At 38.9% G+C, this 68,880-nt stretch overlaps 1 protein-coding gene across 1 annotated transcript; it reads left to right on the forward strand.

The window, feature by feature from the left end:
- Positions 1 to 20,887: 20,887 nt before the first annotated feature.
- Positions 20,888 to 42,419, forward strand: wnt3a (wingless-type MMTV integration site family, member 3A). The gene is made up of 4 exons (XM_039679255.2): positions 20,888 to 21,310; positions 33,726 to 33,967; positions 38,762 to 39,027; positions 39,188 to 42,419. The coding sequence occupies exons 1-4, from the start codon at positions 21,237 to 21,239 to the stop codon at positions 39,665 to 39,667; spliced, it is 1,062 nt and encodes a 353-aa protein (XP_039535189.1). The 5' UTR covers positions 20,888 to 21,236; the 3' UTR covers positions 39,668 to 42,419.
- Positions 42,420 to 68,880: the final 26,461 nt, after the last annotated feature.

Consider the following 68,880-nt stretch of genomic DNA (forward strand, 5'->3'; position numbering starts at 1 on the left):
TTTGTTACTTTAAAAAGTAAATGGCAGCTTAAAAATCCTGGGCGAGTATGTCCAGACCCACAAATCTCTAATGATGCTACTATATACTATATAAACCTACACTCACCGGCCACTTTATTAGGTACACCTGTCCAACTGCTCGTTAACACTTAATTTCTAAGCAGCCAATCACATGGCGGCAACTCAGTGCATTTAGGCATGTAGACATGGTCAAGACAATCTCCTGCAGTTCAAACCGAGCATCAGTATGGGGAAGAAAGGTGATTTGAGTGACTTTGAACGTGGCATGATTGTTGGTGCCAGAAGGGCTGGTCTGAGTATTTCAGAAACTGCTAATCTACTGGGATTTTCACGCACAACCATCTCTAGGGTTTACAGAGAATGGTCCGAAAAAGAAAAAACATCCAGTGAGCGGCAGTTCTGTGGGCGGAAATGCCTTGTTGATGCCAGAGGTCAGAGGAGAATGGCCAGACTGGTTCGAGCTGATAGAAGGGCAACAGTGACTCAAATAACCACCCGTTACAACCAAGGTGGGCCGAAGAGCATCTCTGAACGCACAGTACGTCGAACTTTGAGGCAGATGGGCTACAGCAGCAGAAGACCACACTGGGTGCCACTCCTTTCAGCTAAGAACAGGAAACTGAGGCTACAATTTGCACAAGCTCATCGAAATTGGACAATAGAAGATTGGAAAAACGTTGCCTGGTCTGATGAGTCTCGATTTCTGCTGCGACATTCGGATGGTAGGGTCAGAATTTGGCGTCCACAACATGAAAGCATGGATCCATCCTGCCTTGTATCAACGGTTCAGGCTGGTGGTGTCATGGTGTGGGGAATATTTTGTTGGCACTCTTTGGGCCCCTTGGTACCAATTGAGCATCGTTGCAACGCCACAGCCTACCTGAGTATTGTTGCTGACCATGTCCATCCCTTTATGACCACAATGTACCCAACTTCTGATGGCTACTTTCAGCAGGATAATGCGCCATGTCATAAAGCTGGAATCATCTCAGACTGGTTTCTTGAACATGACAATGAGTTCGCTGTACTCAAATGGCCTCCACAGTCACCAGATCTCAACCCAATAGAGCATCTTTGGGATGTGGTGGAACGGGAGATTCGCATCATGGATGTGCAGCCGACAAATCTGCGGCAACTGTGTGATGCCATCATGTCAATATGGACCAAACTCCCTGAGGAATGCTTCTAGCACCTTGTTGAATCTATGCCACGAAGAATTGAGGCAGTTCTGAAGGCAAAAGGGGGTCCAACCCATTACTAGCATGGGGTACCTAATAAAGTGGCCGGTGAGTGTATATTTACTTTAGTAAAAGTAGAAGTAACACAATGACAACCATACTTAAGTAAAAAGTAAAAAGTACCTGATTTTAAATGTACTTTAAATATTAAAAGTAAAAGTACTTGCATAACAATTGATTCTCTTAATGACTATTTTCTAATGATTATAAAACATTCAACCTAATACTCCTATAATGATGTTCAATAATGATTGAAAAAAATTGTTGTCACCATTTCTGAAACAAGCTAGCTTGCAATTAGGCAATATAAGCCATGCTTATCCTTACTATATGTTAATAACTATGTTTGGCAGTAAACGCGATTAAGTTATGGCGTAATTCTGAACCTCCTGGCTTGACATAATCCTAACCAAACGTATATTGCACACTTCGTGTATAAATTGCACGATAAACACACAGCGTGCAAGACGCATTTAGTTGATGTATCTATGGCAACCAAACGTCACTGGTGAGACAAACGTGCAACGAACGGACGGTCAGATTAAGTTTTGGCAGGGGAAAAATGTAATGAAAATGTAATGAAAATGTAACAGAAGTTGTAGAAATGTAGTGGAGTAGAAAGTATAAAAATTGCTGCAAAATGTAACGAAGTAAAAGTAAAAAGTATTCACTATTTATTCTACTTAAGTAAAGTAAAGATACGTGAAAAATGTACTTAAGTAAAGTAACGAAGTATTTGTACTTCGTTACATTCCACCACTGAAAATAGGACATCATACTGTGAAGGGATTGGATAGAATTTTAAGTATTTGTCCTGGCAGAAAATGACCACATTTTCAGTTTTCAGACACTTTCAGACACATTTTCAGTGCTGATATGGACATTAAATTGTTGATGACTTAAGCAAATAACCACCAATACCACTCTAGCAACCATATAAGCAATGAAGTTTAAAACCTCTCTCTGAACACTATACTAACCGCCCTGTTGTGGCAGTGAGTTTTAAAGGAGTTGACAATTGACCTTATCAGCTTAAAACACATGCTCGAACACAAACATCTTTCAAAATTCTTAGATTCTCTGTGAAAAACTACAGAACAAAGAAAGTTATTTTCTCTTATCTTCTTCATTTACTCCTCATTTTGCTCCTTAGTAACTTATACAGTGCTCTCATGCTGGCCTATGACCTTTGGTAGGGGTAGGAGTGAAAAGAGCAAGACCTAGATCAAACACCTGAGAGGGACTGCTACAGGTATTTCATTGTTTTCTGTCCTAACATTATCCTCAGGAATTCAGAAAGCTCTTATAGATTTAGTTCAACAACAAAAGGCTGTTGTCAGTGAGTCATGATAAATGGAGATTTGACAGGTTGATAGCAAAAGCTTGCTGCATTTAACAATGCCTTGAAAAAAAAACACATTTCATAAACAGTGAGGTAACATTTGTTATTAGAGTATTGTTTAATTTACAAGCTTTTAAATGTCAGCCTGCATGCATGAATGTTTCTGTTGCTGGTTCTCTGAAAACGGTTGTTTATTTTGTCTGTTTAATTATTCAGTACATTGAACTAGACATTTAGAAACCATTAATGTGTGTAATTTCTGTGCAACAAAAAAACGGAATTATAAAAATTGTAACTCATCGTGTAAAATAGCTTTCCTGAACACTCCCCTGCCTACTTTTGTTTGGAAAATCGCATACTAACATGCCAAACTACACCATTGGTTGTGTTCAAAATGATAACAGAGCAATGTTTAGGTAGTCACTAAGTGTTTACAAGGGAGGTAACAACATACAGAAGATTTACTCGTAGTTGTCCATGCATATTAAACTGAGATTTTAAAATTACAAAGCTATAAATGAGCTGAAGTCAAGCAAATTTTCAGACAATACTGACCTCTAGTGGTTATAATGGGCTCTTCAACTCTGGTCCTAATTAAACACATCTAAAATAAGGTCTTCAGGATTACTAGAAAGTCACGGGCAGATGAGTTTGATCGGGATTGGAGCTAAACTCTGCATGACGGTGGCCCTCTAGGACCAGATTTGAACAGCCCTGGCTTGGAATAGTCACTTGCACACACCTATAGTGACCTGAATTGTAGCCAACCAGGAAAGTAAAAGTGAGTATTCATATTTTTAAAAGTAAACTGCTACTGTAAAACTGTCTCTTTCCATTGCTGTAACCTTGAACAACTAAATCATTCTTTTAATGCTTTTGCCTGCTTGCAGCATTTCATTTCTTCACGTATCCTATGCCACAGACCTGGTCCCTTGTGATTGACCTAAACTGACATTTTTTTCCTCTAAAGCCACACAGATGTTCCAGGCAGTGAGTCAGCACCTTACGAAACAGGAATATGAAATATACTGCACGGCCGTCCGCCTGCTGTGAAGGAAAGTGAGACAGAGTGGATTGATGGGACACTTGTCTCAGCAGTGGGTGATATAAGACAGGATGCGTAAGACTTTCTGTTTTTAAGTCAGCTCATCTGCTCTTGGAAAAAAGTAGATTTTATTCCTGCTGTTTGTGAAGACTGGAAATGTATTCATCTCAGGGAAATTATTAGTTCAACCATATGAGTCACGAGAAAAAAAATAACAGGGTTGTAAAACATTTTAATGCAGCAAAGTACCGTTTTCCTTTTTTTTCTAATCTTGTATATATATTTTCATTTTCTTTGTGGATTTGTTTTTGATGAAGAGTTTGGCAAGATAAAAAGACTCAAATCTGAAACAATCTTCAGAATAGTCTTCTAAATATTTCTACAATGTTTGCTTACAAATATGTAATATCAATAAGTTATTTAGCAGAGGCTTAATGAAACTCTCCCTACTACGGAGCAACCTGTGTTGAACTGTATTTAAGAGCAAAATTCATGGTGCTCTCCTTGCACCGATTAGCCCATAGTTTTACCCACTATGCCTTCTTTATCATAACATCTGTCAACAAAACATCAAATGATCTTAAAGTAATATTTGACCTAATGAACATTCTGCCATGATTTACATTACTCCCTTGTATTTCATTAGAGAGGATTGGATCCATTGCAGAAGGTTTATCAAGGTAATTCCAAAATTTTCACACAAGGAGACGAATCTGAGAACACCAACATAACTTTTTACGTGTTTTGGTTATTTAATACCAGTTTTTTGGAGGCCTAAAAAAATAAACGTTTTAACATTTTAACACAAGTTTCAAAGTTCAAGTTTGTGAAAACGTTACTGATATTGTATCCGTGTAAATTACAAAAACATAGATAGGCGCATATTGTTTCTTTACAAAGTGACATCACCAACTACTGGCCTGGCATGAACAATACAGTCTTTTTATTCATTTTTCGTTGCTCCGTGTGAACAAAATACAACAAAAGCACAGGGAACACAAAAGGAGAGGTTATGCAGAATGTCCAAACTGCTATAACATAGTTTTCATTTGGCATCACATCAGACCAGTTGTTCAAAGGTAAGCTGATCGGATTTTGGTTATCGGATTGGACAACACTATCTCACGACCAATTCGTACGAATTCGACGCATGATTAAAAATTTTCTAATTCGTACGACCTCACTCGTACTAATTTGTACGATTTGTCTAAACCCACGTGATGGTTAGGTTTAGGGGCGGGGTCAGGGGTAGGTCATTCGTACGAATTCATACGAATTGGCCAATTCGTAAAATATGTACGATTTAGCAAAATCGTATTAATTCGTACGAGTGAGGTCGTATGAATTGTTACGAATTAGCCACTTTTTAATCATTCGTCGAATTCGTACGACAATTGGTCGTGAGATCGGGTTGGATTGGATCAAATCTTGAAAATGGGTTGTTCAAAAGGGCAAGAAGGAATCTGAAATCAGATTAGATCAGGGAATCCAATCCTAGTTTTAATCTGGATCAAACCTTCAGTTTGTGTTGTTCAAAACTTGTCAGTGGGATTTGGATAACTTTGATCAAAAAAAAAAAACAGGATTATCCTGATCCCAACAGAGGGTAGGATTTCAAGGTGAATTTCAGGACAACACAGTCTCATCCCAAGACGTCATATAACTGACGTCTTGGGGCGTATTTTGACCATACGTCAATATCCGCCTTTTTAGGGCCCCCTTAAACGTCGGTAGATGGCGATCCCGGGCCGTCATACAACTGACGCTTTACCTTTAACGTCAGTTAGGTGACGGGTTAGGTTTAGGGTTAGGTTTAGGTATGGGGTAGAGTTAGGATCCCATAACCTCATCTACCGACATTTAAGGGGGCCCTAAAAAGGCGAATATTGACGTATGGTCAAAAGACGTCCCAAAACGTCAGTTATATGACGTCTTGGGATGAGACCGGGTTGTTCAGGAAGAAAATGTAGTAAAACTTGGTCAAATAATACATTTGTATTATTTAGTGTATATACTTTTATTTATATTTTGTACTTGACTTGTGTAACCGTTGTAACAATGATAAAGTAGACATAGGCTGACAATTAAGCTATTCAGTATAGTAAAGTAAAAATAAAATAAAAATTATCTTGTCCCCATTTGTGTTTTGTCTCAAATAAGAAACACTTACAGTGACCCCATGTTGGCTCTTCTACCTGCTCTTTACATAGCTGGTAGCCCACATTGTGATACGTTGTCCCATTTAGAGCACTGGTAATCTGGATTTGGTAATCTTGAAAACTGTGTATCTGGATCAGGGTGATCCAGTCCAATGTTGCTTTGAAAAACCGCCATAAAATTATGATAGTAACACCCACCTGGAGGGTAAAACAAGGCTTTCCTCCGTTGCCCACCAGTCATGTATACCGGGTTTGCACAAATGTAGTCTGACAGTGATATGAAAAGACCAAATTCAATATACAGCTTAGTAATAATGCATGGAAAAACTGCAAATTTAAGGCACATTAAGCGTTTTAAAATGTCCTGCTGTTTTTAGTGGTTGAAATACTGCAGCAGGGGCTGTGTATAGGTCGCAAGTGCCCAAATCTTTAATTTTGCTCATATATTTGATTTTTATTCTTCTGAGATGGAGAATTGACAGGCCTTTGCTGCAGTTCTTTGGATGTTTTGCCCTCCAGGTCTCTGTGCCAGTCATGTGAACCATGGAGTCCATAAAACTTGTGCTAGCGATATGTGAACAACTGATCAAAATGAATATGATGTCACATTGAAAATTTTACCCTCTGGTCTGGTGTATCTCCCAAATCTGCTTTTATTGTAATAAAAAGAGCAGTCTGAATATCCATAAGATCTTTTCGTCTTGTGTTCCATGGGAGAAAGAAAGTCATAAGAATTTAAAACAACATAAGTGAGTTAAATGAAACATATAAAGGTGGTGAAATAAAACTTGGAAAGAGCAAGGTTGAGTGACGTACAGCTGTGTGGAAGTCTGGCCCACCCAGTAAACTTACTCTCCTGGATACCACCTTGACTTTGCATTTCTCCACATGACATCATGGTCTCAGTGAGGTCAGAATAGGCTCATGACAGCACTATAATGTTGACACAAGCTCTCTCTGTTACCCACAGAAAAAGTGTAGTTTGGGAAAAACAGGATTGAGGGTGTGCATTTAAAAGCTGTGAAACCAGGAAAAATGTGAATATACAGTATTCCTGATTTAGTGTTATCCACGGGTCTTTGTTTCTTTAATTTTTGAGATTGGTATGGTCATAGCGGTTGGCATGGTAACGGAAATGACAATGTTAATCTATTGGTCTTGGGACAGACAGGTGTCTGAGAGACAGAAAGGGAAGGGTAAGAAAGTTGTCCAACATGCGTTGTGCACACCTAGGTATTTCACTTTGTATTAGATACACTAGTTTAGGGTGAGCTCCACCTGATGTATTTTACGTTTGGGTAGTTGGTGTAGGTCAGGTAATGCGTCAGGGGATGTAAAGAGTCATATATATATATATATATATATATATATATATATGAAATTAAATGGAAATATGTAAAAAAAAAATATACGTATACACAAATCCCGCGAAACGCGGAAGTAAAGCAGCGCCGCCATTACTGCGGGCCTTGCTGCTGCGGAAGTAGCGTGTTGTTCTCGTAGGCGGCTATAGCAGATGTTAGATATTTTTATTTAATTATTTTGTGCGTATGTCCAGTGATGCTGGGAAGAGCGTGTTGTGTGGTTGGCTGTTTTAACAATTTTCTCCATTGTTACTGACGCATTATGGTACGAGTTCACTGCCTGTGAAAACCTCACGACACCTTTTAATGTGATGAGCTCATCTGCGATGCTATGCAGTATCTGGCCAATCCATCCGGAGCTCGTGTAATTCTGACCTTCAATCAATGCCCTGTAATTTAGGCTCTGAAGCTCATCGCATGCCAGATTATTAATAAAATAATATTGAATACCTGTAAGAACATGTATTTTATTGCTGCAACTGGTCGTGGCTAATAGTTATCAACTTCAGAGAAAAATGTGGGACAAGTGTTGTTCTTTACAGGAAAATAAGAGACACTCAAAATATTTGTACTGTGTCAAACAGTATATGTCATTTCAGGTTAGTATGCGTTTAACATTTTCTTTTTTTAAACACAAAAGTTTAAACATTTGTTTTGCTTAACCTATTTATGTACAATTTAATTGTAAATAGGATTTTAAGATCACACAAAAAGGTCACATTACACAAATCATACTTCAAAATAATAGCATTTATCTGAAATAAAAAGCTTTTGTAACATACGCTACATTTGAAAAAAATTAAAGAAAGTAATATACTACTTTTATTCAGCAAGGACGCATTAAAGTAATCAAAAAGTGAACGCAGACATTTATAATGTTACAAAGATTTTTTTTTTTTTCGGATAAATCTACTTTGAATCTTCTATTCATCAAGGAATCCTGACTTTTTAAAAAGAAAACATTAATAATAATCAGAAATGTTTCCTGGGCAGCAAATCACATCAGCATTTTATTACCTCGGTAATATTTAATGTTTTCTTGCGTGGCTGGATGTTGAGATTGTATGGATTATGACCGGTGTCGTGATCATTCTCAAATGTCGTGTTGCTGGTGTAGTCAGTGGTTAGATCAGTAGGCTAGCAGTCTATATTCTGCCCTACAAAGGCAAAGCGCAGTAACTACACATTTGGTCAAAAATGAGTTGTAATGGGCTTTATGACATGTGTTCAGTCTTGTGAAAAAAATATCTGGGTTAAATTATGTCCCGTTTCGGAGATGTATTACCACATAATCTATCCATAACATGTTTGACTGGCTGGTATACAAATTATAAAGGCCTTTTTCTCCATTTCTTTGTTTGCATAGTTAGTGCATTTTGCCTTTGTAGGGCAGTATTTAATCGGGACAGTTGGCATGTGAACCAGACATTTTATTTCATAAGCAGGATCCGCTTTCATTGAAATATCATTAGAGGGCCATCACCGTCACACTTCGCAGGCCCGCAGTAATGGCAGCAGGCAAGATGGCGGGGCCCATAGAGTTCGTGGCGGATTTGTGTATATGTGTTCCATATGTTGTGGAATATATTTTAAATATATTTAAAATTGTATGGAAATATATAGATAATATATATATATATATATATATATAGAGATGTGTTCAATATATTGTGGAATATATTTTAAATATATGTTTAATTATATGGAAATATATAAATAAAATATATGTAGGCTATAGATATGAGTTCAATAAATTGTGGAATATATTTTAAATATATGTATAATTATATGGAAATATATAAATAAAATATATGTATAGTTATATGTTCCATATGTTGTGGAATATATTTTAAATATATGTATAATTATATGGAAATATATAAATAAAATATATGTGTAGATATGTGTTCAATATATTGTGGAATATATTTTAAATAAATTTAAAATTATATGGAAATATATAAATAAAATATAGCAGACAATATATTGCAGACAATCTCAGAGATTTGTTTATATATATATATATATATATATATATATATATATATACATACAGTGGTGTGAATAAGTTTGGACACCCATGCTAAAGTTGCCTAAAAAGAGGAATAAAAAAAATCATCTTTTGGATATTGATCTTAATGCCTTAATTAGAAAAATGTACATATATTGTACATATATCAATATATATTGAGAACATGCACATTCCAACCCGATCTCACGACCAAGTCGTACAAATTCGACGAATGATTAAAAAGTGGCTAATTCGTAACAATTCATACGACCTCACACATACGAATTAATACGATTTTGCTAAATCGTACATATTTTACGAATTGGCCAATTCGTATGAATTCGTACGAATGACCTACCCCTGACCCCGCCCCTAAACCTAACCATCACGTGGGTTTAGACAAATCGTAGGAATTAGTACGAGTGAGGTCGTACGAATTAGTACGAATTAGACACTTTTTAATCATGCGTCAAATTCGTACGAATTGGTCGTGAGATAGTGTTGCACATTCTGTAACGATGCAGGCAGGAATAAAGCAGAGATTGAATCCAATCGCAAGCACTTTTAATAAACAAACAAACAAACAAACAAACAGGTAAACGGACGGGAACAATGAGACAACAAACATTACAACATCAAGAACTCACAAAGACTGAATTAAAACACAGGGCTTAAACACAAGCTAAACAAGATAACAAGGGCTCCCGGACAAAGTCTTGTATGACGATTCGCATCGGAGTGTTTTTATAGTGTTTATTATGACCAAGCCATAGAAATGAAGGCTTTTTAACTTTTCTAAAGAGAGTGCCTTGGATGCTCCTGTTGATTTATAAGATAACAAGGGGGCGTGGTTAAACTGAAACACTTGGGAAGACTAATCAACATAATGGGGAACAGCTGAACTGAACATGGGACAAGCAGAGCCCATCTAACGGAGAGCCTTAGCACTTCCTATTAGCCCCATTGTGCATCACCTTGGTTGCAGTTCCATTAGAATTCCACTGGAGGTGATCGCGGGTGAGTGCAGAATGAATCGGAGTCTATGGGGCTAAACGGCTAAATGTGTCTCTTTCACCTGCTTGTCGTTAAATCAAAATAGATTTTATTGCTGATTCCGCAAGTTCAATATAGATTATAGGCCAAAAGTCGAACGAACGAGTACTTATGTCCTTTTAATTTCTTACAGGTTAGGCTGTTGTTGGCCCGAACACGCTAGCATTCTGCTATTGTGTGACGTCATCACATTTTTGAACGGATTTTTAGAACAGATAAGTGAACTTAAAAATGCAATTTTCAGCTGAGTGTATTTTCTTAGCCCTCCCTTTTGAATGCAACTTTCAAATTACTTGACAAAAAATTATATCCTGAGAAAAGTGGATTTCTGGGGGTGAAACCCCATTGCATTCATTCTGGGACAAGACACATGGCAGGATCACATAACAAACAGGGAATCGAAATGCAAGGTAATGTTTATGCGGGATTTGAAACAGTATCATCAAAATGATTGTACCAAAGTTCTACCACTCGACCACGACTTTTCTCACTGACAAAAGCCCAGAAGTTCGGTTCTTCAGCAGTCAGTGTGCGCACGCGAGAGAAGCGCTCTTCAGTCTTCGCATTCCTCAATAGCGTCATTGACAGTGTTGTAGTCGAGACCACCTCACTCGAGTCCGAGTCGAGACCGAGACCAGAGAGAGTCGAGTCCGAGTCAAGACCGAGTCCATAGAGAGTCGAGTCCGAGTCGAGTCCGAGACCAGAGACGGTCGAGTCCGAGTCGAGACCGAGACCAGTGAGGGTTGATTACCTAATTTACTTTTATTTACTTAGAGAAATCCTTTTTTTTTTTTTTTTTTACTGAATTTACTTAGAGTTTAAAAAATATGATCAGTTTAGGGTAAAAAGGCCACATAGTAGGTGGTGTTAAAAGTAATTTTATTACAATTTGTCATGCACAGTTGCGCACTAGAAAATCACCAATCACTGGGCGTGTCAATCAATTTAAAGAAATATTTTATTAACATACATTAATAATCATGAAAAATATTTTGAATTGAACTCGAGTGGACTCGGGAATAAGTCCGAGTCCTAAAAAAAAAATGTTCAAGTACGAGTCAATTCCGAGTCCAAATGCAGACTCCATGACAAGACAAGAGTCCGAGACGAGTCCGAGTACTACAACACTGGTTGAAATTACAGCTGAGACATAATTGATATCATTTGATAATTGATTTTCATATTTTATGAAAGTCTGGGTATGGAAAACTTGTTGAAAGTTAATTTCACAACTCAAAATTAAGACATTGTAAAAAAAAAACATTGAACATTCCTGTAGTTGAAGACATAACCGGTTATGCCTTAATGTTTTATGTTGACCTTTCACCATGTTACATTATGGTTTTACATTAACTAAGGTCATGTGCTCATCTATGTCTGCAGTTTAGAAGAAAAACGTTTCTGTTTAAAGGGGTCATGAATTGAGAAATCAAATTTTCCTTGATCTTTTGACAAATAAGAGGTCATTGTGCAATAAAAATATACTGTAAGTTTAAAGACTGCCTGTACAGACGCAGATCAAGGCCTCTCTTTGTTCTGCCCACTGGTGCATGTTGGTGAAGGGAGAGATTCTACAACAACTATGGTGCCTTTATGCAGTTAATATAGTCTTTGTATATTTTATTTCTGAGAGACCAATCTACATTGAGTGTACCTAAATGAGCCAATGCACATTGGCATGCGAGATGGCGTGCTGTCTGGTTGACAGAGTCCAGCTCCATACCAAGAAAAGAGATCATCTACACAGGGGAAAATTTGCCAATTGACCCGAAGTCCCAACTGGCTGAGGTGACTGAGCACCATGCCTCCGTGTTCGTACAACTGCTCTCGTGACTAGGCCAGTATAAGGGCCGCCTTCGCAACTTTTGTGAAGACGTGGGGAGACAGGGTCAGCCTGAAAGGAAGGATTTTGTACTGATATGCTCGACCCTCAAACGCAAATGGTAGGAACGGTTTGTGTTAAGTGAGAATCAAGACATGAATGTATGTGTCCTTCAGGTCGATCATGCGAAAAAACAATCTCGGGGACGGATGCATTCAAAAATGTGTTTCTGCATCAACATTCGGAATGGTATCCTGTGAAGAGCCCGGTTCAGAACTGTAGAACCCTGCCTTCATATCGGCTTAAGGAACCGGCTCGATCGTGTCCCTCACTAGTAGAACTGTGATCTCTGCCCATAAGACAGCATCAGCTTTACGCAGCCGACGGTCGGGTGGAGGCAGCAGCTGTCCGGCTGCTCAGTGAATTTAGTTGATCGAAGGGCGGGGTCGGTTGCTGCGCACAATTCCTGCATGACGCTCTGGTCGGAACTTTCCTCGTGCAGCTCCTTGAGCACTTTGGCCCCATAGACCTGAAAAAGCAGGAGAGAGGACAGGCAGAGCCGTCCTCATTACAAACTTTGTAAGCCTCGCCTGTTAGATCGGACGACTTACAGGTCCGGAAAGGGAGACACCGATTACCCCGCTGACTGCTCTGCCACATAACCCTTGGCCGTCCCACCATTGACGGTAGTGAGGGGGGAAGAGGAACCAGGTCAAATTCTTGCAGTAGTAGGTGCTGTCCATGACCAAGTAAACTCCTCATGCAGCTCCGGGAAAAATTGGATCTGGGGCAGGACACTAAGTACGAGCGTGAGACGCCCTGAAATACCAATCATCCAGTCTCAAGGGTTCGGGACATGGTGTTACACTTGAGCCTGCGGTGCTCTCGGTGGCCCGGGAAAGCATAGCCATAAACTCTGGGTCAGACTCGGGCAATGCTACCTTTCCCGAAGGTGGCATCACAGCCGAATATTCATTCCTGGAGAAACCAGGCTCACCCTCTGATGCAGCGATCGACATCTGGTCATCGGGAGGAGCCCCGAAAGATGCGGCTAAGATACTTTGTTTGGATGATCTAGTGCGTTCCTCCAGAAGCTCGACTGGCTGTGGTGTGCTAGAGGGGCGAGAGGCCCACAGTACTTGGTTCCTTGGAGCTGTGAGACCCTCAACCTAATCCTCGGGTCACCCCCGTTATTCGCAGAAGTAGACCTCTTCTGATGGCCACCAAAAGAGGAGCTAGATCGTGGAATAGGCGAAGGAACACCGCCTAGTCTGAGGCACTCAACTCTTGACTGCAACACCAAGATGGTCATCTTCCCACAGTGGGTACATAACTGATCCACGAAAGCTACCTCACCTTTAAGCCCACACACATGAGGCAACGTTCGTAACCATCAGCCGGCGCTAGATAACTTCCACATGCAGAAACACACGGATGGAAAGACATCTTTAAAAAGATGTAGTTTCAAACCCGTGTAAGCTCTTTTTAGAGAAATTAGCTCTCTTGGGTGCTGAAACGCACGGGGAAATGGCTGGGGCAAGCAGGAAATTAGTGCAGCCTGCTGTGTGCTTTTACACTCTTTGAAGGTGCGGTCAACACAAGCAGCGATTAAGTGCAGCCTGCAGCGTGGACTCACTGTCATTGAAGGCGCAGCAACACAAGCAGAGACAGTACAGCCTGCTGTGTGCACTCACTCTTATAAAGAGCTTAAAGGTCCCCTGATATGTTTTTTTAAAAATTATTTTATAATGTTTCCTGGGTTGCCCTTATAATGTTAGTATGTTTTTTAGATCAAAAATAGTCATAATTTAGAAATAAAAGGCATTTTTCCTAGCCTGATTTTAGCCTCTGCTTAGAACGGTCTGTTTAAAGGGGCGTGTCTGCTATGGGATTCAATGTAACCGCCCACTGCTGTGATTGGCTGACATGCTTGCATATGAAATAGCTACATATTACATGTGAAACTCTCTTGAATACGTTTTACTACAGCTATTGTACGTTTTTACAATTACAGATATCGAGATTACTGATTCATGAGAAGTTTCTGAAGTATTTAGATTCTCATCACATAAAATATTGCTGTGATGAGCATTGAGCAGCAGCAGATGACAGTCTGTCAATCGCGAGAATGAAGATCTTATCATTGTAATGCAGTTTCTGCACTCTCTGCTTTCACCAATACAGACCCGATGATGTACATACAGTAAGAGCTTTGTTGTGCAGTGTAACGCAGTTTCGGTTCTCTCTAAAGCCGGGAACTCGTCCGCTCTCATCGAGGTAAAAAGCTGCACTTGAACTCACCGAGAGAACAGCAGCCGAATGACAGAATGTGCATTCTGCACCTGCGTTTAATAAGCCAACTGTCTATTTCTGCAGATATATTAGTCTATATTCGTCATTCAAAAAGGAAAACCGACGCTGCAGATACACATAACGTAAACAAAGCAGCGCGCGCTTACCGTTTAGAATATCAATCCTAAACACTTTCTTTAAATAAGATTATTTTCATCCTACTCAAAGAAATGATGTGAAGTTGATAATAGTCTGGCTTGACTTACTGATGCATAAACAGTATCGAACGATTTTTAAAGAAAGATTAACTTACCTGTCTCCTAGCCATCGGCGAATTTCCAGAGAAAATAAAATTAACCAATTGTTTCTTCAGAGGCGCGGATGAAGGAATTGAAAAATACTTTTGTGTTCATTTGTACATCTGAACACTGAGCAACTGCCATGCTTCGCTTGTTTGCAAGCCATGATATTTCTCTAGGGGGAAAAAAACGCGTCTGCGCGTGTTCGTACTTCCTGTTCCTAGCTCGTTTTCTCATGGTCGGCCTCTGGGCGGGAAAAGCAGAGAAAGGGGAGTAACCTTTCCCCTATATGACGTTATATAGTGGGAGATTCTAGATCAGCGCGTCTGAGATGCAGATCGATTCAGAGGAGAGAAAAATAGCCAAAGCTCGGTTTACACCGATTGAAAATTCTAGACACGAGGGGACCAAATACAGTCTTAGGGGAACTCATATTAATGTTAAAAAACCTCAGTAAATGAAAATGTCATGTCAGGGGACCTTTAAAAACAGCTGTTTGCACAGCTCTTTTGAGACCCCTCAACCTCTTTATACCCTTCATTGCGGGGCAAAGCGGCAGATGCAAATCTTGCATGCCAATGTGCATTTGATCGTTTAGTTACACTCAAAGTAGATTTGTCTAACGCAATTCCTGATTCACGTCACGTTCGACTCCACTGAAAGGGAACTCGTTTTTTTAAATATGTACAGCATTCATTTAACTAAAAATTGTTTTGTAAAGGCTGTTTTATGTAGGCCAATATGAGGAGCAGAGAATTGTGACTTGCTGGTATTTGCCGTCTAGACGTAGCAATACAGCATGTCCATAGCACCTCTTCTATTATAAAACAAGACTTTTACCAAACGTATTCAAAGAAAGGAAAAACTGAGCACCCACATTGCTAAAATAAACTTTGTAAACTGTAATTAATTGTAATGTGATGAACTTACCGCTGCAGATGCGGCTGTTAATGACTGACAAAAACAAATCTGAAAATCTCTATTTGAGCTTGATTGTGATCAAATGTAAATAATACAATGACTCATACTAACTCTACTAACTCTAGTTATTCATTTCCAATTATTCATGAATTCAATTATTCATAAGAATTAATTTCCTGTAGAGGTTCTACACTAACTTGCAGTTCCCAATCAGTCAGTCACGTTTTACTGTATGTTAAGTCGACAGACTGAAGTTGTGGGATCTCAGTTGGGAGCTCAAAACAAGCCACTGGACATTGGCGAGACAGATTTTCATGACTAGCCACATCCTGGACCACAAGTATATAAGGTTGCCTCCTACTCACTCATACAGCTTTTTGCTTCGGAGCTGAATGGCTGATCTTCAGTGCTCAGCCAATCTGTCTTCGAGCTGACAAAGAAAAGAAGACATTCTGAGACCGCTCCTACAGTTTGCTTTCAAGGGTCAGTTATGTACCTCCTTGGGCTGTCCCTGACAGTCATGGAGGCTGCCCTTACCCCGCCAAGGAAAGTGGCAGTTTGCATTCTCAACCATCATGATGACGGGCTCACCTTGCTGACTCTCAAGATTTGTTGCTCAGACACCTCAGCCATCTGGAGCTTTAGGTCAACTGGGAAAGGAGCAAACTCTCCCCTGTGCAGAGTATCTCTTTTATTGGTATGTTTGACTGTCAAAATGACAGCGCACAATTGAACTGCCTGAATTCATTCAGGGGGAAACAGTAGTTCCAATGAAACTATTTCAAAAGCCCCCTTGGGGCATATGACATGCACAGCTGCAGTCACGCCACTCGGATTGAAGCATGTGAGCCATCTTTAGCACTGGCTACACAACCGAGTCCTGGGATGGACATGGTGCCATGGCACACATCCCACCTATCTGTCGCCACACTTTCAGCCGTGGTTGGACCTTGCTGGAGTGCCCTTAGAACAAGTGTCCAAGCACGTTGTTGTTAAAACAGATGCCTTCAGTACAGGTGGGGTTATACAACGGACGTGCAGCTTCTGGCTCCTCGACATGACCTCGACTGGAGTGGCACATCAACTGCCTTGAGTTGCTTGCAGAACTGCTGGTGCTGGTTTCGATGGACAATACGGAGACTGTGACATACATCAATCAAGCTCAATCGTGGCCAGAATGTGGTCTATGGCATGCACAGCTGCAGTCACGCCACTCGGATTGAAGCACATGAGCCATCTTTAGCACTGGCTACACGACCGAGTCCTGAGATGGACATGGTGCCATGACACACATCCCACCTATCTGTCGCCACACTTTCAGCCGTGGTTGGACCTTGCTGGAGTGCCCTTAGAACAAGTGTCCAAGCACGTTGTTGTTAAAACAGATGCCTTCAATACAGGTGGGGTTATACAACGGACGTGCAGCTTCTGGCTCCTCGACATGACCTCGACTGAAGTGGCACATCGACTGCCTTGAGTTGCTTGCAGAACTGCTGGTGCTGGCTTCGATGGACAACACGGAGACTGTGGCATACGTAAATCAAGCTCGATCGTGGCCAGAATGTGGTCTCCGTAGTATCCCTTTCCATCTGGACTCGGCACGTTACCCCAGTGTTATCCAAACCAGTTGTGGTTAGTTTAAAAGCGAAAGGAACAGCAGCTATCGACCTTCCCCTTGGAAAGTTCTGTCCTTCCGTCTCACCGGGTATGGAGGTCTATTCGACTTATATGGAGACGGCTTGGTGAATGAATATTTCGGCTCCTCAAAAAAACCTGAATGAGCAAGTTACAAGCGAGCTTATATACCCATGGGTCGGGAGGAGTGGCTTGCAATGCAAATCTCACTCACCAATGTCCTTTGGCTTGTTTTGTTACCACTTGAAGGAGATTGAGCTCCCAAGTGATATCCCAAAATGTCAGTCTGTTGATGTAACATCTCTGTTCCCTCCTTCGGGGGATGAGGGTTACACCAGTAACCAAGACGTTTTCGCTGTATTCACTGGATAATACCTGGGATGCATTTTCTCTTAAATGCAGTGCTTTAATGATTGGTGACATATCCTCGGAAAAAGCAGTCCTAACTAGTTATTTATTAAAAATGTACATTATCAAAAATGAAAATAACTGCTTCAAAATTTGCATTGTCACTATGAGTGTGTGTAATTTACGTTGCTGAACAAAATGTCAAAGTATTAGTCAAGTTGTGATTACCACATGCTTTATTCTACACATAAATCAAAAAACACCATTATAAAACCCCATAGGAAAATCTCGAAGAACCGTCCCATTTGACTAGACTCGGTTCGACTTCACAGGTTTCAAAGGATTCAGCCTCTGAATTGGGACACAGTTTGACTAAGGGATGAAGCTAAACTCTGCCTTGGACCGGAGTTTCCTATCCTTGAACCAGAGAGTAAAAAAGGGTAGAAAATGGCAATTTACTTTTAAATTATGCATGATTTTGATGTAAAAACAACATTAAAAGTGAAAAAAAAATCAATTTATGACTTTACAGTATGTTATGTAGCCTGTACGTAAATGTCAGGAAAAGCGGTTAGACAAAAGTTTTAGAGAAACGTCGTCAACATGATCTAGTCACGTTGAGTTAGGAGGAAAAAGTGTGAAGGTTCATTGAGTTCATAGTTACCTGGGGACAATATTAATCATATTCCATTCTCATGGCTGGAATAATAGAGCTTAACACTCTGCTCATACTGTAACCCATGACTAAACAACACCTCACCCTCTTCAAGCTCTGTTAGCTGGACTCTGAAGCAGAACCTCAAACATTTGTGTCTGTTTCATATTTCTCCACCAGTGATATTGTGGACAGGATTGCAGCTGACGTTGTTCATTAGAGTATGTTTTGAGTGTTGACTCTGCCTGTGAGGTCATGATTACAACCGGCGGAAAAAGTGCCTCGACTCACACCTCTGCTGTCTCTTCTCCAGAAAAAAAAAAAAAAACATTGCACAGACCTTATATTCACTCTTCAAAACACCTCCCAAGACCACATGAAAACGTGTTGGGATGTAAAATGAGTCTATTTTATGACAAAAAAAGTGAACATGGATTAATTTGTCTTTTTATTATGTTTTGCATTGAAACTTGAATCTCTTCAGAATCATTAATATCTGCCAAACATGAATTATTCAGTTCACCCCCCCAAAAAAGCTCTTTTTGCATGCTTTTTCTTCTTACCTTTTTATTTGTAATTTTATATATATATATATATATATATATATATAGTAAATAGAAAAAACAGAACGGAAGAAAGAGAAAAGAAAGAAAGTCAAATAGATGTCATTGGAACAACATGAATCAATTCAGATTATTTTTGTGTGAGAGACTACTTTAATGAATATCTAATCCAAAAGTTAATATTCTCATTCAACACAGGTGAGTCACATATTACAACACAGAGGCATTCAATAACTTCCAAAACACACTAGTTTCTGACTTAACAGCCTGAATGTCTGTCATTCCAGGAAGCTGATTTGTAAAGAAGAGATCTTTCAAAATGCATTTAACAAGGCAACACAGATTTCTTCATTAGAAACATGATTCCATTGTTTATTAATTCGTCATTCGCAAATCACAATAAAGCAATCTTTGAGTAAGCATCAGATATATGTGGATCTTTTTTGTCTGTTATAACATGGATTTTCCACTATTCAAATCACTGTTGTTTATGTGGAGCTTTACTCTATACAGGTTGATTCAAATCAGCTTTACAGAAACAGGAAAGTTATCATTGATGCAATCAGCTGAAGTCACATCAGAGTATATGGCCACTAGAGGGCATAGGTTGGTAAGGTCAGATGTTCACAGAAACACAGAGGAGTGACAGATTTGACGGGACTGAAAGCTTAGACAACTTTCACTGGCTCTGAGGTCCAGCAGTCCTCTAAATAGACCCCAAATATTAGTTTAGATACTGAGACAAAACATTTGCTTCTCTTTTAATAGCCTACTCTGTGAGCAACATGAATAAAGTGCGATTGTGTTTGCCACCTTCGAGTTTGCTGCTGCTGCTCATTGCCACTAGATGGAGGCATGTGAAACAGAAATTCCAATCCAGTTTCAGTCCTACATACAAAGAGCGCATGAAAAAAAGAATGAATGGGAGATAGCCTATTATTCAAAGAAAAGAAAAAAACACGAGTAAAATTAATAAATGTTTGAATAGAATCGAATGTGAAGATCAAGATGGCATAGTGTTTTTTTTTTTAATCAATAGCCTATATTGTGAACACGAAAAAGCCTAATGAATTAATTTGGAATTTAAAGTCTCATGACTGTATAGATCAAAGGCAGGTCGATACTGCATGACAATGACAATGATATAACATATGACAATGATAAAAGTGTATACGACCTTTGAGGAAATGTGGGCCCATGTATGGTTATTTGTTATTTCGTTATTGTAGTTCTTATTATGTTACAAGAGAAATGTGCAGTTTTATTTAACAGTTGATCAACAATTACTAGCCGGAAGAATTCTCTGATTAGATCTGCAAGTTAGTTATTATATTTTAAGACTTTATGATGAGGGAGAGCGAAAGATTCATTAATTCATTCGTTAACATTTCCTATACAGCCTACTCTGATTTGAGCTTACCCTTTAGATCTATATCTAGATAAGTTTCTGTAAAGGACCTGTTCCACCACAAACCGCATTTGATCCGGTGTTTAGGATCAATGAATATCAATACACTTCCAGTCGTAAAGACAACACGTGAAAGAAATACTGCAACCGCTTAAAAGAAAGTTTCCGATTTGGGAAATGCGACATTTGGCTCTATAGCTATTAGGCTATAGCATAATATAAGAATATCATTTTCTCCTTCATATTCATTACTATTAACAATTATTAAAATCTTTAACAATTCCATGATCTTAGTATAAAGGAAATGTACAGTTTTAGCCTATCCCAAGGCTATTATTTCCCATTAGCCTAAATATTTTAATTCGGTTTGATATTCGAATTGGATACAAAACACCTGATTATTTACGGCTTAGTTACTAGATGTAGCGTAAATATAGCTTAAACATTTATAAATAATTTATTTGATTATTTTTTAAAATAAGAAAATAGATTAAATCGAAAAATTTGAACGGAGGGAAACATTCAATCTTACTACTGCAAGAAAAACGAACACGAGGAAAGCGAGTAATTCACACGTTTTCATTTTTGCATATGAGGGGCTTTAAATAAGGGGGTGAAATCCGGACAGGTTGTTATAGTTACCCAATCCACAGGGGTCCCCCCACCCACCCGTAGACAACCTTATATATATAACACAGAAAGCTTTGCATGTCCCAATAACTATTAAAACAGTGAGTGTCCTGAGCATTGCGGTTCAGGCTGACTGAGTGACTCTATCATCAGAATTTCGCCCGTGGCAAAAGCCTGTGATTGGGTCCGAATGAAAAGCTGCTCTCAACTTTAATATGTGCCTCATGAACGCGCACAGAAGAAGGCTGTAGGACTATCGGAGAATATCGCTCATAATCATCTCGTGTTCTCTTATTGACACACGCGGGCGAGTGTGCATGCGTGCGTGCGTGTGTGTGTGTGTGTGTGTGTGTATGTGTGCGTGTGTGTGTGCGTGTGTGTGTGCGTGCGTGTGTGCGTGCGTGTCTGTTTAAACCTAACTTTTTAAAGGATGATATATTTTGGATATTTCCTTTTTCTTTTTTGTGGGCTCACGCGTGTCATGGCAAGCTACCCGATATGGTGGTAAGTTTTATTACCTTTTTAACCTTTCTATGTGAAAATACAATGAGTCTGCTAGTCTAGAAAGGGTAAATGACAAGCTTTCAACTTGACAATGTTTTGGAGATTAAAAATGTCCATGACGTCAGCTGAACTGGTGATGATATGATAGATTACGTGATATCTATCTATCTATCTATCTATCTATCTATCTATCTATCTATCTATCTATCTATCTATCTATCTATCTATCTATCTATCTATCTATCTATCTATCTGTCTGTCTGTCTGTCTGTCTGTCTGTCTGTCTGTCGTGCACCTGTTAATAGTTAAGCTACCGTAAGTAAATTGTTGAATCAACTTTTCTCAACATTGACCTAAGATATGTGTAACAACTCATGTTTAATTTGTTCGTAAAAATCATGCAATTGATTTATTAAAAGAGTGAGTATAGGCTAATTAGTTTTCAACTATTAAAAAGTAAAAATGATTCAGATGTCGTCTGTTTGTCACTAATATCGTTTATGACAGGCTGGAACTTCTCCAATAGAGGACTTAAAAAGCGCGTTGTCTTTAAATGAAACAGCGAGTGTAGTTGTAAAAGATCGATGCTGTTATTGTAGCTGTTCAATTTGTTTCGTTAATCAGATCGGAAACTAAATTTGTATTTAAATTAGGCCTATAATATTTTCAACATTGGATTTTAGTTGTTGTACTATTTTTATTAACATTATTTGATTGGCTATTGAAAGCTTAGTTGTTGTCATTTAAATAAAACACCTTTAGTAATAATATAATAAATAGGCAATTGTAACTGAGGAGGCTGGACAATTATTTATTGTTAAGAATGCAGAATTGCATAATCATTTGACACTATATTTAAACGAATTTAACAGAAGGTATTTGCCATGAAATATAAATGCTTGCACAAAAATTTCATACCTGACAAAAACATTCAAGGTGTTCTCTTGAACAGATTTCACTGGTACACCTAAAAGATCATTGTTTCAGGGAGGCAAGACAATAAAGCTGAGTTTTCTCAGTGGTTGTAAAAGCTGTAATTGAGTAGGTCATTAGTCACAGTCCAGGCCACTCTTTTTTGTTAATTGTTGTCTGTCTGACCCTCTTGAGATTTTAAAAGCCGTGCTTTCCTTCTCATTCACAATGCCAATTCAGAGAACAGCATCCAGAAACTTCTGTTGCTTATAATGAGTATCCAACCCTTGTGAAAAAGAAGTACACTTCATTGTATTGAAAGTGGACTTGTCTTCTACTTCAAAACTTAAAAGTATATATATATATATATATATATTAAACTGGACTTTAATATAATATTAATGAAATAAGGTCACTTAGGTGGACCTTACAACACAACTCACTTTTAAAAAGTGCACTTTGTGTTAAAGTCAAATTAAAAGTTTTACTTAAAGGACTTGTTATGTTTTAATAATCTATGCTTTAAAGAAGTACACCTATTTCATTGTGTTTACATGCACATGTAAAGCACTTTCTTATAATGTTAACTGTTGTGTAGTTATCAAATAACCTTAGTTTTAACAGAAATGACATTAAGCATAAATGCTTGTTCATTCAACTCTTTAACACGTTAACCATATTTCAAAGACAATTGAAGTAATTATGAGATTACATAAAGGTGTAATAATAATAATAATGAACTTTAATTTAAAAAGAGCTTTTAAAAGCAGCTTTTCAAAGCATTGTAATAAAAGCAATGCAATTGTGTACTTAAGTCATATACCCAAGAGGGTCAAAACACTCTTTTTATTTTTTTAATTGCATTAAATATACATTTTTAATTTTAATACATTTTCATTGATTGTAAATAACATAAAATTAGGTCTCCAAAAACAGCCCATTTAGCATTTAAATGTATTATTTCCATAATAAGAATGTTTGAAAAATATGCAAAAATGCACTTCTTTTTCACAAGGAAACTTATGCTACACTTACCATCAAGGTATAAATTGTCTAGTGAAAGAAGATATACAAGAAACGATAAAAACACTGAGGTGTAAAACTATCTATACCAATCAATATATACTGTAATATATTAAAATGTGAGAATTCAGAAGTAGGCCTATCAGAAAAGTGTCTAGTTTTCTTTTTTCTATGCTGTTTGTTGTTGTTGTTGTTGTTGTTGTTGAATGTGAGCCCATTTCTCTTGGTTAATACAATCACCTTTGGACATAAATAAGGTATGAATAAAGTCATTGAAGTTTGTCGGATTTTACAGTATGTGGACAGATTGTACTTTAAGAATCAAGTGCAATGCGTCACAGAGTTTCAGTGTCCCATAACAGAAGGGACATGCTTGGAAACATACTGAAATCGCTGGGCAAGTTCAACAGGGTGGCCTGTGGTTCTCCAGCTGAGAGAGTTATGTGATATGATAACCTGCTGCAGGACTGCTCATGTCCATGCAGGGGAGACCTTAAAATTATTGGTATACACAAGCATCTATACTACAGTAATAGCCAGCTAACACAATCTATACTACCAGCTACTAACATCTAATCCGTAACCTATGTACTTATGTATTTTTGCTTCGGCCACTATGAAGGAGGTTTTTGACATGGATCAGGTATAGAGACCAGGTTCATGGCTTCCTTCTTCTCCTTATGAGATGGTGTTGCCTGACTGCACCCTAAACACCACCCCCCACGCTCCACCTTAAAAGATAAATACCTGGAGGTGAAAGCTTGCCACACATTCCTTCTCCCAAACACTTCTCTCTTGATGTCAAAGTCGGCTCTGTGGCCCCGGGGCCTACGAGTAAAGTGGTAATTCAGAGGTGCACTTGCTTGGGCTTGCTGAAATATGCATTAAAATCTAGACTGGATACACTTCAGATGAAAAGTGAGCAAATATATCTAAGACTCCAGAGCAAATGGAAATGTTCATTTCTGTCCTTTTGTCTTTTAATTACCTAAGATTTGGGGGATGTAAAAGACAAAACTGTTCTTCCGGGGTGGAGGCAGGGTGTCAGTTTGGTCATACTTTCATTTGGGACGTCACATAGCACATAGTTCAAAGATTTGCACAAGCACATGGTTCAAAGAATGCCATGAGTTCCACACACCTGATGCAAATTAGAACAACCTTATAAATGCTTGTGTTGCATGTGATTGATAATATCTACAGATATAGTTAAAGAAATATCAGCAATCCAATCTTAGTGCAGCGATACATTGACAACGAATCCGGTTTGCCCAGTGTGCTGAGATTCTCCGATCTCTATTGTGTTGGTTTGAGTTCTTCGTTCTTACTAAATGATGATCTCAAAATCATGAGCTAGCCTACAACAGATGACTGAGGCAGACACACGCCCAAGACAGCTGAGCATGAGGACATGTCATTGAAACACCTGTTCACTTCACTCAGCGTCGGTGACGTCTCAAATTTATCAGCTTCTGGCAAAGTACAATAACAAAGTGTGAGGTGGTGATTCTAGCCGTCAACAGAGCCTATTAATTATCACTTTAGTCTTGACTGCAGTATAGCTGAGGGCTGTCCACGCTTGATGGAACCCACAAACTGTTTGCCAGCTTTAAAAAAAATAGAGAAGAGGATAGAGGAAGAGTTCTAGCTGTAAAAATGATTGGATGATCCATTATTGAAACTATCAGTGCATGCACACCTGTGGCATCATGTTGAAGTTGCTTGGCAACAGTTAGCCTAATGATCTAATATTACTCTCAATCAAGACTTATCTGTGGTGAAATGATTGTAACAGCCTCTTTTTGCCTTAGTAATGAAACCTCTCAAGAATATGTCATCATCATGATTACAACATCATCATGATTTGTTGTATAGGTCATTTATGTTGATTTAAATTAAACATTGTGGATTATAACGTAGTTTTTTGTTTTTATTTTACAATACAGTACGTACAAAAAAAGTACAAAAAACCCTCAAAAGTAGAATGCATTTATAATAAGACTAATTAGGGGAAATGTGCTTATTTGCTACAAAAATAATGGCACGTTTGCATTGTAAAACAATGCAAAATTAAATGTTAACATGGATGAAATAGGCTTAAATGAGGGAATTTATTATTATCATTATTTTATTTGGGGGTTAAATGCAACCAAGGGCGATTTTTGTGCAATTTATCCTATTGTTCTACACTGTAAAAAATAAATCCGTAATTTTTACGGTAAAACAAAACGGCAGCTGTTAAAACTTCACCGTTAAAAATACGGTAGGAACGTTAATGGTTTTACAGACTTAACTTAAAATTTACAGTAATAAATTGTGATTTATTTTCTGATAAAATGTTGATTTAACAAACTTTTGATAAATTGATATCTGTTTTGTACCTTTTGATAAATTGATATCTGTTTTGTGCCATTGTAATGCACTGACAATCAACAATCATCACTGCAATGATGAGATTTACTGTACAGCTCACAAGTAGTCTTCTATTAGAAGATTATTACTTTTACAAAGAAGCTGCACAGTGTCATTCACACATTTAACTTTTTAAATGCAATGCCCATAAAACCCTAATCTACATGACTGATTAAAAAAAAAGAAAGCTATGAGGAACTTTCTGTTAACCAATTAACAGTTTTGCACTGCATCTGTCTTTTACCGTTAAAATCACGATTATTATTTTATTTTATTTTTTTGCAGTCATTTGGCAGAGCCAGGATATTTTCTTAGGGGTGTCACAGAAATGTGAACACCAATTCAATATTAAAATAAATTTAAAAGCACTTGTCTGTTTTAGTGCCTACAACTCAACTGTAGGCTACTTGATTGTAATTGACATAGTGATGAAATATATTAAATAATAATGTGTCCATTCGACTATTCAAAAATGACATACTTTTTTGTTTTTTGCAGAACTGCTTTACAGGTGAAATAGTTTAATAATTTATTTCTTTACAACGGATCTGAATCAACACTGAACTGATTTTAGCTGAACAACAGCCGAAATGCATAATTGTCCTGTCATCACTGTAAAGCTGCTTTAAAACAATTGTATAAAGCACTATATAAATAAAGGTGACTTGACTTCACCTCCAAGCATATTAATAGAAAAGAAGCTCATACAGTTAAAGCTCAACTTGCTCAATCAGCTTGGTTCTGGTTCTCAACACCCATGTAAGCTTCTTTTTTTTGTCATTGCATCCTCAAAGATGAGATGCAGATAGTTGCATAGTTCAAAGATTACTTAGCCTTTATTTAAGAGTGAACTTGTCAATGTACTCTTCGATAACTCTGGGTTAGACTATAGGGTCTGTTTCAAACACATGAAACTGAAAAATAAAACATTCAATATTTAACATTCTCAGTGCAAGAGAATGAAAAAATATGGATCACACTTTATATTAGGTGTCTTTAATATGTACTTACATTAAAAAAATGTTTGGTAAAAAATATATATGTGTGCTAATATTGTATTGCAAAACACTTTTGCTGCTATTGCGGTGAGATACGGGTAAGGCTAGAAACAGGTTTGGTGGTATGGGTAGGTTTAAGGGTGGGTTAAGGTGTAAGGGAAGGGTCAACGGTGTAATTAGAGGAATTAATTACAGATGTAATTACATTCATGTAAGATACCAAATGATTAATCTAAATGTTCAGACATAGTAGCTAAAGACACTTAATATTAAGTGGGATAAAATCCGCATGTGCAAGAAAGGAAATATGACAAAGTCAGCAGCCTACAGAACATAAATGCCAGAGTGTAAATTTAGTAATTTTATGCACACTTAAATGTATTCTATTTTTATGTGTACTTTACCAACTAAAATCGGCACCTATTTTTGAATGCACAGTGCTCGCATTTATTTGTGCATTAAATTACAGTTAAAAATTACGTATATAATGTGTGCCTTATCAGTCATTATATTCACCTGTTGTACATCAGTTAGCTCAACCAATGTGACACAGTAGTGTGTCTAACCAGATCGTTTGCTGCTGAGGGGGCGTAAGTGGAGTCCGAGGGCTTGTGGTGGATGTGTTCGCTATGGTTGTTGGAACATTTTTCAGACTGTTGGAGGCGTATGTGGATATTACTCCCCTGTTTCTCCATTTTCATGTAAAAAAATACAGTAGAAAAAAGAGTAATGTAAAATGCATTCATAATAAGAAGAATTAGGGAAAGGGGTGTGGTATGTGCTTAAAGGGTTAGTTCACCCAAAAATGAAAATTAAGTCATTAATTACTCACCCCCATGCTGTACCAACCCTGTAAGACCTCCGTTCGTCTTCGGAACACAAATGAAGATATTTTTGATTAAATTTGAGAGCTGTATAACTACCACATTGGCTCCTAAGGGACTGCCTCTTGACGGCCCAAAAAGTCAATGAAGAAAATGTTTAAATATCCCAGGTGACTACCGTGGCTCAACTATATGTTTATCAAGCGACGCGAATACTTTTTGTGCGAAAAAACAAACAAAAATAACGAGTTTATTCGACTATTACTTTTCTTCCTTGTAGGCCAGAAACGAGATTTCCTTATAGATTTCCACGACGCATGCGCGAGAACTGAACTGAAGTAGTGTAAGGAGATTGCAATTCTCGCGCATGCGTCGTGGAAATCTAAGGAAGTCTCGTTCTGGCCTACAAGGAAGAAAAGAAATAGTCGAATAAACTCGTTATTTTTGTTTGTTTTTTCGCACAAAAAGTATTCTCGTCGCTTGATAAACATATAGTTGAGCCACGGTAGTCACTTGGGATATTTAAACATTTGACTTTCTGGGCCGTCAAGAGGCAGTCCCTTAGGAGCCAATGTGGTAGTTATACAGCTCTCAAATTTAATCAAAAATATCTTTATTTGTGTTCCGAAAACGAACGAAGGTCTTACGGGGTTGGTACAGCATGGGGGTGAGTAATTAATGACTTAATTTTCATTTTTGGGTGAACTAACCCTTTAATTGTTACAAAAATAGTGTTCCACCAACATGGCTGGTGGCTGGTTCCACCAAGCCCTGAACTGCCTGCCAGTCCTGTATCTCCTGTGATCCCTTCCAGCCTCCCTCTCCCTATTCAGTTAACTGTCGGTTCCTCAGCCCCACCTCTGGTACTCATCAGTCCCGCTTCATCTCCAGCACAGTATTGTGTGGATCTGCCACAGGACTTCAGGCCACCAGCTCCGCCTAGTCGAGAAGATTCTCTAGCTCTGCCCCCAGCTTCAGTTCCCATCACTCCACCGTGGCCTGTCAACCTGTCGGCTCCACCTTGGCTCCTCCCTCCCTCGGCTCCATAGGAAACCATCATCCTTACGACTCCAGTGGGCTCCCCCTTGTCTTACAGGCTTGGTCAGATGTCATCTTCAGTTCAGTCTGGCTCCGTCTTCGTTCCACCTCAGTCTTCAGGTTCCCATGTTATACCTCGGAAGCCGTCGATGCGGCTCCACCTCGGTCTCCAGTCCCAGCAGTCTCATGATGGCATGTCAGCTCCTCCTGGGTCTCCATCTCTAGTGGCCGTTCCAGGGTGGTCCCCAGAACCTTCGACTCTATCCTGGGGCCTCCGACATTCCTTGTCCATTCTCGTCTATGCTACATTGTGTGTAGTTTGGATATCTCCCTATTATCCAGAGTGTCGTCATTAAAAGAGATTATTTTGCATTCGTTTATGTGAGATCATTCGTTTTGTGATCTCACACAGCCTTTTATATTATTATAGAGACATGTTCTTAAATATTTACATGTATGCATTTAGCAGCACTTTTATCCAAATTAGATCCACTAACTTTATTGCATTCAAGGTGTACATTAGATCAATTCATGCATTCCCCAGAAATCAAACCAATCTCAGCGATGCTCTACTGTTTGAGCTACAGGAATACAATAAATATATAAACAATTACATACATTCATGCAACGTTTTGACACTGCTTTAATCATTTCCACCTTTTAATCACGTTATATTAACCCAACTTCTCCTTCTTGTACAACTACTGTTCGCTGTTCACCGTTCATCATCTGAAGCTCCCTTGCAACCTGTGCTTATTTCCGTGTTCGCTCGACTTGCTTCTGGCACTGTGAAGTTTGTGCACGCGCCTGAAAGGTCTCACGTGTTTTATGGTTAAAAAATATAGTTCTAGATCTAAATAAACTCCATTCTTGCCAAGAAAAATAGACAGAAAAGCCAGATGTGTTAGTGTGGCCAAGCATTGTTCAATGGTGGCCCCCTAGTTCTGCCCTTGGGTAGCTCTGAGGTAGGTTGTGTATTTGTATGCATGTAAAAGAAATGCATGTAAGAGTGTGAGACAGACAGGGTGGGCGGGGGGACGTAAACGTCCCATGCCATTGGTTTGAGAGGCTACTTGGCCCCTGAGGCGAAGGACTGACAAAGGCTAAAAAAAGGTCAAATTGTAATAGGAGTTACTTAGTGAACAAATCCTCATAGTTTCGCTACACCCTGCTAGATGAGGTTAGGATCTTCTCTCGAGCCAGTTTCATTCAAGTTCCCTCTTGTTTTGTGCTCTCTTAGTCTTTAAAGTAAAATTCAGATTAAGCTCCTCTCTAAGAAAGATGTAAAAATCCCTGACTCATGGTAAAATAATGCTAGGGATCAACTTATACAAAGCATAACCTATTGAAGTCAGTTTAGACTAGAGCGGCCATAGAAATGACATCAAAGAGTACACCATGCCGCAGAATAACAAGGAAGTTGTTAGCTGCCTAGCAATGTGTAATTCTTTAGTTCACATTTCTCGAGCATGATTGCACAAGTCATTTTTGTTCTCTTTTACAAAGTTCCAATTAATAAACTACGGTGACATGCAATGAAATTAGTGATTTGTTTTAAGCCAACATGGTTTATCAAAGTCACCATGCATTTCCTTTACAACCTGAGATCCATAACTTCCCCCCAGAACAATGGCAGAGAGGAAGTGATGTGGAATGCAGCAGGTATAGGAACTGGCTGGTTGCACATCAGCTGATGAGGGAGTGGTGTATTCTTTGTCATTGAGAGAGCCCTTTAGGTCTAATCACTACAGGTCAGGGGTCACTGAGGGGACCACTTGTTGTGATTAGTAATCAGCTCATAACACAGGTCAACACACACACACACACACAGCTAATTGAGACTGCTCACACCTTTACTGACAGATCCCTTTCATTTGTCAAGCATTTGTCAAATTTCAAGCAAATAAATATGTTAATATGTTTAAACATAAATTCAAAGTCAACATCTTTTTCTGTTTCAAAGAGCAAATTGTTTGTATTGGTTTCTGTATGTGCAGGGGTGTTTGGTGCTTTAATCGGATGTGTGTCCAAACTACATTGCCAGGCTAAAAAAAAAAAATGGATTTAAATAAACAAATGCTTAAGAATGAATTCACTACGTCTGGGTTTGCTGTATATTCTTGGGTTTTCTCTAAAAAAAAAAATTACTGGTCCAATCAGTGAACAGAGGGAGTGGCTGAGAACGATGACGTTGAAGAGCGCTAGTTTGAGTTGTATATATGCCACGACCAATTGGTTATGGCAGATCCAGAGTGGCTCTGGGCAGATCCAATAGTTTTAAACTTCAACAGAGGACCCGTCTACAAGGAAGTGAACACTTGTCAATGGAGCGAGGCCAGATTCTCTGTACAAATGAAATGCGTACAAGAGTCTGGTCAATATCATGTATTGCCACGATATCAATATTTGGTCAATATCTTGTATTGGCAATGCAAGTGTCAAGCACTCTAAAAAGTCTCCTCCATCAAAGACTTTCCCTAAGATTTTCAATGAATTTAGGGTCTGGACTCATGTGTAGATTCATGTGTGAAAATGATTCTTTATGCTCCACTCAACCATTCTTTCACTGTTTGAGCCTGACGATTCTTGACATTTTCATCCTGGAATATGAAATGATGTGTTTTCATACATAGTTGTTTAAGAAATGAAAAGCTGCACACTCCATCAGTTAGGGTTAGAAGAGCTGTTCCCAAACAGATAACATGGATCATTTTTGAGTATGAATGTGTCATTTTTAGTACTCAAAAATTAACTCCAGATTTCATAAAACAGCAAGTCACTAAACGTAACAACAAAATCAATAAGAAAACTGTGTAAATACAGCTAAACAGATTGAATAGGCTTTTATTCACATTTAAACAATGAGCAGTGGACATAAATAGAAGCTCAACTGAACCTGCTTAAGAGCAAACCTCTTGCTGAAGCTCAAACGTGCTGCATAACACGAGTATGAACCTCATTGGTTCTTGCTGAAGCTCAAACATGCTGCGTAACACGAGAATGAACCTCATTGGTTCTTGCTGAAGCTTCATCATATAAAACAATCGTGTCTCATGAGGCATTAATGACAAAATTGAAATTTTAAGGTGGATTATACCTTAATTATTCATTCCCCAGTGAGTTACTTACTTAATTTTATAATATAATATAAATAACATTGATATTTACACTTAAATTAAGTACTAATATAAAATTTACTTTTATATTTTTTTTAAGTCAATTATTCAGGAAGAAATTACATGACAAAAAATAACCATCACTGTTCAACTGTTTGAGCGGTGAAGTATGTCAACGTAAATAATGCAGCAAAGTTTGTTTCTAGAAGAAAATAGCGCCATAGTCAGGCTTAAGTTCAGTGATGGTTAATTTTTGTTGTAAAATAGTTATTAATTTAGTTCATTGATATAGCCGCTCTGGAGAAAACCGTGATGTCATCGTCCAGTTCAGTTCAGTTCTAGGATAATGCTGGAAACAGTAGCAATGCACCAATATTACCAACAGCTGACAAACTTTCCAAAACATTGCAATGGAAACTCTGATTTGTAGGTGAAAAACATGTCAGCACATGTCACATCTGAGCGGTGTGTCATCAAAGAATGGTCGAGTTCAAACTATCCTCTGATGCTCAGCCAGACCAGTGCACACTGTGTCATTACATGAAGCCACAGACCTATTTCACTTTTGGACAGTTTAAGGATGTCGGTGGCCCTTAATGACAAGGTACCTGTCGCGCACTGTGAATCCTTAATCAGTATACTACCCCTGTCTCAGCTGGCTCTTTTATGTTTGTTTACCACTTAGCAATGTGTTTTTCTGGCTTTATCTGAACCCCTCCCACAAAGCAAAAGATCTTCAATGCCTATGACAGGTTCAAACAATACAAGCCTCAGTAGTTCTTACAGCAAATTTTTTTGAACTGCTGTGGCACTGGCACATATACAACGCAAAGTGTTAATGCCAATTGATCTCCTCCTTCTGGGACCTTGAGTCCACACACATTACACTTTGATCTTATAATTGTTCTAATTAAACTGTTTTTGACTATTTCAGCCAACCTTGTAAATGATACACCCATCATAATGCTGTAAGCATGTGTAGTTAGTAAAGAAGGGTCTGTGTTTTAAGCTAATAAATTAAAGGGATAGTTCACTTTGATATGTTTTAACTTACCTCAAGGGCATCCAAGATGTAGGTGTCTTTGTTTCTACAGTATTTTCAATTTTGATATTTTTCGGTCAAACCGTTGTTGTCTATCAGTCATATAATGCAGGTTTAGGGGGTCCACCCTGGGTTCACCTCGAAGTGCATGCACAGAGAAGTCAAAATTAAACATGATTTAATGACGTAAAAGTAAGTACACATTGATGGCCTTAGACACGAAACGAGCGGTTTGTGTGAGAAAACGAACAGTCTTTTTTTCGTTTTTACCTCATGTAACCACAGTCACGTCTAACTGATCTGAAGGCACGGGCGCTTCGGTCTGCGCATGCGCCGGAAGTGATCGCTTGCGCGTGTACGTCACTCATTGTTTACACAGAGATTTCGGAAGTTTTACCTTTCACTGTGAAGATGTAAACATATTTAGATATACAGGAAATCACAATGGAAGACGATTTCGATATAACTAAATATGTTTAGTAAAACTTCCGAAGTCTCTGTGTTTCATTTTGTTTAATTTTGACTTCTCTGTGCATGCTCTTCGAGGTGAACCCAGGGTGGACCCCCTAAACCTGCATTATATGACTGACAGACAACAACCGTTTGACCGAAAAATATCAAAATTGAAAATACTGTGGAAACAAAGACACCTACATCTTGGACGCCCTTGAGGTAAGATAAAACATGTCAAAAATGAATTTCAAAGTGAACTATCCCTTTAAATTCCATCTGAAATATGAGCATCAAATGTTTCGGTTTGGATGTAGGACCACAGCATAGAATGCTAGTGTACCGACGGGCTACTTAACTAGCCAAACCAGAGAGAATACCTGGGTAAACCATCTCAACCAGACACATCCGTGCTAAACAGGTCCATCCATTAGCAAAACAACATAAAGAGGCTGACAAGCCATTCTGCTCTATTAGTCTTTTCAGTAGGGATATTCATTAATTCTGCATTTTATCTCTAGATATGTATTGAAGCTACTAGATTTGTTTCAAATCTGGTTTGTACTAGTCAGTTGCTCACCTCCATGTTTTCCTCGGCAGGTCTTTGGCGGTGGGACACCAGTACACTTCTTTGGGTACCCAGCCCATCATGTGTAGCTCAATTCCTGGTCTGGTGCCCAAACAGCTCCGCTTCTGCCGCAACTATGTGGAAATCATGCCTAGTGTGGCAGAGGGGGTGAAAATCGGCATCCAAGAGTGTCAGCATCAGTTCCGTGGCCGCAGATGGAATTGCACTACTATCAATGATAACCTGGCCATCTTCGGACCAGTGTTGGATAAAGGTAGGAATACGATGAGAGAATCCATGCAAATTAATGGGAATGAGAGATAGTTGAAGAAGATAGTTGGGAACAGAACAGGAATTGCCAGTAGTAACAACCATACCGAAATACATACAGGACATTTACACTATTTTGCAATGGTGGTTAACCGATATGGGTTTATTAATCAGTCTATATTATGCAATATTAATTGTAAATCAGATGGTTCCAAATGTACATTTGTTGCTTTTAAATGTTTTGGCTGATTCTTATAGATGTAAAAAAAAATTATGAATTACAAAAAGCCACAGTTTGTACATTTTTAAGAGCAAGAAAGCCTTTATCCACCCCATAATGAAAGCGAGCTGAAAATCATTTTTCACTCTGTGTTTCTTTGTATTCAGTGGCTATGTAACATTATGGTTTCTCAATTACAACAAAAGTCCCTGTTTGCACACAGCTCTGATTGCTGAGATTACTCTGTTGTTCTGTGCACATTATTTATTTGCTGCTCTCTAATCCCACTCTCAATGGGCATTAGTCAGTTGCACTGGACTATGACCGTTTGTACAGATGTAGTGATGTACGCGTGTAAAGTGGGTGGGACGTGTTTTGTTTGTTTCTGTCGAAGGGAATCCCCACATTTCTCATTGCGTTTGTCCCGGCACAGTAAAAGTAATGCATCTCCCAGCAGCAACACACTGACGCTCCTTAAAGGCACTTCAGAAGTATCTCACTGTGTGTGTAACACGCACACATTAACAGACATACTTCACAGCTCAAATGGATTACATTGCCAGCTTGTGTGTTTGTCTAAGGTGAAGTTATGAATGTGTTGTTTTGGTCTTTAATCAGTTGGGATTCTTGTCTGAGGCACAAGTCTGTGCATAACACATAGTTTAGGGTTATGTAGATTTGAGGTGGCATTTTCAGCAAAAGTCCCAAATCAACTATTTTGCTAAGGTAAGCATTATTGCTATGCTATTGAATTGACAAGGTACTGGTAAATATTGTAGTAAACTACAGCTATTGAGGTTTTTGAGCTGTTTAAATTTTAATATTTTTTAAATACATAACTATTAAGTGATTTATTTATTCATTTTTTATATATAACTTAGTTGAAATTTATGTAATATTTTGCCATATTTATGTGAATATAACAATGCTATTAAAATGATTGTACCATTTTAAACTGGTTTAAATACAAACTGCTTCACTTAAGCAAATCAGACTTCCCAGTGAGAAAAGGGGTATTTTAGGCCAGTTTTGGGGGTTTATTTTATTACCGGTTCACTTGGCTCAAAGCTGTGTGTGAAATACCATATTACAAAATAGCCATGTAATATTTTGTCACATAACACCATTACGCTTTGTAGAAGTAGCTTGTGGTTTTTAAAACAGCTGAGCTACTGTAAGAGTTAGGTTATAGTTAGGTTTTTAATTCATAAGTTCAATTAAATTAGTCTGGAATATCTAGATTTTTAAAAAAAAGTAGAGATGTGTTTAATAGGCTTTTGGCTACCTGTTGCTGCTTTTATTCCCAACTGTTGTATCAGTTCCCCTCTCATTGTCCTGGAGAAACGAGGGGTCAGGGTACAAGGGGCCAAAGCCCATCGAGGAGCCGCAGTTGGGATGAACCGGCTACGGTGGAAGGCGGTGTCAGCCGAGCCAATTGCTTTTAATAAACTCTCAAGCAATTGTTACATTGATGGAGAGGGCTTGAGCCCAAGCGGGTCACTGATGATGGGAGGACTGCTCAGGTCTTCTCCATTGTAGTGTTAATAGCCACTCTATATTCCCTGCAGTTCCCCCTCCTCCGGTCTAAATTGAAGGGGAGATTGGTCTAGGACAGGGGTGAAGGAGGTTTAAACCAGGTCAGTCACCGGGGTCCAGGGGTGGCTTTAGTAAATCATTTTGATTGGATTAAAGCTTCTGAAGCTCTTAATAATGTGAGAGGTCAAAGCGGGCAGATTAAGTGCTTTGTTGGGGGCGGTTTAAGGACCGCGTCGAAGCTCAGAAGCTTTTCATAGAGCTGAAAGAAGAGCAGCTCTCACTTTCGCTCCTTTCTGACTAACGCTGTTACTTTTGCGGAGCTAGTGCCATTGTGTGGTGGTGTTAATGTCTGTGGTGCAGACGGATATGTGCCGGTTTCCTACTCTGTTTTGTGCTGGGCTGAATGGAGCACTGATCTTTAATAGGTCTTCAGTGGCTTGTTACTGACAATCACACAACTGTCTGAGATCTGCAGCATTTGAGGTGATAGCAGAGTACTTACTCCTATGAAGTGACAGTCTGGCCCTGTATGGCTATCAGAAAATGTTTGTTCAAGCGTCCCAGTCACTGGCTCAACTTAGAATTAGGGCGGCATCTGTTTGCTTGTCCTTTGGCAGATGAGGGGAGTTTTGCTTGTTTTTGTATGCCTACTGTATTGTTTTGCAAAGATAAACTGCCACTCCAATCTCAGCCTCACCTCTCTATTTTACAGTGTTGCCCCGGGCTACGTCTGCATCTGCGCTCATTAATTTACATTAACCAAAGTGTCAAAACATGGCCCACTGGAATCCACTCGCGATGAAAGGAGAGTCAGCGCAGGTGTTCTTGAAAAGTGTGATGAACACACCTTTGGCAGACAACGTTGCCAGTCGCATGCGAGCTGTAATTGGACACCAGAATTAACGTGTTTTTACTGTCACTTGAGATTTCTGTTGTTACTGAAAGCAGACGTGGTAACAAGTGGGTATTTATTTACACTCAAATAACTTTGTGGCCTAGTGGCATTTTACGTACCTGTACCTCTGCATTGTCTTTGTGATATTTGTTCAAAATAGATTTTCTTTGCAATTTCCTCAGACATTTGACAAGCAATAAAATTGCATCTGGGTGTCAATGAAACCCTTTTTCATTGGAATTCCTTAAGGGCCATCATCGCGTTGGCCACCACCACAAAGTAAAGCAAAGGAATCCCATGACTCTTAATGCTAACACCCTCATCTAAACCAACTTTGCATGAGGTCAGGCTACCCGGGTTATGACCTCTGCCCTCAGGAGGAGAAACTGTTACAATTTAGGATGTACTGATAGCACCATGCCTTTCATCAAATGCATGTTTAACTGTGCATGGGGGAGGTCTGCTCACCGGCATGTCATTAACTCTGCCCAAGAAAGAAAGAACGGGGTGTGGCAAACTGAGTTGATGGTGGGACCTTAGCCCCGCCTCCTGCTGGGCCCAACTCACCACACAATATCTAGGCGACCATAAGATTAAGCCAGAGAGAAAGCTCCTTTCACAATTCACACGCCCTTTAGATTGTTTTATTAAACCATTTCAATGGGGATTTCCCCGTCTGCCGACAAGTGGGGTCCAGCCAATGCATAGTTCTCTGTTGCTATGACTTAACTTGGTCCCCACTAATCACTGGCAAGGGCAAATTTCATATAAAATATCGGGGGGCTTTTGTGTGTGTAATTCACCATGACAGTGGAAGCACAATGGGGGATTCAGGATCCCAGCAGGTAACAGGGACCACTTGCCATGTGAGCGTCCAGCAAAGTTAGCCAGAAGGTGGGCAGCAGGGGTCAACCGTTGTCGCAAATAATCAGTCTAATCGAGCTTCACCTGCATTCCTTTCTCAGGTAAAGACTCCCTACCACTCTAAAGTGTCTTTATGTCTAATATTTATCCATTTTTTATCCATTGTTCCTTTGGATATTAATATGCCTCCTCTTTCCCCCAATGTTGTCTTTCCTTTACCCATTTCATTTCAGACAGCTGTATTTGACCCACATTTTATTGGCTTCCTGATCATAAAACATAGGCCACTCAGTTTTAAATTGTAATGTATTGGCCCTTTCAGGCCTGGCTATTGGCCCCCAGTCACTGTATGATTTGGTTGATGGATATGGAAGCCGAAGTTGCTAGTTTGAGCAAGAGAAATCAAAGGCATCTGTGCTACAGTTTCTAAAAAAAAACAGCAACTGATATAGGTTTTATTATTTTTGTAGTTAAGAACAAAGAAACGTTGTTTTGGGTGGTAATTTCAATCGAAACATTCAAAGGCACCAAATCTCTTTGTCATTATAATTAGCATTAAGGAATAAGAAAGACTTGTGGCCAGTTTTGCAACATCATTATATCTAGCCTTGATTTCTCCAACCAGTTGAAACCTGCAACAAAGGAAGACCTGATTCACGTCTCCGCAGCCGTTTCCTCTCTCCAGCAAGTGCAAGACTGCACAAGACCACAGAGTATTTATCACAATTACCAACCTCATTAGCTGTCTCTTGGAAAATGCTTTTAAGTTTGTATGGGGCCCTCGTCAGCAAGAATTGTCATAAAATCCCCTGTTAGACAGAATGTTGGATCATCTTCGAGATTATAATCAACCAAAAACTTGCATTGTTCATTCTTCGAAATAATTCTGAAAGTAACGCGCTGGGTCTTGTTACCACAATTCGACAGTGAGTCTTAGCTATGAGTAATACGGGTCTATTTCTCCACCTCAGAGTTGCTTAATTGAGTCTTTCTAATTATAGACTTGTCAGCGTTGTATTTACCTTATCTGAAAGGATATGCTTGGTCTTCCCTGACTCATGCCTTAGTAATGCCTCACCTTGTGCACAAAGAGACCCGAATGAACTGCCTTTACCTACAAATTTGACCGCATGCTCATAAGATGTTTCATTGAATTCAATATTTTTATGGGAACAATAATGTCAGGACAAAGAATTGAATCTCCCAATGAACCGTAACTTCTTTATAACGTCCTGAGATGTAACTCGTGTAACATTGCTTGTTTTCTCTGTCCATTTCCATAGCCACCAGAGAGTCAGCATTTGTCCATGCAATTGCCTCAGCGGGGGTTGCATTCGCTGTGACGCGGGCTTGCTCCGAGGGCTCTGCCACCATCTGCGGCTGTGACACGCGGAGGAAAGGACCACCAGGCGAGGGCTGGAAGTGGGGTGGCTGCAGTGAGGATGTGGATTTTGGCAGCATGGTATCACGAGAGTTTGCCGATGCTCGTGAGAATCGTCCAGACGCTCGATCTGCTATGAATCGCCACAACAATGAAGCTGGACGTGTGGTGAGCACTTTTTTTCCTGGTTATGCTGGCCTGGTCCTAACAAAACACATTTTTTTTTCCCCCAGTAGCTTAAAATTGCAAATTGCAATGCTTTTATGGTAAACATATAGCATGCAGTACAGTGCTAAGTTCTATATTCTGTTTTCCTATTTTGCCCTAGTCAATCACTGACCACATGTACCTGAAATGCAAGTGCCATGGACTTTCGGGCAGCTGTGAGGTGAAAACTTGCTGGTGGTCGCAGCCTGACTTCCGGGTGATAGGCGACTACATGAAGGATAAGTATGACAGTGCATCTGAAATGGTGGTGGAGAAACATCGGGAATCACGAGGTTGGGTCGAAACCTTACGGCCAAAGTACACCTTCTTCAAGCCCCCTATTGAAACTGACCTTGTCTACTATGAAAGCTCACCTAACTTCTGTGAACCCAACCCAGAAACCGGCTCCTTTGGCACCCGTGACCGTACGTGTAACCTGACATCACACGGCATCGATGGCTGCGACTTGCTCTGTTGCGGTCGAGGCCACAACACTCGAACTGAGAAACGCAAGGAGAAATGCCACTGCATTTTCCACTGGTGCTGCTACGTGAGTTGCCAGGAGTGTACGCGAGTTTATGATGTCCACACCTGCAAGTAAGCACCAATCCAAACCAAAACCAGATTTGTGAACATTCGAGGGCCTTTCTCCGAAAACCTGTGGGCTGAGTTGAATTGACAATCACAAAAAAGATACAGTGGACAGTAAATTAATTCTAAAAGACCTTCGATTAGAATGCTGTTTAAACTTACAAAAAAATAAACCCTTTATTGTCCACCTGGACCATTGTTGAGGAGAAACACAGGCCTGTGGCTCAGCTTTGGAAGTGACTAATCGTTTCCATTCTGATATGGGTGGGCATAAGTGATGGATCAGATTACTAGAGACTCAGGCCCTAGGGACCTTGACCAATTGTGTCTCCAAGAAAAGAACAGAAAATCTTTAAAAGGGAGAGGATTTGTCGGCACGTGGCAGCAAACTCAGATGGGAGAACTCTGAAAAAACAAATGCAGCATAAACCGAATACCAGGGTTTGCCCAACAGTATGAAATATGTTTATAGTTGCGTTTTAACAATAGCCTTACTACTAACACCATTAAAGAAGCTATTTGTGTCTTATTTTAATAAATATTTTAAAGTGCATTCCAACATACCAGCAAACATTCAATTAACAAATTCCTTTACAACATAATGTTGTTTCTGTGTGTAGGACCAAACATTGAACTTATTAGGTTGAGTTTATAGTAAGTTACTAACATTACGTTATGAATGCACTTGTCCCCGAGTGAATGTCTGTAGATTGTATGTCATTGTTTTCTTGATATGATTTTAGAACTCATTGCACATATCAAGTCTTCTTCTAACTAATGTCGTTTAGGCTGCTTTCACACTTGTTTTGATTGCTTGGTCCAAACCAGAGTTCACTTGCTCCCTCTTATTCCCCAACCTTGCTGGATTATATTCACACTGTATTTTTGAATCCGATCCATGGTATGTTTGCGTCATCATTGCAGCAGCTGTTTACCCCTTTTGCTAGTTAACAAATACAAAATGGACAGCCAGGCGCAGTTTTGTACTTAGTTTTTTGAATCTTTGCTTTTGTTTCCAAACCATCAACACAGAATGACACACCATCAATAGTAGTTTTCCCCAAAGATCAATACTCTATTAAAGCTAAAACAAAAAGATTTCAGCACTTCTATCTTGAAATGGAGCATGATATTCATTTGCCCTGTGTGTATGTGACAGTATTATTAATATTTCACAGACAGAGAGGTTTATGACATTTCAGAATGAATATGCAAGGTAATTGTGCCTTTTTTGACCAGCTGAAACATTACATGAAGGGTCCAAAATTAACAATCAAATGTGCCAAGTGTCAAATGCGGGTAAATAATAATAATTATTTTTATTATTTTCAAAAGAAACTAATGCTAAACAGAATATCTTTTTGTTAATCCACCCACCTTTGACAGGTGGTGAAAAGTTGTATTATTATTATCATTTTAGTTTGGTAAAAGGTTAATTTTGGACCTTGATTATAGGTTTTGTATCTGCTATATGACAAAATGAATTATTTAGTTTTTATTCACAATTATAATACTCAAGTATCTGCCTTTAATAGCCATTATATGTGAATCCATGACCAAAATTAATGTTTTTATTATTGTGACTTTACCTACCCCGTTTGAATGTTAGTAGCAGTGCAGAAACTAAATGAACTTTCATTTATAATGCTGCTAACTATTTACAGGTTTGTTGTTATATTTATGTGTGATTATGTGCTTGTGGATTTGTTTTTCTCCATGTAAATCTACTGTAAGTGTCTAGGTGTTTGTATGTAAATGTGTCTGTATATGTGCATGACTCTTTGTTTTCTTCTTTCTGTGAAAGACACTGTGTAAGCATAGTTAACAACTAAAATGTGAAGTTTTCTACTAATGGAATCTTGATAGAGTTTGTATTCGTTAACCAAATAGAGATATTCTAACACTTTTGCGTTTCCTTTTGAACAATAGCTTGTGAAATGTATGTACTCTATGAAATCTGAGATGCATTGGATATGGTGTTAGTAAAAGCCACGGTATATTTTGACAGAATAGCAATGAAAAATTATATACAACCAACTTTCTGAGGAATATTTTGTGATCATAAATATGGTCCTGTGTGTAAGTATCTGTATCTATTTGCATCTAGTAACCATACCCTGCAATACATTAACTACAAATCAGTCTAATATCACAGGGAAATGTGAGAAGGCAGAGATAAAACCCCGGCTTGTAAAATTCTTTGGCAGAAGTTCTTTTCACAGATCTTTCCTGAAAGATGAATGAACTCAAGTTTTCTCTTGCCCATCTCACACTGATTTAATCTTTCATCAATCAGGGATCATTTCAAAGCACATGCCCTATTCAGCACAAAGCTTTATTTAACGTTATGATCCGCCCCTAACTACAAAATCAATACTTCTTGTTTTTATGTGTACATCACTTCATCTAAATTACGATTGTTTGCTTCCACACAGTTCAATTTGTATTCTAAACACGGTCTTAAATTCCAAAGTTTTGTACAGACTAGTTCGGTGTTTATGGATTTCTAAAGTCGGAGGATTTTTTATGATTATTTATTTTACTGTAATGTGTATATATTAGTAAGAGTATATATTTGCTGACGAAAGATTATTACTTGTGTGGAAAAAATGTTGTTTTGTGTAACAGTTTTACCAGCAACCAGAAACTGTTGTTGCTGCTTTTTTCACTGACCACATAGGATGCACTGTATGTCCTGCTCTCTGTTACTAGAATTCTAGCTGTTAATGTTATAACCAAATTAAATAAAAATTACAAGCGAATTCGAATTTTTCGTCATTGATTTTTTTATTCAAATGTGTTTTTGCTTCATGGACCCAACTTTAAAAAAAAAAAAAAAAAACACTGTGGAAAGTGGATCGAACCGAGCACCACAGCAAACTTGTGGCCAATCAGCAGTAGGAATCATGTCCACTCATGATGGAAGGAGAGAGAGTGAGCAAGAGGGAGATTTGAAAAACTGTAGAAAGAGAGAGATGACTGAAAGACATTACAAAAGAGAAAAGGTCAGAGGAACATCACTGGGAAAAGAAGGGTTATGATCAGGCAAGAGCTTTGGGACCTGTGTTAGTATTAGAAAAGCTTTCCAGCGCCGGAGAGAAACTGTTTCTGCTCCATACGAGTACCATTGTTTTGAGTGTGTGCTGCTGGCAACTGACAAACAAACTCTTGCTTATATAAATGTGTGTACTGTGTGTTCATTTAAAGTAATTCATTCAAGTATAATACTCCATTTCTTCCTTGTAGGCCTGAGACGAGAGTTCAAGAGATTTCCACGACGCATGCGCGAGAATTGCAATCTTCAGGAGTAGAATGAGATCGCAATTCTCGCGCATGCGTCGTGGAAATCTCTTGAACTCTCGTCTCAGGCCTACAAGGAAGAAAAGGAATGTCGAATAAAGTGGTTATTTTTGTTTGTTTGTTTTTTTCGCAAAAAAAAAGTATTCTCGTCGCTTGATAAACTTATAGATGAGCCACTGTAGTCACATGGAATATTTAAACATTTTCTTCAATGACTTTCTGGGCCGCCAAGTTTCAATCCCTTAGGCAGCCTATAGCAGTGATCCACCTCTCAAATTTAATCAAAAATATCTTCATTTGTGTTCTGAAGATGAACAAAGGTCTTACGGGGTTGGTACAGCATGGGGGTGAGTAATTAATTACTTTTTTTTTTCATTTTTGGGTGAACGAACCCTTTAACTTTAGCCTATTTCAAATCATTTTAAATATATTCACTTTTAGTTTTTTAGCTATATACTTCTGGCCCACATTTTAGTTTATGAAAGCATAAATTAAAAGAATTTGCTACTCTTAGAAAACTAGTTTAAGTTTTCTCATCATATGATTTATTCTGTTAACAGCTTAAAATAGAAGCCATTGTGAAACAAGCCAGTTATAATAACCTCACTTTGGAACAATTGTCAATAAAATTATCCAAAATCTTTATCTGTTTCTGTGTGGGTTCATAGCACTGTGTAAAAAACATCAGGTTAGATTTCACACACATGCCTTTGGTGTGAGAGATCCGGGTTCGAATCCACTGTGAGACACCAATGTGTCCCTGAGCAAGACACTTAACCCCTAGTTGCTCCAGAGGCGTGCGACCTCTGACATATAAAGCAATTGTAAGTCGCTTTGGATAAAAGCGTCAGCTAAATGAATAAATGTAAATGTAAATAAATGATTACAAGGCAAGTAGGCTATACTTAATTATACTTTTCTACTTTTCCTAAATTGTGTTAAAGGGAACCTATTATGCTTCTTTTCAATGCAGGTCAGTGAGGTAACGGACACAGTTTTTATTGTGATGTAGAGAAATTAAACAGTTATAACATCACATCTGAAATGTAAGAGTAACATAAAATAAAGGATTATACTGTGAAACATCTTGCACAAGTTGTGCTTGCAAAGGTGACTATCATGATTTTCATTATCAGACTCAGGCTCAAACTGATACAGCAAAACTGACACCATAGTTGACCTAGTTACAGTAGTATTTGCTGCGTCTCAAGTAGCCTCCAGAGTTCATACTCGCTGTTACATTTCCAATACAACAGTAGACCAATCACAACAGACTGGGGCCAGTCAGATTTTTGTTGTTTCGGCAAACTCAATAAAGTTTCAGTTCAGTATACCTCTGCCCTTGAGTTTTGAGCGAGATTTGATTCTCGCTCTCATCATTAGCCTGGAACAAAGTTTTGACCTTCAACGATGCTTATTAACTCTTGCACTCCGCTTTCTGTCACTGTGATGGTTAACAATAGGGCTGGGTAATAAATATAGATTTCTCGATATTAATCGATTCTCATTTTTACGAACCGTTATCGATTCTTAAATCTCAAGAATCGATTAGTCATCCTGTTTCATTTGAATGAATGGGACATTGTATCGCGGCTGCGCGCATCCAAAAAAATCGCAATAATCTTTGTCCTTTGTTACTATTGATATGAAACAAAGTCTCAATTTTCAAATTACGTCCATTTTCTTTAGAAATTCAAAAACATAAATTGTGTTTTGGCGCTGTGGCGTGAGATCGCTCTGGCGCAGCTCAAGAGAAACAGCAGCGCTGATCTCTCTTCCGGGTTAATAATAATACCAGTTACAGCGCGAAATAAACATGAATGAGCATCTGAAAGTGTGTTAAAGGGTTAGTTCACCTAGAAATGAAAATTAAGTCATTAATTACTCACCCCCATGCTGTACCAACCCCATAAGACCTTCGTTCATCTTCGGAACACAAATGAAGATATTTTTGATTAAATTTGAGAGCTGTATAACTACCACATTGGCTCCTAAGGGACTGCCTCTTGACGGCCCAGAAAGTCAATGAAGAAAATGTTTAAATATCCCAAGTGACTACCGTGGCTCAACTATATGTTTATCAAGCGACGCGAATACTTTTTGTGCGAAAAAACAAACAAAATAGAATTGCAATCTGCTTACACTACTTCAGATCGCAATTCTCGCGCATGCGTCGTGGAAATCTAAGGAAGTCTCGTTCTGGCCTACAAGGAAGAAAAGAAATAGTCGAATAAACTCGTTATTTTTGTTTGTTTTTTCGCACAAAAAGTATTCACGTCGCTTGATAAACATATAGTTGAGCCACGGTAGTCACTTGGGATATTTAAACATTTTCTTCATTGACTTTTTGGGCCGTCAAGAGGCAGTCCCTTAGGAGCCAATGTGGTAGTTATACAGCTCTCAAATTTAATCAAAAATATCTTCATTTGTGTTCCGAAGACGAACGAAGGTCTTACGGGGTTGGTACAGCATGGGGGTGAGTTATTAATGACTTAATTTTCATTTTTGGGTGAACTAACCCTTTAAAAGATAGAGTACAACTTATCTAAATCCGTATCATGTCACATTGATTCGCTCAATCAGCGTTTCAACCGTGGAAAGACGTCAGTTAAACAGCTTGTAAATGAATGTCATGTATTTACCTCAGAAAACCCAAATAAACTCATTAGTCAGCTAGAAAAAATAACTCTAGAGGAGCGCTTTGCTAAATATATACACCATATTACGTATGCATTATAATCTTAATGTTCTTCAATATTTAATGCATATTTGAATAAATCTGGCAAGTTTTTATGACAGCCACCATTTGTTTATATTTCATATAATCTTCTTATTATAAAAATAAATAAAAGTGTAATTTAAGTGTTTGTAAAGCCACAAAACAGTTCATTATTACCTTCATATTAGGCTAATGAACCCTAGTAGGCTACAACTAGACTCCCATAGTTTACAGCATTTAAGAGATTTGATTCCCTTGAGAAAAATGGCCATTTATTTTAACTGATATCCAAAATAATCGATATTGAATCGAATCGAATCGTAATTGAAATCGAATCGAATTGCAAGCTTGTGAATCGAAATCGAATCGAATTGTGAAATTTGTCTCAATACCCAGCCCTAGTTAACAACATCTCTTAGAACATCGACATCAGCAACCGGGATCTGCTGGTAGTGCGGCTGACATTGAGGAAGTGGTGTCACTGGCTGGAGGGGGCTTCCATTGGATTTGTGGATTTGACCGAACAGAATAATCTAGGGTGAATTTGGTAAAAGACTGGCTCTTAAAAAGGAGAGATGCATTAAACCAGGTTGTTGCACTTGTGTTAATTTGAGCCCATTCTCATCCTTTGGCATCATATAGGTGACGCCATATGACATTTCATTGAAATGTCTACGCACATGGTTTAACACGTAGTTTAACACGTAGAACCCAAGGCGTCATAGAGGTGACTGGCATCCTTTAGCGTCAATATGAGACACAGACCCTACCCCAGACCTAAACCTACCCATAACAGTCCGTGTTTTATTGACGCTAAACGATGCCATGTGCGTAGTATTTTGACGAAATGTCATATGGCGTCACCTATATGACGCCAAAGGATGAGAATGTGTTGGTTAATTTCCACCTGCAGTCCCTGGGTAGTCCCTGCTTCAGGCAATGTTTTCTATCCTAAAACCATGTTAATGGGGGGCCATCGCCTGGGGTATCGAGGGTCGTGGAAGGCCGGTCTTGAGCGGAGTCAATGTGCCCGGGAATTGTCATTACTCCAAACTGGTCTGCCACCCGGGAGTGAGGAGGTCACAGGCAGCCATCAGTTTCCGGTTTTTGTGGCCTGTCATGGCAGAGGATGTCCTACAGGTTGCAGGTGCACCTCAGTCTTTGTTCAAAATAAATCACTTTATGGTCTTCTAGAAGGCAGTTAATCTCTCATTTTTAGAGTTATGTCTGCCGATTGGTGCTACCACTAGTCTGTCATCAGGATTCAGTCCCCAGACAAATTACCAAATTTACAAATATTTCCTTTCCAATGCCTGCTATTCCTTCAGTCCAGGTGTTCATCTAATGCTGTTGTTGCACATGGATGAGGTACAGTGAGACGTTGCTACACATGGAAAAAAATGGTTGACCAATGTTGTATCCCCAGAGCCGGACAGTAAAGGAGTACATTTACTTGAGTACAGTACTTAAGTAGAATTTTTAGGGATCTGTACTTGATGTATCATTTTTGGGGAGTACTCATGACTTTACTCAAGTACATTTGAGAGGGAAACGTCTGTACTCTTTCCTCCACTACATTTCTTTCCATAACCTTGAGTAGACGTTACAACTTAAAAAAAATCAAATAAAAAAATGGAAAAAAGAAAAATCTCGGAAACCCTCAATTTGTTGTTTACCTCTCAAACGTGATTGGATAGTGCAGTTGCCACTGATTGGGACAGCCTATCAGCAATCACCTTCAGCTTTCCGCCAAAGTCAACTCCATGGTCAGATGGCTCAATTTTCTGAAATTTTCTAAAATGTTAAGTAAAACAACATGTTAAAAAGATGAAATTGACTTGATTTTACTTTCAATTCCTTTTACATTCTCCAATGTATTAACATTAACATTTTTTTATAACTCCATGTAGGACGTTTCTGTCCATACAGTAAATGGAAGCACTGTGGCAGTAGTAATGCAATATGTAGAAAATGTACTCTTGTACTCTTAATTCTCAAGTACTTTTAAAAACAAGTACTTCAGTACTTTTACTTAAGTAGACAACTAACTGTAGTGCTTTTACCGCCTCTGAGTATCTCTCCACCAAGGATGGCCTATTTGGGTTACCGTTCGTAAGTTGGCTCCCTGGTTCATCGGGCCATTCACTACAGTGATTGGTCCGGCGATGGTGCATCGTTAGCAGGATTGTTGGTTCAGGCAATGTGGATGGAGATTCCAGTTTTTGGTGGATTGGGATATTGTTTCCAGTTGGTCTGTTCTCATGCTGTCTCTGTAGTTCACTAGATTGCTCCTGCTTATTGTTCTGTTCACCCTGCTTGTCGATCAGGGTCCAAGCATGTACTTCAATCTGACTCTGGTATGTGATCTACCCACTGGATTGTTTGCTATAATGAACTGGGCTATGGTACTGAACTCTTCCTGTCTCTGCCTCACCTTTGGTACTTTTGATGGATTGAGACTGATCTCCAATGCTGACTTTGCCTGACTAGGACTACCATTTCTCCCTGCTGTTTTGAGCAAGTAAGGGACTCAGTGACCAGCCTGATTTTTGTTGTTTTCACTTCAAACTCAATAATGTTTCACTTCAGTAATATTCTGCTCCTTATGGACCTTATGAGCACCAAATCTGGCAGATGCAGGTGCCATTCTGACCAAATTAAGAAAAAAATCAGGGACATGGCTGAAAAAATATCAACTGACTTAGCTAAAACTGAAAAGCTAAAACCATGTACAGGCCTTTATAGAGCGTAGAGGTCATTATCAGTGTTGGGGAGTAGTTACCTACAAGTAGCGACGCTACTAACTTAACTACATTTTTCAGTAGCTTGGCAGTAGCTCAGTTGTTTTTTAAACAGTGTAGCTTTTCCAGTAGCTGACTACTTTTTGCAGCAAGTAGCGGTGTAGCGCCAGCAAAAGCTACATTGCGTTTGTCGAGCCTGCGCGAATCAGTTGCTGCGTCCCAATTCGCCTACTTATACTACGCCCTAAAAGTATGTACTCTTTTTGTGAAGAAAAAGTAGGCAAGCTTTGGGACATACTATCACGTCATCTTTAACTCTGTCGCGTGCTGCGTGCATCCTGTCACCGTAAACTGCCCTGTCAATCATCTTGTCACAGTTAAAACCCTCCATTCTATCTAATTTGATTTCCTACCATTTCGGAGCACGTTCATCTGCCAGTCGTGTCTTTCATGCAGAGACTCTCCTCGTGTAAGCAATTTGAATATAATGATGCATTTAAAAAGTAATGGCTAACGTATTACAAAAGTTCACAATGCTTCTGCATATGCAATATAATGTGGACAACATTAAATAAATTCATTTTCGTCAGGTTAGATACTGATAATTAATCACTCAAAGCTCTTTATCTAAACCTCTCTACACAGCCGCGGGACTCGCGCGTCCTCCGTCTGTAGTTTTTTAAACACTTTTTACTCGTGTTTGTAGTTCTAACCGAATCCTCGTCCACCGCGCAATGGTTTGTGGGCAATATCAGCCGTTAGAGTGTGCATCGATCTACACTTCGGATTCTGACCGGATATAGTAGACCATCCGGGTATTTTTGAAACACTAATTTCAACATACTACGATTTGGGACATACTAATTCTATTTTCGAATACTATTTATGACGGATAGTATGCGAATTGGGACGCAGCAAGAGTCATGCAAAGATATTCTTCTTCTTGTTAGATTACAAACTCATTTTTTGCCATTACCGCCACCTGTTGTTTAATCACGCATCTTGCGGCTAACGGTTCACTGACGTAAAGAAGTGGGTTGACACACCCATATTATGATTATCCATGATGGAGCAAGACGTGACGGGAGATTTGGAGGATGGAGAAACAACTAACGTTAATTACCCATGGCCTTATTTGTCCAAGTTCAATCGGTATTTTTGAGAAAATGTTCTAAATGCAATATATGTTGAATGTATATTTTGTTCTTGCAATGTTGTAGGCTATTTGTTGCAATTTTGCACTTTTGACAAACAGTCTGAGATATTTGAGTGTTCTGTGTAATAAAACAATACTCTATGAAATCATAATTGTATTGCATTATTTTAAACACTAAATATTTTAATTAAAACATTCATCAGACACTTATTCAGTTATTTATAATATATATCATATTTATAACATGTTATAATAATAATATGTAATATAATATTTATAATATGTTTTTCAAAAAGCAAAAGTATCAATGTAGCTAGCTACTTTTGATAGTAACTTGTAGTGTAGCTAACTACTTTTCCAAAAGGGTAGCTAGACTGTAGTTTAACTACTTTAACGTACGAGTAGCTTGTAGCTTGTCAAACTACAGTTTCAGAGTAGTTTCCCCAACACTGGTCATTATATCATCTGTCTATATGGAATCTGTACCCCACTGAAGAGCAAACCATCCAATAAATAGACCAGATTAAAACTTGGGATAGTTGTCAGTCTTACCCACAATTAGGATCTGGGAACAAACAAGAGACAATAGCATCATTCTTTCTTGATTTCTGTGTGAGAGAAAGGAAGGGGAAAAATCCCTTGATAATAACTTGATTCTTTTGAGAAAGCTCAGGAGCCAGCTTAGTTCTCCGGGGGACAATAAGGGCAAAAATTCTCTGTAGGAACAGGACTGCATCGCTGATCAGCCCCTGAAGCAGATTATAGGCCAAAGTGAATAGAGCCCACCAATACCAGGGGCTAATAGAGGACCCCTGATAACTCATTCTTCCTCTCACAATGTCCCTGCCAGAAGCTAGGTCTTAGTATCGCCTTATCCCACTATTCCAAAAATATTGACATTCATGGACCCCTCATGTCTATATAGCTAATTTAAAGCAATGTCTAGAATGGAATGCTTGCATATTGATTATATCATACTGAGAAGTATGGCCTTTTAAAAAAAAAGTTCCATAGATTATGTAAAACAACCTTTCTAGATTGCATTTCTTATTTAGTGAATGGCATCCAGTTTTACGTAAATCCAGAATGGGTGTAAAATGACAAAAAGTGATGGGATTATTTATTTGTCTTCCTGCCATGTTGTAAGGGCTCAAATAATATTATTTCTCTAAACATTTTGTGGAATTTGAAATTAAATCATTAAAATTAAATAATCAAAAATAGGTTTACACAGACTAATCTAGCAATCTGGTGTGTTTAAACCTATTTTTTTCTTACAAATTATTTTAAGAATTTGAGAGGACACCAAATTAGTATAGGTACAAAGGTAGCATGTAGAAAATACAGCATACAGAAAATGTACATAACATATGCAACACACATACTACATACTACTTACTTTCAATAATACATAGTGTGCCATATAGTCAAAAACAGTTTTCATGGGTGCGTTTCCCAAAAGCATAATTTACCAAATATGGTCGCAAGTTTGCAAATGTATTGTAATGATGGAACTTGCGACAATTGGCTTTGGGTAATGCACCCCAGATAAAGATTCATTTCATTTAAATATATGAATCTGTTGATACCAGGGACTGGATTCACGAAACATTAATAATACAATAATACAATTCTTCTCAAATGCTTCTAGCTTAAAAATTAAGTTAGAATAGTTTGTATTTATTCATGGTCTTGTCTAAAGACGACTAAAGACAAAACTTTGAAAATGTTGAATCGTCAGTGAAAAATCATCATAAATAACATCTTAATAACATCATTCTTGACATTGATCCATAATGTAAAGAATGATCTGTCGTGATTATGCCTGATGTCTTTTTGTTGTATTTGAAATTCAGTAACAATTGTATAAAAATAGGGACATTGATTTTAATTGTATAATTAGGATATAATTCCCATATGAGAGATATGAGAGATAGGCCCTGTTCCAAAAGGCACATTTCATGTGCACTTATGGCCACCACATGCGCATGTTCGTGAAATCCACGGGTGTCTCATTTGTCATTTTGGGTTCCAGAAGTGGCAAGAGCCCCCTTTGCAGCCGACATGCACCCCTTAATACACACTTTTGCCTCGTCTGCACTGAAGCAAGCTCTGCGGCATACTTCTACCCAACAGTCAAAGATGCATTGTGTCACTAAAGTGCAAACACGGATGAAGAACTCAAGGGCTTAGGGCTCCATTAGGGACAGGGCCATACCAGACACACTCACTCTAGAGAGAGTGCAAAAAACATGGACCATACAGCTCCGTAATGAGAGGCTCTTAAAAAACTATTTAAAATACAGTACATGGCACATTAAAAAATGTGACACCTGGTTATGAACTCCCATCATGCCAGTCTCTTTTTGAAATTATCACTGTGATAATTGTGACTGAATTCATTTGGATTGATGAATCTGAATGTAGTGTTTACATGAAGGCTAAACAAGTGATCGGGTTGATGTTAACGTTTGTATGTCACAAGCTTCAAATCGGATTTGATTTTTTGACATGCACACACTTCACAAATATACAGAGTTTTCTAATATGATTATTTGGTTGCATGTATCCATGTCTCCTAATCCATTATATTTGTGCAGAGTGCGCATGTCAAAAAAATCAATTCTGATAGCCACTGTAACCTGCAGATTAAGGTGTTAATCCAAACAACCTTTAAGGTGCTTTTTATTGAGTTGATCATCGAGTCTAACGCAAAAGTTAATACATCCAATCAGATAACACCAAAGCCGGGAAATTCTTCCTACAGGAAAAAAAGGATGCAATAAAATGAGATGAGATGAGATTATAAAATACGATGAAGTTATGGTCTTAGAATGTATCTTTTAAAAAAAAATATTTCTTTCTAAAGAATATTTTCATATATCTGGCCCCAGATCCCATCAGCCAGATCAAAACCAGAAAAAAAAGGAAAAATCTGAGCCGGAAGATACTAGTAGCTGAGCACCTCACCCTCGGGCTGAGGGAAATTGTCTGCTTTCACAGAGCAGAAACCCACCTAACAAGCTTGTCACCAAGGTGAGAGCAACCTAGTTAACAGGTAATTGCCTTTGGAGGACTTGGCAGCTCCAGTGCGGGAGACTTCACTCAACGAGTGTGAGAACTTTGACACAGTCAAAGTGGTACCACCCAATAACCATATAAATAGAAGACAATGGACCTAATTGCAATCAGTGTCTTCCAGCTCTACTGTCTTTATGTTCCTACATTTCACTCACTGTTGTTCTAATGACCTGAAGTTCAGCAGACTTTTACAATGGTATTTCATTGCATCTGAATGCAGGGCCTCTCGTATGCATTGGATGGATAGATGTTCTCTTGGGTGAATGTAGTAGGGTTAGGTGGAGCAACACAAAAGTCACACCTCTGTTCAAACGGTTCTTGTTTCACACGTGACAGTCTTTTGATGTCTGAGGTATTTGCAGTGAAATTACTTTGCCGTCAAAAGAGCAATGAATTTTCCGCTGGTCTCTGAAGGACAACAAAATGTGGAGGAGTAGGTGCTAGTGATATGTGAGAGGTCAGTAATGTGGTACAACAAAAGGGAGTAAGATTTAGCACCTGCCAAGTAACTTCTCCATCATATCCTTGCAACAAAAACAAACTGATAATTAAAACACAGAAATGGTAAAACATATACCTATATTTTACAATGTGTAAGCTTGTTGCATTTTGTGAATTCCTCTGAAACTCGCCTGCAAAACAGTTTTTTTAGTACATGAATTTATTATCACTCTGATTCCACCTATTTATTTAGGTTCCTTATTCCTTGTTCACACTACATGATTTTAAAGCGTCGGGCTGAACAGTGTGGTTCACACTACATGACTTGCTCTCAGTGAAATCAGGAGTGTTCAATTCAAGTTGTTGAGCTGTTCACACCACACAACACAACATGATTGATCCACAACAGGAGGTAACTCACTACACGAGTTGACAACGCACTACATAGATCGAGATACAACCACGATCGGATGATAAGAGCAAATCATTTTTGACTCTAATGAGAGCTGTTTCAGTACTATGGTACGGTCTAAATCCTGAAAATAATCAAATAAATAATGAGTTGACAACAACTGACACCCACCGATTCTATCTTGTCTACTAACCACGTTTTGTCATGAAAAAAACACGCAATAAAATGAACAAGAAATGACGCGAAACAGCACGTGCGCCAATACCCAGCGAAGAAGAGAACACAACACGTGAATATGGATGTCAGACAGAAACTAGTGCTGCACACTGTTTGTGCGATGATTTGCTCTGAGAAAAAAAAAGCAAAAAAAAAAAAAAGAAAATTTACCTGGTGTCCTCAACCCATGCGTTGCTATGATTGGCTGTAGCTCATGACATCACTGAGGTTGAGTCGCACGACGGCTCTGGATATCTAGCATGCTAGATATTTTTCTGGGCTCGGCAACGCGTCTGCGAGCGTTTTCGCTGCGTTGTTGGCTCTTTCATACTAACAGATTGGCAAGCGTTCATCGTCCGCTAATCCCCCGCGATTTGCACGCGATAACACCCTGACCTGTCGGCGAGCTCAACGATTTGCAAGTCGGGCATAAATCGGGCTTAAAATCCTGTAGAGTGAACTTGGCTTTAATGGTTCAGGGGTGTGTTTCCTTTACAATGACATAACTCACTGCTTAACAACGATGCATCTTGGGAGAAACTAATTAGATAGTCTCAACTGTTTCCTGACATGGTAGACTAACTTTGTCTAAAATCTGTCGTTCGAACCACGTTGCAAGGTGGTGGAGTAATTATAATGTCTACTAGATCTATCAGATCTAGATCAAATTGATGTCAGATTGTTACTGTAAATAATGAGCATGGCATCTGAACACTACTTCCCTATTTTTGTTCTCCAAGTTTCAGTCAATTGCAGGTTCCCTCTTACGTCACTCTGGGGTTCCCCTGGCGTACTAGAGCACGTACGTACATGCACACGCTTCAAAAACAGTACTTCAATTCTCTTGACAGACTAAAAGACGTAGAATGGAATTTTTATGTATTTGGAATGAAAGATATAGAATACTACGTTTTCCTCAAGAGCATTATCAATGTAAGTCCACATGAGCTTCAAACTGTGCTTCAAACTTCCAACCACACAATTTTGCAATTCTGTCGGCAAATGTTCATTGGAACTATGATTTCGGGAAATTGTTGAACTGTGCTGGTAATTGTGAACGTAGTTGGCTAATAATGATTTTGGGAAATGCGCCCCTGAACGATTCTTTTAGTAATATTGAGGAAGAAAGAATGGATGTGTTCAAGAAAAGAAGTCTTATGTTATCCTCAGAGGCCTGGGGTCCGTTTTTTATGCCTTGCTTAATACATCTGAGGTGATTTGAATATCTGGATGTGCATACTGTACACTCTATCTTTGTTTTTGTTTTTTTGTTTGTTTTTTTCATTAAAAAGTGCAGAATGGGACACTGTCTATCATAGAATCCCTCACAATCTGTGCTAAAATGATGAATGACACAAGTCTTAAAGGTGGGCTCTTTTGACTGGTTATTGAGCGAAAAATAATATAGGAACTTTAACTGCATACTGTACAGTTTACTCACGTGGTAATTTATGCAATGGGAAATCTCAACTACTTGACTGCTTGTATCGTCTCAAAATGTAAATTATATTATCACAAAGCTGAAATTTTCAAAATGTGAATACAAGACAAAGATATTAAGATATTATAAATGTTAACATAATTTATGTAAAGCTTCTTTTAAACAATGTGTATTGCAAAAAGCGCCTTGACTTGAAAAATCATATTGAATTTTTTTATTTTTTTTTTTAAGCAATGGGCCAGCAGATCTAGTGCATATACTGGAGCAACTAAGAAGTGCTATTCAGGGTTTAGTATGCTGGTGTTATCGAAGGTTTCAGCTAGCCTTTCTGGAACGCTAGATGAATGACTATGAACAGTATGTAATGAGTATGTTGGCAACTGACACTCACAGTTGTTCTAGTAACATGTCATGTTTTGACTAACTGCTCCATTTGGATTCACCCGAAACGAACCTGAGCTTAAACCCCCTGAATGTACAGTATCATTAAAGGTGTTGTTGTTGTTGTTATTGTAGCTCATATTGTGACCACTACACATGCATAGATATGGTGTGTGTGTGTGTGTGTGTGTGCGTGTGTGTGTGTGTGTGTGTGTGTGTGTGTGTGTGTGTGTGTGTGTGTGTGTGTGTGTGTGTGTGTGTGTGTGCATGCTTAATGGAGTTAACATGAGCCAATGAGTGGTCTTCTGCTGCCATCTCCCATACCATGCTGTTTATAATCGCAAATTTGTCATTCTACTCACTAATAAAGTTCTTTTCACAGGGTTTGCTTTTGCATTCATATTTAGACATTCAGACATTATAAAAGCATTATTATAACACAATCACATTTTGTCAGTTTATCCCTTCATTTGTAATGAGCTCTCGTTTTTTTTTTTGCACAATTGTGCCATTTTATGAGTAGTGAAACCTGAAAATGGTGTTTTACAGAGGAGACTTGCAATGAAGATTTTGTTGACCATCATTTATTCCAAATATCTGTATCTACTACAACAAAATGGTTGTAAATGTGTGTTTAAGCATTCTTATTGTGTATTAAATATTATTGTTTAAGCCTTTCTTTTTAGTTCATTTTTGTGCATATTTAATGGTGTCAGCCCTACATTTTGGGTCAGCCAAGACCCTAACAGCATAGATGGCATAGAGGTCTTCAAATGCTTGAAACCCATCAGTTGCTGCTTTCAGCTATTTTTATATATGTTATTGCAATATTGCTGCAATTGTTATTGCATTTGAAACCGTTTCTTTGAGTTTAGAGAGAATTTTTGTTGTGTTGCTGACTTGTCTACTGTCTTTGAGGTTTGTGGGCTGGAGGTCAAGAACACCAGAAACAAAATCCAGTTGGCATCTTTCTGGATGTCCAGCAAAGAATGCCCTTAGTGAAGTGAAGTGAAGTGAAGTGAAGTGAAGTGAAGTGAAGTGACGTGAAGTGAAGGCCAAATATGCGAACCCATACTCGGAATTTGTCCTCTACATTTAACCCATCCAAGTTAGTGCACACACATTAAGAGCAGTGAATGACTGTGTACACACACACACACAGAGAGAGAGAGAGAGAGAGAGAGAGAGAGAGAGAGAGAACAGTGATTAGTTATTGATAAGTTTAAATTCACCAGCCAAAATAAGCCTTAAATTAAAAATGTTAATTACTACATGAAGCAATCATGATTCTTCAAAAGACTTACTTGATTCATTCTATTCTATGTATGAACTTTTTAAAGCGTTTTAGAAGAATGGATTTTCAACTAAGGGGCAGAAATCCCTCAAGTTTCATTAAAAATATTTTAATTTTGTTATTTCTTATTGATTTGATACAACATGAGTGCACAAAAATGGAAGCTGAGAATAGTGTGGCTATGGTGTGGTCCTTTACCCAAATAATTTTAATATAAACAATTTATTTTAACAATGAAAACACTAAAAACATTAGCTTTAAGAGAATACATTTAAATAATTTAAAGCAAAACATGAATAGCCGTTAAAACTGCGATTTGATGACTCGTAAGAGGTAACATCGTAAGAGGACGCTTGAGGGTCATGGGGTCTATTTTGAAGATGTTAGAGACTATTTATATATGTTGATATCAATTTCTATTTAGATAAAGATTTGTGGCTAATATTTATGAATGGTATGTATTGCTTTATTTGTCATTGTGGTCAGTGTTACGTGTATCAGTAAACCAAATAATAATAAAAAAGGTAATAAAAAAAACATAAAAAAAGCTTTTAGAAGGGTCAACGTGATTTTGCATGTTTGTCTTTTGTATTGCTTTATTTACAACACATGAGTGTAAGCAGGGGCATAGAATTTAGTAGGAACGGTAGGGACATGTCCCTACCAATATCCAGTGACACTGATATATCCCTAGCAATAATTTCAATCAAAACTTAAAATATAGTGATGTCTCCGTCCCCACCAATTTTAAAATCAAACCTACGCCACTGAGTGTAAGGTAAAGGCAGTACAGGAGAGAGACTTTATTTGATTTCTTTTCAGTAAAGACATGTTCAATCTCTTCAGTAAAACAAAAAGACATGTTGCTAGATCAACATATTTTGTTGATCCTAGAACACATTCCTGTCCGAAAGTTTAGTCCTTGAGCTATTCCAGCTCCAAAAACTAACCCATCCATACCTTATCCCTAAAATCAGTCCCGAAATAATAGGTGAATAACACTGATGTAGAAGCACCTAACCCTGATTGTAAGCCTAAACTTGACATACATTGTAAACTTTAAGTCCCTTAAATCTGATAGTTTGATTGGAACGTCATGTTGATCCAGGAGCATGTTGGTCTTGATGACATCACATCCACCCTCTTGGTCGAGGTAAATGTTCAGTTTCAGATGAGAAGTATTTAGCAGTTTGAAAAAAGGTTTAGCAGTGTTTTCATTGTAAATGCTAAATAACATAATTCTTCATAATTCTTTTTTAAAAGGGATAGTTCACTTTGAAATACATTTTTGATATGTTTTAGCTTACCTCAAGGGCATCCAAGATGTAGGTGTCTTTGTTTTTGCCTTTGTGCCGCAGTATTTTCAATTTTGATATTTTTCGGTCAAACCGTTGTTGTCTATCAGTCATATAATGCAGGTTTAGGGGGTCCACCCTGGGTTCACCTCAAAGAGCATCCACAGTCAAAATTAAACATGATTTAATGACGTAAATGTAAGTACACATTGATGGCCTAAGACACGAAATGAGCGGTTTGTGTGAGAAAAAGAACAGTATTTTTATCGTTTTTACCTTGTGTAACCACAGCCACGTCCAACTGATCTGAGGGCGCGGGCGCTTCTGTCTGCGCATTTATTTATTTTATTTTATTATATTTATTTAACAGGGACAGTGTATGGCATGCAGCCATACCAGAATTAGCTACAAGCTAAATTTCATCTGTAGTCCCTGGGCAGGAAAGGAAAACATACAACCAACAATCCAGCAACACATATAAAACCATAAAACATCATCATACAAGCTTCATGGAACAATTGACAATCAACAGACACATATATACCATAAAAACATCACACAAATCGCCTCTCAGACAACAAGTTTCACATGATCAATGGGTACATGATTGTATAGATTTTAACCATAATTTCACTTTATATTTGAAACAATTGAATGTACTAATGTCTCTAAACTCCTTTGGGACTAAATTCCAGTGTTTAGAGGCACTGATAGAGAAGGCTGATCTGCCAAACTCGGTACGTCTGTGTTGAATGGCACAGTGGCCACTACTGGATGCCCTAGTTGTTCTCCGGCTATCTGAGAGCAATATTATTAACTCCTCTAATGGGGGCGCAGCCAAATTGATGGTTTTTTATCCAACACTTTAAGTGTTTGTTTATATAGCGTTTGTAATGGAGCCAGTATTGTTTTTCCAGTTTGTGACCAACTTGTAATGCAATATGTAAAATGTGGGACAATCATTGAATACATATACAATTTAGCAGCATCTAGAGGTAACTGATTACGAATGTGACTAAAATTTCTTAAATTAAATTTCACAGTAGTACAAACCTGCTTTATATGTTTCTTAAAAGACAACTGTGAATCAAGAGTAACTCCCAGATATTTAAAATGTGACACAACCCGGATGTTTTCCCCATTTACAACCACATCTGGCTGATTTTCATTTTTCCTTATAGAAAAGTACAAACACACAGTTTTACTGACGTTTAGCGTCATGCAAGACCCAGAAAGCCATGTGGCAATTTTAGCCATTGCTACTGTTAATTTGTTTGCCACTTCGTGTCTGTCTCTTCCATGTGCCAGAATGACTGTGTCATCTGCATACATTAGAGTATCAACTTGAGGACATACTAATGGCAAGTCATTAACATATAGACTAAATAATAAAGGGCCTAAAACTGAGCCTTGTGGGACGCCAACAGTACAGTTACTAAAAGATGACATTTTATTCCCAACCCTGGTACTATGTCTTCTTATGGTAAGATAGGACTCCATCCATTTCATAGCAGTATCAGAAAAATTTAAATTTGACAACTTAGACAGAAGAACATTATAATTTACTGTATCAAACGCTTTCTTCAAATCTAAAAAAACTGCTCCCACAGCACTCCCATTGTCTAGTTTTAATTTAATTTTTTCAACAAAATAGCAAGTAGCCATTTCAGTCGAATAATTTTTTCTAAAGCCAAACTGCATCGGATGAAGTATTTGTTCAGAATTTAAAAAATCAGTTAACTGCTCAGTTACCACCTTTTCTGTAATTTTTGATATCACCGGCAAAATGCTGATGGGTCTATAATTAGCAACATCAGTAAGCTCCCCTGCCTTGAAGATCGGAACTAACACTGCATCTTTCCAAGAATTTGGAAAAATCAATTGTTTTACCAATAAGTTAACTAGGTGTGTAATGGGAATGCTGAGGGAATGAATATTGTTCTTTAGAAATGTTGAATCCCAATTAAATATATCTTTTGCCTTTGAGAACTTTAAAGTGCTTAATGTCTTACAAATTTTATCTTCAGAAACTTCAGTTATCTTAAAAATAGTCTTATTATAATCTGGTGTTACTATATTTTTACTTCTTGCACCAAAAGTGTCAGATAAATTCTGCACTGATGCGGTAAAATAAGTATTAAATACAGAAGCTATTTCACTGGGATCATTATTTAAAATTCCATTAATCTTCAGCTCATAGCCATTTCTCTGATTTCGCATGTGCCGGAAGTGATCACTTGCACGTCTACGTCACTAATTGTTTACACAGAGATCAAAAATTTGCAAAATTTTGACTTCTCTGTGAACCGAGGGTTGACCCCCTAAACCTGCATTATATGACTGATAGACAACAACAGTTTGACCGAAAATATATATTAAAATAGAAAATACTGTGGAAACGACATCTTGGATGCCCTTGAGGTAAGCTAAAACATATCAAAAATTAATTAATTAATCAAAAATTATCCCTTTAAGTTATTTGACCCTTTTTGCTTTGCATACACTGTATACATTGTTCTGCAATATAATGATTGATGTACTGAAAAGCTGTTTTGTCTTTGAATGTTACGTTAAAATGTTCCATTACTGAGCACTCTGTCTTTTTATGGGTGATGCATTAAGGGTCAAAACTGATGGATATGGATTGATTTACCTACAAATGACATTGATGAGCAGAAAACTAATTCACTTTTTGAGCTCAGATCCATTGTGTGAACCCCACCCTGTGGTGAAGTGTGCTTATATCAGCGTAAGTATATCAATGACAAGGTTACTGGGGGGTAGAGGAAAGGGGTTATTATCAGTGAAGCCTGCTGCTGCTGTTCACGACTAGTTCCAGTAATTACTTCACAAAGGGTGGTTTTTGCCATCCCACTGTTTTTCCCACACAGGGCAGGCACAGAATTCCAAGTGGCCTCAGACTTGCAATCTCCTTGCTTAAACCCAGGCAAATTGCTAAGCTTGGCCATTCTTCAGGCACTGTAATTGCATTTTAGTGCCATTTTTATTGGTGCCGGCTTGCCCAGCCCCCCGGTCTGACCACTGAACACTAGGGATGCCATTGAACACAGGGTAAATAGAGAGTAAATCATTTGTTTATTGGGCAGTTTAAATTATAGGTTAATTAAGGATTTATATTTAAAAAAGGATATTAAAGGGACAGTTTACCCAAAAATGAAAACTAAACCACTTAATTGTAATATTTATTTATTTAATGTTCTATCTATAAACAGTGTTGCAGACATTGTACAATTTCATAAAGTCAATACTTTTAAAGGGATAGTTAACCCAAAAATTTAAATTCTGTCATTAATGAGTAATTAATCATTGTCGTTCCCTCATGTCATTCCAAACCCTTTCTGATCTCCGGAGTACAATTCTGCTCAATTCATTTGAATTAGCTTTATGATCTCTTTGAAAATTTTGAAGAGTAAATGTGTCAGTTGCGTAGCTGTCAATGGAGGGAAAGAAAGCACTCAGATTTAATCAAAAATATTCTATTGGTGAATTTTTTTACAACTCATCTGTTAAATTATATTTAAGCCTTAACGTTCTGCATAATTAAGGGCTGCTTTCACTGCTAATCGTTAGTCTGCTGTCTGTTAGCGTCACCCTCAGCTGTGTTTGTGCTTTTCCGGGATTATTTCATACAATTTAATACATGTATTATAGACCATTTCACAAGATGTAAACAACACTGGTCCAGAAGCACTTCCTGTTTCAGTTTTTTAACACTACATAAAAGCTGGGATAAAATACAACCAACAGAACATTTAAAACTGAATCAAAAAGTTAAACAAACATCTTTAAGATGTTTTCTTTACATGTGAAATAAAGAAAACAGTTACAAACTGAAACAGGAAGTGCTTCTGGACCAGTCTTGTTTACATCTTGTGAAATGGTCTATACCTTTGCCCGTGCACGCCGTTGGATTCCGTTGTGTTGAATATGGAGAGAATAACCAGCGCTGTGTTTCCAGCTGTTTCCCTCGCATGCACTAATGGATGTCTGATGATTTCAGTGCTTTCTCTCCGTCCATGCAATAGATGCACACCCTTGAATGAGCGCGAATTTCTAGTTCATTTACTTGAAGTTTTGAGGTAATATCTTTGGTTTGACCTATCTGAGAAACTGAGAGGCGGCCAAAATCAGATTGTAAAATGGACTGAATTAAAGCTTTTTACGAACTTGACGTGAGATGCCGACTGACGTGTGAAGAATCACTGTCATATGCACAAGCTTAGAGCAATATTGTAAGTAATTAATACATTTTGAACTAGCAGAATAATAATGCATCACGATGCGATAGTTGACTGTATGTTGTGAGAAATGTGTGTGATCTGTGTTATGTACTTGTATACATGCCCCTTGTGAGATTAATAAAGTTGATAAAAAGGAAAGTAAATAGTCTCACTTTTAGTTATGTCTTAACTATTATAATATTTCAAAGGGCAAAACATGAACTTTAACCATTGGCTTTACTTTTTCAATCAGCTCTCAATTCAGCGCGAGGGAAGTAGAGCAGTAGCATAGCATTAGCACCTCAGCTCCACCCGCGTCCCGCCTCTTTGCCCATTTTAATTTATCCGGTAGTGACGAGAGGTGACGCACTGCCAAAATGGCGACGGCCGGCCACGCCCACTTTAGGCTTCAAAAACGCTCTTCAGAAACCTATGGGTGACATCACGGACACTACGTCCATATTTTTTTACAGTCTATGGATCAATCACATTTAAAAGCGCCAAAGCGTTCCATATCAAGAATAAACTTCTCCGTCTGTCGGTGTCAGTGTCATCCTTTTCCGCGATTTTTATCTGCGTGATAAAATGCAGTGGTCCAATCAGCCTGAACTTGCTTATAGTAATACAAAAAAATACAGCACAGAAGAATTTCTAATTTAGCGTGAGATTTCTTTGTTGAGCGTGAGACCATGAGATTGAGGCTGAATGCGTGAGTGTCACGCCAGATGCGTGAGAGTTGGCAACCCTGCTTAAAGTATGTATGTCAGATTAAATTTCTTTTTTTAGATATATTAAATAATGTTTAGATGTCTGAGTGAAAATGTAATTATCATTAAAATTATTACTTTAATTGCCCTACATTAAGCTTTATAGCCATTTCTGTCAAGATCATATTTTTAAAACACAGTGGAGCTGCCTGTGACGTCAGAAGAGGGAGATGTGACAAAAACGTTCTATTCAAGTATGAAGAGTTTTGAGTCTGAGGAGATCCAAAATCCCCCTCAAACCTCCGATGGGCCACAACCTTACAATTTTGAGCCTCCCAGGCGTGAGACAGAACCAAACAGAAATGTAAATAATTCCTATCGAAGAAACATAAATATCTGGTGTGAAGAGAACCAGTGGAGAGTTGGTCAGGTGTCTTGGTATAGGCAACTTAGAGGTGGAACGGTACATGTATTCGTATTGAACCGAAATGTACGGGCGTCACGGTTCGGTGCATGAATATACACGGAGAATACAGGGTTGAAATAAATAAAACTCGCGTGCAAATTAATTAGTGCAGAACTACTGTTATACGCGGTAGAGATGCGCGGTAGCCCATCAAAATAGGTCAGCGTGTGTGGAAAGAAGAAGACAGGGTCGCGTGACTGCGACTCGCGTTTATTCAGGAAAAAACAAAAAAGAAACCAGGCGCACAGTAGCGCATTCGCCACCATAAACAAAACACGCGATCCAACACTTGCTTCTAAGTCTCGGTAGCCGCGTGCGAAGTCCCAGTCCAACTTTCTCTTTCTCTCATTCGCCGGTTATATACAGTCTCTCCACGGAAAATTACTGCTATCAAACACAGGTGTTGACCTACTTACTCACCGCGCCGCTCCGTCCTTTCTCTCCCGCAGCCGCTACAGACTTCGCAAAATCACGCCCCCTCGCCACAGTCAGGTTTGCCGAAGTGTGTTTAATTTATTTATTTTTGTCCCTGCGTACCGGTCGGAGACGGAGTTCACTGCTGATATTCTGAGAGCTTCTAGTCTCACGAATGTCAAAAAGTGGACTCTGTGACCGGTTTTAACGGTGTTTTTGCACCCAGCACAAACGCAGTAATTCACCATCGTGATTATACGCCGCCTGCATATACATTTCTTCTTTTTCTTCTTCTTCCTCAGGGTTTAATTGCGGTTGGCAAACCTGTTTTCTGTGTATACCTAACTACCTAACTTAAATAAATAAATAAATAAAAGTCCTAATCAAATAATTATCTCGCTCTATCATTCCTACAATTACCAACACAGCTCACTGACTCACTTTCTCAGCGACCTGGGGAGACGTCTCCCTCTTATGACGTCAAGCGATTCGTTTGGTGGGAGGAGCAGTTTTAAGTGAGTACTGAAAATAACAAACTTTTTCATCTTATATTCTGCCTTTAGATATCGAAAAACATACAAAACAATACACCAACTTGACAAACGTGTTTTTCCCCTAACTATTTTGTGTTAATCATACTTACAATTTTAACCTGACATACACACTTTAAATCATTTCTGTGCGCAAGTATAATCTATTATCTTGAGGTGGGTCTTCAAGAACTTCTAGGAAACAAGTCCCCTGGCGATGGAGTGCTTGGCAACGGGGGCAGGACTGAATGATCTGGGTATATGGTCGTCAGTAGCTGGAATGAGTGGCAGCTGCTCCCGGCAGACCCCTGTGCGACTGAGCAGTCCTGTTAAAGAATCGCACTGCTCACCCCAATTGGGGAAGCATCAAGTTACAGAAATTAGTTCCGTTTCCTTTGGTGCTCCCGGCGATGAACAGATGTCGATCGCGGTATCGGAAGGTGGGTCAGATGTCTCTGCGGACGACGTGTCGGAGCCGCTGCCTCCTTCGGGGGTGCCAGCAGTGCCCGATACGGGTCCGGAGATGATGGCCATGCTTTCCCGGGCCGCCGAGAGGGTCGGGCTCGTGTGGAACCCTCCACCGGGTCCCGAACCCTCGAGGCTGTATAATTGATTTCTTAGGGTGGCGCGCAGGGCCGTATTAAGAGCTCACTGAGCCCCGGGGCTATGAGTTACTGCAGGGCCCCCTCACCACTTTAGGTCACCAACTACATGAGCTAAATGTTATATTATTACACAAGTCATTTTATCCATCTATGATATACTTCACAGTTAAGTTATGTTACTTTTAACACGTTTTTTTTTATCATATTAAAATGTATTGCCACTAAAATTTCATAATTATTATGACCAATTTCAATATATTGAAATGTATGTCAAAATTTAAATATTTCTACCGGATATATTATAGCCAGTCCTTTAGGCGAATATAGAGTTTAATCAAACACAAAAAGCAAAATTATACATCCATCAAGTTAATATTCAAACTTACCGAATGTTTGTGGGGTCGATGATGACGATATGTTTTAAGAATAGACTAGATTAGAATGAAGTGAAGAGTAAAGGCGATTTATTGGTTGATGTATATTCTAATAAGGTGCAGGCAGCCATCATCTATAGGCCTACGTGCAGCAGCAGGTCGATCGTTCACAAGTTAAATATAGAATAAATGTCAGGCGCGGAGTTTGCGGGGGGGGCAGGGGGAGCGTTGCCCCCCCGGTGGCTGAAACGGGTAATCGCATTTTCTTAAAAAAAGCTGTAAAAAAACTACCAACCCCAATCTCTTTAAACAGTTATCGCTCACTCGGTCGATTGTGTCATTTAACTCTGAGAGAAGCTTTTCTGCGATAAGGAGCATGGGCGTCAGGGGACAGAGACGTACTCGCTGGGTACGCATTCATTCTTTTTCTCTCTTTCGAGTAGGTCATGTTTTGAAAGACGATGTTCTGTAGCTCCTGATGTACATAAATAAAAATGAGCACAATGTCCGAGTATAGTGAGTATATAAAGAATTTACGCCCTTTATTGCATAAATAAAAATGAGCACAATGTCAGAGTATAGCACTTTTTTCATGTGTATAGTGAGTATATAAATTATACTCCCTTTTTCGCGTATACAGTGATGGTCCAGATCCAGGACTCGGGAGGTTCGAGGTTCTAATCCGCACTCGTAAAGTTTTTTTTTTTTTTTCCCTCATCAAAACCAATAGGTAGCCTAATCCCGTGTCTTTTTCAATGATTCATGAAGTATAAATGCGAAATTTAACTAGTTTTTTAATCATTATCATTGCCAGAATCTGTTTTGAAAAAAGGAAAGAAAACTTTAAGGTTGAAGATAATATTTTAACAGTGCAAAAGTGGTCCACATTTCATGATCCTATAACGAAGATGCGACGCGAAGTGGCTGTTAATGCGAAGTTCTAGCTGTTTACAATGAAATAAAGGCAATAAAATATCAGTGTATTGTTTTACTGATTTTTCTTGGGATAAAAATAAATATGTGTTTATTTAGCATGTGTTTTTTTTTTGCCCCCCCTGGCTCGAATGTCAAACTCCGCCTATGATAAATGTATTTGTCATATCAAATTAAAACCTGACGTTTCAATTTACCATGCACTGCTGCCCACGGGCGTTTGATTGACAGGTGGCCTGTCCAATCATAACGCCGAATACGCAATTTTGTCCGACAACAAAGCTGTCAGTAGATTAACGTCGGTGGACATGAACTTGAAAACGGTATTGTTTAATGACAATATTTGAAAGTTGAGACTTTGTTTCATATCAACAGTAAGCTGCTCTGAACTCTCTCTCGTAATCACTCGGTGTAACGTAGTCTTTGCCCCGCAATGCATTTTTCACTGCGTGAGTGCATGAGAACATGATTTGCGTGACTCGTGAGAGCCGCCTGGTTCGTGGCTCGTCACATAGTACCTAAAAAAGGCGGGTCTTTGCGAACGTCTCTATTAATGATGATGATTAGCTGGGCCGAGTCCTCCAACACCCCGGGCCGAGGGGTGTTGGAGGACTAGACAGGTTTTTCACTCTGGAGCAATAAGGTTGCACATTAGGGTGCAGCAAGCCGACAGAGCCGGGATCTCCATACCCTCTTGGGATCTGTCCCTGGTGCTCCGAGCATTTCAGGACGTTCCCTTTGAGCATTTGCAATCAGTGGACTTAAAGCTTCTTTCCATGAAGACTTTGCTACTGGTTGCATTGGCCTCTGTCAAGAGGGTAGGAGACCTGCACGCATTTTCGGTCGACGAATCGTGCCTAGAGTTCAGGCCGGGTGACAGCCACGTGGTATTAAGACCCCGGCCTGGCTATGTGCCCAAGGTTCCTACCACTCCCTTTAGAGACAAAGGTAGTGAACCTGCAAGCGCTGCCTTTGGAGGAGGCAGACCCAGCCCTTGCTTTGATCTGTCCCATTCGCGCTCTGCGTATGTACGTGGACAGAACTCAAAGCATCAGGACCTCAGACCAGCTCTTTGTCTGTTACGGAGGCCAGCAAAAGGGAAAGGCTGTCTCCAAGCAGACGATGGCCCAAGCTCAAGGCGTGCCCTGCCCGCTCAGGTTGCATGCACACTCCACGAGAGGCATTACATCTTCCTGGGCACTGGCTCGTGGCGCCTCGCTAGCAGATATCTGTAGAGCTGCGGGCTGAGCGACACCTAACACGTTCGCAAGATACTATAGCCTACGTGTAGAGCCGGTCTCCTCCCGTTTTCTCACCCTAAACGGGTAGAAGCCAGGCCCCTGTCCGCTGAATCCTTGAGAGCCGGACTTGGGCTGGGTTTCATATGTGCGACCCTTCGAGGATCCCATATGTGTATGTGTTCCACGGCTGCTCCTAAGTCGGAAGTCTGTGTGTTTCCCTTGGGTTAAGTCACCCGTTATATCATATGCAGTAGCCTTCAGGTTAGTCCATATGTATTTTCCACATAACTCTCTGAAGAAAGTGGGTTCCGCAGTATTCCCCTCCCTCTAAAAAGGGCACGCTTTCCCAGTGTTATCCAAGTCTCACTGTATGGGTTATAAAGGAACAACAAACACTCTCTGTGTAACCCTCCTCCTATCGTCCTTCCAGGCAAGAAGGTGTAGAGGCTTGCATGGGGCACTGGATGGGGTGCAGCAACTGTGGCGCTTTGGTAGGGATTCCTATAGGTCAGTCTGACCTACGTTGTAGTGACTGACCGATAGGGAACGTCTCGGTTACATATGGTAACCCTCGTTCCCTGAGGGAGAGAACGGAGACGTAGGTCCCGTTGCCACAGCTGCTGCTGCCCGCCGGGGCGCCAGCTTCCCAAGTTTGGCTCCTCAGCAAAAAACTGAAGTGCAATCACACAGCCGCTCGTTATATACCCGCGCTGACGAGGACGCGCAGCTGTTGCAAATGATTGCACGCCAATGTGCATTGGCTTGTTTTAGATTCACTCGAAGTAAATTGGCTCTCTAGCGAGATTTCTATAGGTCAGTCTGACCTATGTCTCTGTTTCCCTCCCTTAGGGAACGAGGGTTACCATATGTAACCGAGACGTTTCTGCTCCCCCTACTGGTCATTTTACTGTTTATTTTATGTTCTACTGCTTAAATTTATATTATTACCTCTCCAGGGTTAAGTTTTGAAGAACTGCGAATGTTAAAAAATCTTAGTAACCAGACAGCTTAGAGACTTAATGTTAAAGATAATCTCAACCGAATAAACATTCAATATTATAAATATAAAGTCAGGAAATTAACTTACTTCGTCAAGAACTTTCCCTGCACTCAGAAATGGAAAAAATGCGTCATACTCTGACCGCACTGTATGCACAACTTAACCCTGTCACTTCCGCTCAAACAGCGTCCAACCAAATCGCGTACTACCTACATCCCACATACTATACTAAGTA

This window comes from Pimephales promelas, chromosome 5 (assembly GCF_988280905.1).
Source record: "Pimephales promelas chromosome 5, fPimPro1.hap1.1, whole genome shotgun sequence".
In the NCBI taxonomy this organism is placed as follows: domain Eukaryota; kingdom Metazoa; phylum Chordata; class Actinopteri; order Cypriniformes; family Leuciscidae; genus Pimephales; species Pimephales promelas.

Excerpts from the sequence above, each read along its gene's own strand:
- wnt3a (XM_039679255.2), top strand. The coding sequence starts at position 21,237 with ATGATATATTTTGGATATTTCCTTTTTCTTTTTTGTGGGCTCACGCGT. Across the intron at positions 21,311-33,725 it reads GCAAGCTACCCGATATGGTG|GTCTTTGGCGGTGGGACACC; the intron begins GTAAGTTTTATT and ends TTTCCTCGGCAG. Across the intron at positions 39,028-39,187 it reads ACAATGAAGCTGGACGTGTG|TCAATCACTGACCACATGTA; the intron begins GTGAGCACTTTT and ends ATTTTGCCCTAG.